The 72,089-nt window shown below is 46.9% G+C and overlaps 1 pseudogene; it reads right to left on the bottom strand.

Annotated features, from left to right (window-relative positions):
- Window positions 1-31,190: 31,190 nt before the first annotated feature.
- On the bottom strand, window positions 31,191-59,333 carry LOC133799777 (DNA polymerase delta small subunit-like; annotated as a pseudogene).
- Between the last annotated feature and the right edge of the window lie 12,756 nt (window positions 59,334-72,089).

Genomic DNA, 72,089 nt, shown 5'->3' with positions numbered 1-72,089 from the left:
ATCACATCATATCCCATGATAATCGAGATTTATTATCACATATCAACAAATCCCCAAGGAATAGAGATTTTCTAACAAGAACCGCGTTCAAACTGGACTATCGATCTCAAACATAAAATTTACACATTTTCGAGAATGACCAATTATCACGAGCTCATCATTCTAGTTAGCCACATCCTTAGCTAGAAATTTCATTGAGCTTAGCCCTCGTAGATCAATGTTTTTGAGCTTGGAACGAAGATTCGAATTGGTCTCATATACTTCGGTGAAGATCCATCCTTTCGAGCTTGATGCTTAAGCTCGAACCGTCTTAACTGGCGCTCGGTCGCCAATAGGAACAAATCAGGAAGCATGTTAATTTATACAAGTGTGGAGCCCTTACTTTACATTTTCGAGTTTACACTTTATGAGCCTACATTTATAGGCTCATTTATGACTATTTCAAAATTTGGGTGTAATACTCTATAATTCGTAATAAAAATCAAACCTAAGGTTTGAACTTATATATAAAAAAACAAATTCCTCTTTGTTAGCTAGGTAGGCCGCGACTTGGTCTTTCTTAGGTCGCGACCCATGTCTTTTCTAAGGTATTTCAGCATTCATCAGGGCCTTCAGGCGTCGCAACCCTCTTCACCCGGGTCGCGACCCACGTCTTCATGCGCCTCTTGGAATTTGTCTATGTTTCCTTTAGCATCGCGACCCTAAAACTCTCAGCAGATTAGGCAGCCTTTGGCTTTGCTGAGCCGCAACTTGCTTGACCAAGTTGCGGCCCTAATTTCTCGTATGCTCAATTTTCACTTTTCCGCTCTTTTGTCCACCTCAAATCGTCTCGAATTCCCTCAGCTGATAACAAGGCATAACTATCAATCAACATATAACAAGGCAGCCAACAAGCTAAACACATAGCGGCCATGCCATCCCAGGCGCTTTACCAGGCCCTTGGTTCGCAGTCTACACCGTGCGGACGACTAAGGCATTCGAGAAGGGTCTCTCCCTAGCGACTTGAACTCTGCGTGCTTAATGCCACTCCTAGCCTTTGCCGTACTCGGCCTCACACTCCATGTGCTTAACGCTGTTTTCGGCCCCTTGCCGTACTCGACTTCCTGCCATTCCCGGCCTTCGCCATTCATTCACAGATATGTAATAAATAGCATATATTCAACAAATACATAAACAAGTACACACATAAAAAATAGAGCTACGCCATAGAACACAATCACATAAGGCCATGCCCTGCAATACAAACTATAGGCAGGAACATAGGGCCATGCCATGCCATGCCCTCCAGGCACACTAATCAAGGCCCTAAGCCTTATTAGCAAATTTGGGACGCTACAACTATCCCCTCCTTACAGAAATGTTGTCCTCGATATTACTTGAATAACTCGGGATACTGCTCCCGCATATCTGACTCAAGTTCCCACATCGCCTCCTCATCCTCGTTGTTCCTCCACAACACTTTCAGCAAGGCGATGGTCTTACTTCGCAAGAATTTATCCTTTTGGTCGAGAATCTGAACCGGTTTCCCCTCATAAGATAAGTCCTGGTCCAGCTCCAAGTTCTCATAACTCACTACATGCGTAGAATCTGATACGTACTTCCAGAGCATGAACACGTGAAAAACAACATGAACCCCTGATAGAGCTGGAGGCATCGCCAATCTATAAGCTACCTCTCCAACCTATTTTAGAATCTCAAAGGGGCCAACAAACCTAGGGCTTAACTTGCCTTGAACACCAAACTGTTTCACTCATCTCAAGGGAGAAACTCTGAGAAACACATGGTCGCCGATTTGAAACTCTACGCTTCTCCATTTCATGTCCGAGTAATTCTTCTGGCAACTCTGGGAGGTGAGCATTCGAGCTCTAATCTTTTCAATTGCCTCATTGGTCCTCTGAACCATCTCAGGACCCAAGTATCTTCTTTTAGCCATCTCATCCCAATGGATAGGTGATCTGCACTTCCTCCCATATAACATCTCATACGGAGCCACTCCGATAGTCACCTTATAATTGTTGCTGTATGAAAATTCAATCAAAGGGAGATACTTACTGCAAGATCCCCCAAAATCCAGCACACAGGCTCGTAGCATATCTTCCAGTATCTGAATCGTCCTCTCAGACAGTCCCTTCGTCTGAGGATAATAAGCGGTACTAAATAGCAACTGTGTGTCCATAGCCTTCTACAGTCTCTCCCAAAAGTTGGAGGTGAAAGTGGGGTCCCTGTTGGATACTATCGACCTCGGAGCCCCATGGAGTCGGACAATTTCCTTCACATACAATTCAAAATACTTCTCCACATTATAAGTCGTCCTAACAAGCAAAAAGTGGGCGGACTTGGTATATCTATCCACAATCACCCACACTGAATCATGTTGTCCCACGGTCTTCGGCAAACCAACCACAATGTCCATGGTGATATCCTCCTACTTCCACTCCGGAAACCCTAGAGGTGGCAATAACCTTGCTGGCCTCTGATGTTCATCCTTTACCTTCTGACAAGTTAAGAACTTAGCCACATAATCCACCACATCCCTCTTAATTCCCGACCACCAATACAAGGTTCTTAAATCTTGGTACATCTTCATCATACCTGGATGTAAGGAATAGGGAGTGGTATGTGATTCATCAAATACCTTTCACTGGATATCAGAATCCATCGGAACACAAATTTGACCCTTGTACTTCAGTAGTCCCATCTCTGAGCCCTCTCAATTGGGGATCCTCCCCCTGCGCTTCCTTGATCCTCTCAAGGATTGTAGACTGAAGAGTGATGTTGGCAAACCCACAAACCACCAAATCTTTGCCCACTCTCGCCATCTCTTCAACTAACTTATCAGATATCTGCCTCGAACTGAACAATTATCCTGGGCCCTTCCGACTCAATGCATCAGCCACCACGTTGGCCTTCCCCAGATCGTATAGGATATCACAATCATTTACCAATTCCAGCCACCGTCTCTGGCGCATATTCAGATCCCTCTGAGTAAAGACGTACTTTAAAATCTTATGGTCGGTGTATATTTCACACTTCTCACCGTATAAATAATGTCTCCAAACCTTAAGTACAAATACCACCGCTGCCAACTCCAGATCATGCATCGGATATCTCTACTCATACTCCTTTAGCTGTCTCGATGCGTAGGCTATCACCTTTCCGGCTTGCATCAGCACACACCCTAAACCCTGTTTGGAAGCATCATAATAAACCACAAAATTCTCATTGTCTGAAGACAAACTCAATAATGGGGCGGTGATTAGTCGCTGCTTCTATTCCTTGAAACTGTTCTCACACATGTCTATCCACACACACTAAGTTTTCTTTCTCATCAATTCGGTCAATGGTGTGACTATCCTAGAAAACCCCTCAACGAACCGCCGATAATACCCTGCCAATCCAAGAAAACTCCTAACTTGTGGGACACTGCTCTGTCTAGGAAATTCCCTCACTGCCTCAATCTTACTTGGGTCAACCAGAATCCCCTCCTTACTGACAATATGGCCCAGAAACGTGACTTGCGATAGCCAAAATTCGCATTGCTAAACTTAGCATATAACCTATGCTCTCTCAGCCGCTGCAATACCAGGCGCAAATGTTGCTCATGCTCTGTCTGTGACTGTGAATACACCAATATTTTGTCATTAAATAGAATCATGAACTTTTTCAAATAGTCCTTAAAGACCCTATTCATCAAATCCATAAAGGTTGCTGGGGCGTTGGTTAATCCAAAGGAAATAACCAGGAATTCATATTGTCCATATCTCGTGCGAAAAGAGGTATTTGGTATGTCCTCCTCCTTAATCCTAAACTGGTGATAACCTGACTGGAGGTTGATCTTAGAGAACACTGTCTTCCCTTGTAACTGGTCAAAAAAGTCGTCGATCCTAGGTATTGGTTACTTGTTCTTAACAGCCAACTTGTTCAGCTCCCTGTAGTAAATACACATCCTAAGAGATCCATCCTTCTTCTTGACTGTTGACGCGGTTTTTTGCCAACAGTGAATTATATGAATAACTAGGATGGATTAGTGCTTAATCATAAACCGTACTAAGAAAGTGATAATGCTCAAGGATGTTGGAAACTAGCTGCAAAGAAAATGATCACTCCTTTTTATGTGGTTCGTAGGTTAAAATCCCCCTAGTCCACGAGTCAATATTATTGTTGTAAATTCCTCTCTATTCTTACAGAGTATTTGCATTACAGAAAGTATCCAACCCCTCGCACTACCCAGAATCCTGGTATTTATAGGAGAATGATCTCTAGGTAGGTATTAGGGCCATCCCGTGATCTCTTGATCCTTCACATCATCCCTGCGACATTGATGATTAATATCTAAATTTTACATTGAAGTGTGGTCTAATCAACAGATAAAAAAGTTAATGGGCCGCATGGCCTAAATCAGCCGTGAATTATATTGCGTATCCGGGAATTCGAGAATAAAATAGACACGTGATGTCTGTTTTATGCACGTTTATTTTGCGTGGTAAACTTTATAAAGACCCTACGGTACATCAGACCTTTGGCGCACCACGAGCTTAACGTAATGTTAGCTCATGCCTTTTGATGTCGTATTACACAAAATGGTTCCAGGTGATAAGTTGTTAAATGTCTCAACAACTTGAGCTATTTGTATAGGGGATGGCACCAAATGTTCTCGGATGAGAGGTGAACACGTGGTGCATCGATTACGGCTTTTTATTCGCTCGCTGTATCTTAGCAATCTCAACAAGCTACGTGCTGATTTTCACGGCGTACATTTGCCCCCCAAGTCCCTGCTCGTGTTCCACGATGTCACTTCTGACTTACATGGTAGGGACTTTTAGACTCCTATTGCGATCATCTGGACCCTGTCCATTACTTGAGTATCAGACACGTGGAACGACGTGATTGGTGTCTGTTCTAGTTTCGAGGATTGTTTTAAATGGCCTGGACACCTTTTTGCCGCTGTTTCGTCTTTCGAGTTATGACCCTCGTATCTCGCATGAATTTGATCGGACGGTCCTCGCTTCCTCATGCCTCTTACATATAAATAAGGTTGGCAGTTCTCAGTACTCGTCACCTTTCATTCGAAATTTTTCTTTATTTTCTCTCTTTCGAATTTCAAAAGCTCTTCTTCTTCTTTTGATTAAAATCCTAGAAATCCCCATACTCACCACAAAAACCCTTCACAAGTCCAGTCTTAAGGATTCCTGTTCTACGCTTCCTGCAACCTTCGTTTGGAAAATATATTGTAAGTTTCCTACCTTTCGTATGTTTTGATTTCCTTTTTTCTTTTTCATGCAAATCTACGTCTCATAGTCATAAATAGTAGGTTGTTTCTGAATAGCTTTTGGAGCATAGGTTCCGATTTTAGGCGTATTGAGTAGACCCTAAAACATTTTTAGGATTGTGATGTTCATAACTAGGTAATTTCTGGGTAAATTTTTGGGGTAAATTTCTGGGTAAATTTAGGAAATACCCATTTGGGATATGGGAGATGAGAGGTTTTAGGGTATAAAACTGGGTAGCTTAGGGGTCACACTTCCTAGGTGGTTTTTTTTTTTATCAAAACCTCTCCCCCAAGGAAAGTAATTGCCTGAACCTCCTGACACAAGGATCCCTGAATATCATGGATCTGATGGAAACTTAGCTGCGTATCCATGGCAGCGCGTGGCATCACACCGTGGGTGAGATTACCTCAGCTCGTGTATTAAAAACCCTTGTTGTTCCCGCGTTGTTTGTCATTTCATAACTTTTAGGTCGCCTACTAAGTATTTCATCGTTCTTGTTGGCTAGGCGATCAGATGGCGCTCAAAAGGAGTGTGTCTAAGAGGAACGCGACCGGCTCGTTGTCCCAGCAATCCACCAGGGGGAAGGAGGTCATGGTGGAGTCTCCCATCTCCTAGTTCAGTCCCACGGTGGAGGAGATCGAGGTAGGGCCTGATGCATACTTTGAGGTGGAGAGGATAGTCTCGAAGATCACGACCCAAGGGAGGGTCAACAAGATAATGTTGTCCCATAACATCAAGATTGGGACTGGCATTCTTATTGCCCGACCTCCCTTCAAGGGGGAGAGGAGCTGCGCACCCCTCGATGAAGACTTCACAGCCTGGAGCGATGACCATTTAAGGACCGGGGCCTTCCTCCCCCTTGACCAGTACTTTGCTGACTTTCTTAATTTTGTGAAGTTGGCACCATTTCAACTTCCTCCAAACTCCTATCATTTTGACGAGGTTGAAGTACCTCTTTGTGAAGCATGAGTGGGAGGTCCCCACCCTGGCAGACATTCTCTACTTCTTCTGCCTCAAGGCCAGCCCGGATCAAAGGGGATGAGGCGATGGGTTCTACAACCTGACCCACTTCCCGAACCCCTCTGCGGTCATCGAACTGCCCAGCCATCCCAACGACTTCAAAGATCAATTCTTTATGTCGAATGGGTTTCGCAATTGCGAGTACCATTATTTCAACCATCCTCATAAGCTTCTTTTCTATTCTCCGTACTATTACAGGCAACCATCCTGGCGGTAGTACCATTACTTTTTTATTTTTATGTCTTTTTGCGTGTATACTGACTGGAGCATCATCATGCGACCATCTTTGCGAGGACGGCCAAATCCGTGACCCTTGGGGGTCAATATGATACCCTGGCGGGGCTTCCGCCTAGTGAGAAGGACTACCGCCAGCTCATGTATGATGACACGATGTTGGCGTGTAAGTTAATCTCCACAGGCCAAACTCTGGCCTTGAGGAGGACGCGGGCCAATTACCTAGTAGCCCGCGTGCTGGAGCCTATTCCCGAGGGAGACGCCACGGTCGATGGGCAGGAAGAGGAGGCCAAGGTGCCGCTCGTGTGGAAGAGACGAGCTCCGAAGGCTGCTTGGGACCCCAATTTGGACCGAGCTCAATCGGGGGTAGTAGCCAGTCCCTCCGGCCAAGGTAACCCATACCCTTTTAGGGACCTAGATAGGGTTGCTGCAGACCTTGGGCTAGCTAAGTTTAACCCAAGCCAGCTCGTACACCACCACCAAAATGACCCAGACCGTAACATAACCCTGCACCAATGTGTAGACCAATTAGTATTGCGTCATGAGATGGGCCGCCCTAGGGGTACCGTAGTAGTAGACAACACTTTCTCTTTTAGGTCGACCTTTTTTGAGGAGTATGGGACCAACCTTAGGTCGTGGCCCTCCCTTCTCTAGGGTATAGTTGCTCCAGGACTCAAAAAATACGTAGAGGAGTCCAGTCCTGAGGCAGATCCTGACCCAGAACCCCCTTTGATTCACGAAGTAGTAGACTTAGACTCCCCCCCGTATAGAAGTTTCGAGGACGGAGGTCGTGGCAATAAACTCCTCCTCTAGCTTGGACGGTAGGACTTTTTCAATACACCTTTAGATTTCCTCTATGATATAATAAATTTACATGTGTAATAACGTCCTTTTCTTCTTGTTTTAGGTGAGGAGATGGCACAGCCCGGGGATAGTGACCTGTGCTCTATCTTCCAGGAGGGGAATCCCTCCTTCAGGCCACTTGTAAAGAGGCCCCAGTTTCCCAAGAAGATTCCTCCTGCCGCTGGGACAACCTCTAAGTCCCCTGCCAAGGGGAAAGGTTAGACTCCCGCAGCTACGGAGAAAATGCCGCATCCTCCCCCACGACATTCAGCCCCTGCTCGAGACCAGGTCGCACCAGCCGGAGCTCCGCCAATCCCCACTCCCATCGTACGTATCACCTTCCGGGGAACGGTCTATGAGACCGCGAACTATATGGTGGAGCATTTTTACAAAGCCAATCCGAAGGAGTTAAGGGAGATCGAGGCAAGGAGTCCCGAGAACGTCATAGAGTCCGCGCTAGGGATGAACCTCACAGTAAGCACACTTAGTTAAATTTACTCTTTGATTTTCTTCCCAGCACGTGCTTAACTTTCTTTAATTTTTTTTTTGCAGGCGACTTTGGCCCGACATCGTAGCCTAGCTCAGTTCAGGGCTGAGCTCCAAACCGCTCAAGCCGCTCTCGCAACTTCCCAACAACAAGAGTAGAGTGCCAAAGCTGCCTTGACGGCTGCCCAAGAAGGTGAGCAGGCTGCACAGGCCTCCTTGGCTGCTGTGAAGGCTGAACTTGCGGAGGCCAGGGCTAAACAGATGGAGGCTGAGGCTGCCATTAAAGCAGAGAGGGTTTCTTCTAGCTCCTCCATGGAGGCTATGCTTTACCATTGCTGGGCCTTCGATCAAGATGGAAACTTCTTTTTCCTGGCCCCCGAGGTGTGGGAGCCATATCTCGAGAAGTTTAATGCTCAACTTCAACAAGAGCCGCCTTCTGAGACTAGGGAGACCTCTACCACCGGCAAGCAAGAAACCGAAAAGGTGACCTCTTTGGGGCGTCCTGAGGAGTCCTAGTTTATTTTTTATTTTTTATTTTTAAATGCTAAGCACAAGGTTATTCACCTCGTGACAATTTATATATATTCATTTTAGTTATCCAAGTTTTACTTGTTCTTCAATCTTTTTCTTATATTTTATGATGTGTTCGGTAGAAACTTAGTTCGCGTTAGTTTTATAGACGCCTTGCATTTTTTAGAAAAACACTGGTCAATCTATTTAACCAATTTCTAACTTTTAGAACCTGGTCATGTCCAGGATATTTAATTTAAAAACTTAGTTCGTGTTAGTTTTATTGAAAACTCCGCTTGTTCCTTAGAAAAAACATTGTTAATAAATTTAACCAACTTCTAAGTTTCGGAACCTGGTCGTGTCCAGGATATTTAATTTAAAAAACATAGTTCGTGTTAGTTTGATTGAATACTCCGCTTTTTCCTTAGAAAAAACGTTGTTAATCAATTTAACCCACTTCTATGTTTCAGACCTGGTCCTCGGATTATCTGGCCCCCAAGTAATCAGGAAGTGGACTTTCTGGGTTACTTTGAACTAATCATACAAATGAAACCATACAAAGACACAAATGTTCCATAAGCATTTTTTTATATATATTTTTAAAATTAATTGGCATTTATGTTCAAGCTTTACATAGACAGGTAGTTTGATTAAGTCGGGCCAATTTGAAAGTACCTTCCTGTATGATTTCGATTATTTGATAGGGCCCTTCCCAGCTCGGGCCTAAGACACCATCTTTGGGGTCCTTGCATGCTAAAAACACCCTTCGGAGTACTAGGTCTCCCAATCCAAAGACACACTTCTTGACCTTTCTATTAAAGTAATGAGTGATTTTTTGTTGATAATGCATGAGCCGTAGTTGTGAATCTTCTCGCTTTTCATCAATCAGGTCGAGGGACGCACTGAGCAATTTATCATTCTGCTCCTGGTTGAAGGTCTGGATCCTGTGCGTAGCTATCTTTGTTTCGACAGGAAGGATGGCCTCACTTCCGAAAGTCAGGGAAAAAGGGGTGTGCCCCGTCGAAGTTTGGTGTGAGGTTCGGTATGCCCACAGTACCTGCGGGAGCTGCTCGAGCCAAACTCCCTTGGCCTCATCTAGCCTCTTTTTAAGGCTTTCCTTGAGCATTTTGTTCACAGCTTCGACCTTCCCATTAGCCTGGGGGTAGGCCACTGAGGAGAAACTCTTAATTATGCCGTCCCTTCCACAAAATTCGATGAAGAGGTCGCTATTGAACTGGGTTCCATTTCTGATACGATCTTCCTCGGTAGTCCGAACCGGCAAATGATATTCATTACCACAAAATCAAGGACTCTCTTTGATGTTATTGTTGCTAGGGGCTCTGCTTCTGCCCACTTCGTGAAATAGTCAATGGCCACGACTACATAGCGAACTCCTCCTTTTCCCGTGGGCAGGGCTCCAATTAAATTAAATCCCCAGACCACAAATGACCATGGGGAAGAGATCATCTTCAACTTGACTGGTGGAGCTCGGGCAATCATAGCAAACCATTGGCATTTGTCACACTTTCGGACGTAGGAAATTGAGTCCTTTGATAGAGTGGGCCAATAATATCCTTGCCTCAATATTTTTAAGGCCAGGTTTTGCCCCTCGGCATGATCTCCACAAAAGCCTTCATGCACATCCTGCAAAATAGTTTTAGCCTCCTCTGGCCACGCTGGTACAACGTTTCGTCTATGATTGTATACCTTGGAGCTTGATAGAGTATCTTCCTCACGTCATTTTGCTCATCAGGTAACTTCCCTGTTGTAAGGTATTCGACTATGGGAGTCATCTAGGTTGGCCTGGTGTCGATCATCTCGACCTCCCTTGTACTCTCCACCACACTTGGTCTTTCCAAGAATTCCACCGGTATCAGGCTCAAGGTTTCAGCCTCATTAGAGGTGGCGAGTCTTGCTAGAACATCAGCATTGGCATTCTGCTCCCGAGGGATTTGCTCAACTAGGCTGTATTCAAATTTAGACAGCTCTGTCTTCACCTTGGCCAAATAGGCCACCATCTTGGTTCCCCATGCTTGGTATTCCCCTAATACTTGGTTTACCACGAGCTGGGAATCGCTGTAGCATTGGAAAGCCCTGGCCTTCAACTCCTTTCCCACTCTAAGCCCAGCCAATAGAGCTTTGTACTCGACCTCGTTGTTTGACGCCTCGAATCTGAATCATAACGCGGAGTAGAAACGATGACCCTCTAGGGATATCAAAATGATTCTAGCTCCAGACCCGTTTTCGTTAGATGAACCATCCACAAAGACTCTCCACAAGGCCTACACCGGTTCTCCCACAGGTTCCTCTTGGAATCCAGTGCATTCAGCCATGAGATCAGCCAGAGCTTGGCTTTTGATTGCTGTTTGTGGTACGTACAATATTTCGAACTGGCTGAGCTCAATAGCCCATTTCAAAAGACGTCACTGCCTTAAAAGTTGATCGGCCATGACGTGGATTGAATGGGACTGGAAGTACGACCTAAGCTTTCGGGAGGTCGTGATAAGGCAGGATGCCATATTTTCCATTAAAGGATACCGCGATTCAGCTCCGAGAAGTCTTTTGCTAATGTAATAGACTGGCTTTTGAACTCGGTCCTCTTCCCGGACCAGCACAACACTAGCTGCATCTTTCATAAAAGCTAAGTAAAGAAAAAGAGGCTCTCCTTTCGTTGGTTTAGACAACACCGGTGGCTTGGCTAAATGCGTTTTTAGATCGAGGAAGGCCCGCTCGAACTCTTCGATCCATTCAAACTTTTTGTTCCTGGAGCAGGGTATAGAATGGAAAACACTTGTCAGTAGACTTAGAAATAAACTGATTAAGGGCTGCCACTCTTCGTGTCAGACTCTGAAGCGATCTGATTTTGTCAGGGTTCACCTCTATCCCTTTAGTGTTGACTATGAACCCCATAAATTTTCCTGATGCCACCCCAAAGGTACATTTTTAGGGATTCAACCCCATACCATACTTCCTTAGGATCTCAAAACACTCCCTCAGATAAGGATCATGGTTATTAGCAGGTTTTGACTTGACAACCATGTCGTCAACATACACTTCCATGTTTTTCCCAATTTGATTAGCAAACATTCTGTTAACCAATCTCTGATATGTAGCTCCTGCGTTCTTCAACTTGAAGGGCATGACTTTATAACAATAGATGTTGGTTGGAGTCATAAAGCTTGTATGTTTCTGGTCCGCAGGATTCATAGCGATCTGGTTATAACCAGAGTATGCATCCATGAAGGACATGAGCTTGTGTCCCGCCGTGGCATCCACCAATTGGTCAATTCTTGGCAAGGGGAAGCAATCCTTGGGACATGCTTTATTTAGGTCAGAGAAGTCGATGCAGGTCCACCACTTTCTGTTAGGTTTCGGAACCAGAACAGGATTGGCAACCCAGATCAGATATTTTGCTTCGCAAATAAAGCCGCATTTTAAAAGTCGAGCTACTTCCTCTTCCAGGGCCGCAGCTCGGGTTGTGCCCAGACGCCTCTGTTTCTAGGATGTTTACCTCTTTGAGCTCTTCGATAGTTTGGAGCTCAGATCTATCTTCGTCTATTCTTGGGTCAATATCATCACTCAGGGTGGTACCTATGTCATCGGCTAGCTGAGGTTCTTCTATCCTAGGGCTATCCCTTACTTCCTAGGATTCCTCACTCCCGCCTTGGATGGTCATCGTCTGCTGCCCGGGTTGTGACTTTCCCTTCATGGAAATGCTATAGCATTCCTTGGCAGCGAGCTGATCGCCTCAAACTGTACATATCTCTGTAGAAGAGGGGAGTTTGACTACGAGCTGGCACATAGAAATTATGGCTTCGAATGCCATCAACGTAGGCCGACCCAAAATAGCATTTTATGCGGTGGGACAATTGATGACCACAAATTTGAAGAGCTTGGAAACAGTTTGGAGTCCCTCACCCAAGGTTATTACTAACTCGATTGTTCCTATCCCTGCTGACCCTTCCCCAGAAAACCCATACAACATCATGTAGGTAGCCTTCAGCTCGGTTACGGACAATCCCATTTTTTCTAGCGTGGATTGAAACAACAGGTTCACCGAACTTCCATTATCAACTTGTATCCTCCTAACTCTCCGATTGGCGAACTGGGCGGTTATGACTAGAGGATCCTTGTGCGGGAACTGGACATGACTAGCATCTTTTTCGGTAAAACTGATGGTTGTCTCTCAAATCGCTGTTGTTTAGGCGGATGCTGCTACGGGATAAACTCAACTCCGTTATAAGACCTCAGTTCATTGATGTATCTCTTCTGGGCACCTCTGCTCGTGCCTGTCAGATGAGGGCCTCCAGAGATAGTGGTTATCTCTTCCCCTACTATGGGAGGAGGGGTATCCTGATTTACCCGAGCCCCGGGCTAGTTTATAGGAGCCTCCAGAGCTTGTTGAGTGCTTTGTCCAGTGAGCTGACTAGAAGGGAATCGATTATGCTATTACTAGGCCAAGGGTTCGGCCCTAAGGAGTGTCTCGATCTCATCCTACAAATGCCTACAATCATCTGTGTTGTGACCAATGTCGTTGTGGAATCGAAAAAATTTGGAAGGGTCCCTTTTTGTCGTTTTATTCTTTAAGGGCTCCGGCTTTTTCCAAGAAAGGCGAGTAGAATTTGCCAAAAAATTACGCTCCCTCGTATCTGTGAGGTCAGCATAAGTAGCATAGATGGTTTGAACTTCTCCATGGGCTTGTTTTTCTTAGGACCATTCTGGCTGTCCTCACCATTTCCCTTTCTCTTGCTTCCTCCCCCCCTGGTTATTTTGGGCAACGGTTTGAGTCGTAGTTACGACGTCTGTTTCTGCTCCAGCGGGCTGGTCATAGACTTGGCCGGTTCTTGTAACCGACGCTCGAGCTTCTTCCAAGTTTATCCATCTCTGGACCTTGTTCAGGAATTCATCCACGATACTGACGCCCTTCCTCTGGATTTCTTTCCATAGGTTGCCCCCAACAAGGATTCCAGTTCTCATAGCCATGAGTCTAGAACTTTCGTCCGCGTGTCTAGCTCGGGCCGCAACATTGGCAAACCTACTTAGATAAGCTTTTAAGGGTTCTCTGGGCTGCTGCTTTATGTTTGCAAGGGAGTCTGCCTTGACACAAACTGCTTGAGAGGCTCAGAATTCCCTCTTGTAATCGGCAGAGAAACTTTTCCACGAGCTGATAGAATGTTTCTTATATTGCTGAAACCATTGCCTAGCTGGCCCGATCAGAGTCGAAGGGAATATCAAGCATCTCAGCTCAGGCCTGATATTATGGGCCATCATCAGGGTGTTGAACATCCCCAAGTGATCTGAGGGATCTCCGTCCCCATCAAATTTGGATAGATGGGGCATCCTGAAACTCACCGGGTATGCCCTTGCTACGATGTTGGGGGTAAAATGCTCGAGCTCGTCCCCCGAGTCGTATTCGCCTTTTCCATTTTCTGATAGGAGTCTCTTCATTAGCTCCTCCATCTGAGCTAACCTTTTGAGGGTTTGGTCTTTGATCCCTTTGTTGTTCTGGCGCTGTTCAACAGCTCCTGTCCCATTGTATGCATTAGGCGGGTTATTGTCCCTCCAAGCTTGAGCTTGGTTTGGTGGGAAATTTTCGTTGTCCCTCCAAACTTAGATGATTTCTCAGGTCTCCACCAGATCTGCCACTTCAGTGGATTTCGGTACAATAACTCCCATTAGAGAAACTCAGAGCCTGCTGTCAAGGGTGAGGATCTGGGATATTTCTGTGCGCTTGTGGGGGATGAGCAGGAACAGCGGGAGGAAGATTCCTTCTATTGTTTCCGTATGTAGGAATGTCTCAGGCAGGATGAGAAGGAAATGGATGTCTTATCGACGAAGGAGGATGTCTGATCGGTGATGCAATTCTAGTTCCGTCAGGTTGGACCAAACTAGCCCGCGGTCTCTCTGCTCCAGCGCCTCCAGCCCTCTGCGTCTGGCGATCTGATCGCTGCGCAGGGGGGCTAGCTGGAGCAGGTTGGCCATGCGAACTCCCCCAGATCTCCTTCTTGAACCGTCGCGAGCTCTCCTGGGTGCATTCAATGGTGGAGCCAAACTTGGGGTTGAAGTTCTGACTGAACGGCTGACTCGCTGATGGTCCCTGGGAAAATCATCAAACATAGCTTCTTGGTGATGGTGCGACATGGGCGCAGAACTCGGGGTTGAAGTTCTAATCGATCGACTGGGCCTGGGTCGACTATCCTGGTGGGACTTGTGAGTCAAGCTTTGCCTCTTTCCGACGTTAACGTCGGTCGCAAGAGGGGGTAGCCGGGCCAAGACTTCCTCGATTTGCTTATTTTCTTTGGCTAGATGGCTCCTTAACTGCATGTTTTCCATCTCCACTTCCATTAGGTAACCCAGGTTCAGATTTGGTGGTAGGGGTGCTGAACTCTCGGAGTCGTCATCGCCCATCGGCTGTTTCCCTAATCATTGTTGAATCTCTGGGTTTTGTTCGTTGGACATAGTGGTATGGTGAGCCTCCGACACACCATGCTGATCTGTTTCGTTACCATGCCTTGAACGAGTGACCACCATGATGAACTTTTTGCGATAGCACTAATATAAATCTTCTCAATGAAAGTACCAAACTGTTGACGCGGTTTTTTTGCAAACAGTGAATTATATGAATAACTAGGATGGATTAGTGCTTAATGAAAAATCGTACTAAGAATGTGATAATGCTCAAGGATGTTTGAAATTAGATGCAAAGAAAATGATCACTCGTCTTTACGTGGTTCGTGTAACGCCCTACATCCTTAGATCCGTTACTGATTGAGTTTAAAACGTGCTTATAACTCGCTAATCGAGGTTTTAAAATAAACGTGTAATTAAATCATAAGAAGAGACATAAACTTTGAAAATAAATCCATTTACTGAAACTCATAAGATAATTGACATTTGGGATCCCAAAATACTGTTTATAAATATTTACAACTCAAAATATACTTAAAGTCAACTAAACGACAAAATAGGATTCTTTACAAACAACTTTCAAAAAATACCCCTGGGCGGGGCAGCCAGGTACACCAGACATGTACGTGCCACCTCACACTCTCCATACTCATGGTCAGTTGACTTTCTCTTTGCCCTTACCTGCATCACAGAGCACCCGTGAGCCAAAGCCCAACAAGGAAACTCTACATAAATATACAACATATGCATATAAACCACTCAGCATACAACAAATTTGCCAACTGGCTAAACATATATGGCCTAGCCGTCCCAGGCGCTTACCAGGCCCTGGTATGCGGTCTTCACCATAAGGATATCCCAGGTATCGTTTAGGGTCCTACCCTGGCAACTCGCACTCCGCGTGCTAAATGCTGCTCCCAGGCCCTTGCCATTCTCGGCCTTCACCGTTCCCGGCCTTCGTCATTCCCAGCCCTAGCCGATCATTCACATATATGCATACATAGCATAATTGAAACATAACTTAAACACATACTAACACATTCAATGGGCTACACCCAACACATAATCATATAGGGTTGTTCTCTGCAACACAAATATGGGGCCTCGCCCTGCTCTATGGGTACAATAGTTCTCTTACCTGTGTCCCGAGCTTCTTGTGCACCGAAGTCACGAGCACGGTCCTCTAACCCGAGCCTCTCCAAAAACCTAGTCACAACACATATAAAACACTCTTTAATACTAACCAATCCAAAACCATTTCTCAAGATCTATCCCGTGCTCTTGGGACCTCCCGTTTCCCAAAACAAAGTAGCGGTAACATCCCCCGAGACCCCTGGGAAAAAGCCCTAAAATTGAAAATTTCCCCTACCCAGAAATGGCCTAGCGCCGCGGCGCCCTCCAATGAGGGTCGTGGTGCCCAGGATGGCCCTCGACCCCTGCTGCAGCCTAACGTCGTGGCGCAGAAGAATAAGGCCGCGGCGCCCCTTTGCGAGCCCAGAAATCTGGATTTTCCCTTGCATTTTCCCCAAGCCAAAACACTCCAGAATCATTCCCAATGCATGCCTAAGCATCAAATTCAATTTTAAAACTCAAATAAACTATCTAACAACTCATAAACACCAACAACAAACCTAAATACACAATCAAACTCAAGAATCACTTAGTGGTTCCAAATTCTCAAAACTTAAACCAGCCTTTTGAAATTCTAAACCAAACTAGAAATAAATTTCAATCACGCATAGAATTCTTACCTCAAATGGTGATTCGTCCTTGACCTGCTTCCCAACCAAATTCCAAGCTTACTTCAACTCATCCTACTGAACCTAACCATAATTCACCCAAAGAATCCACCAAACCAAAACACACCATTTTAACTATCAATTCTTGACATTCTTAATTGAATTTTACAATATAATTACTCAGAATTCTCTTACCTCAATGAGTAAAGTTGTCCTCTAAATTTCTGGACTCAATTCCTTGACTCCACTAAATTCAGAATCCCATTTCCTTCCTTTCTTGATTTCTCTTTAACTTTCAGCAAAAAACAAGGTTTTGTCTAAGTGTAAAACGTGAATAGCTTCCCTTCTCAACTGTGGTTATCTAAATCCAAGCCAAAATACCCCTTTGGCCCTCCATTTAACCCATACCCTATCTAATCCTCAAGGGAAAATTCGACTTTTCTTATCCTCTTACAAAAATACCATTTTATCACTTAGAGCAGCTATTCTCACTAGTTACCAATGGTTACTCAAACCACTAAAATATCATTAACCATTAATTAAATGTCCCCAACTAAATTTATAAAATTTCCCAAAATACCCTTAGGCTCCTCCCGAGCCGGGTATTTAGACTCTGTTGTGACTTTAAGCAGTTTAGCTCTCTAGGACCGTCTCGGAACGGTCATCACAAATATATTACCATTATATCACATACATTACATTTTTTCCCTCAACGGGCAAAAGATTACCAATTCGCCCCTAACAGCCAAATGGGACCCACATGCATATTTATTTCACCTAAACATGCATTCTAACCACATATTCATTAAATTCACGTAGATTAATATAGTATAACAATTATTGCCCTCCAGGCACACTAATCAAGGCTCCAAGCTTTATTAGCGAATTTGGGTCGGTACAACTATCCCCTCCTTATAGAGATTTCATCCTCGAAATTACCTGAACAACTTCGGGATAACGCTCCTGCATGTCCGATTCAAGTTCCCATGTCGCCTCCTCCACCTTGCTGTTTCTCCACAGCACTTTCACCAAGGCGATAATCTTGCTCCGCAAGACTTTATCTTTTTGGTGAAGAATCTGAACTGGCTTCTCCTCATAGGACAAATCCTGGTCCAGCTCCAAACTCTCATAACTCAACACGTGTGTCGGATCTGATACATACTTCCGGAGCATGGACACATGAAAAACATTATGAACCCCTGATAAGGCTGGAGGCATCGCTAACCTGTAAGCAACCTCCCCAACCCGTTCCAGAATTTCAAAGGGTCCAACAAACCTAGGGCTCAGCTTGCCCCGAAAACCGAACTGTTTCACTCCTCTCAGAGGTGAAACCCTATGGAACACATGATTACCAACCTGAAATTCTACACTCCTGCGTTTCAGGTCTGAATAACTCTTCTGGCAACTCTGGGAGGCGAGCATTCGCGCTCTGATCTTCTCAATCGCCTCATTGGTCCTCTGAACCATCTCAGGACCCAAATAACTTCTCTCACCCGTCTTGTCCCAATGGATAGGTGATCTGCACTTTCTCCCGTATAGCATCCCATACAGAGCCACTCCGATAGTTGCTTGATAGCTGTTATTATACGAGAACTCAATCAGGGGGAGATATATACTCCGAGATCCCCCAAAGTCTAGCACACAGGCTCGCAACATGTCCTCCAATATCTGAATCGTCCTCTCAGACTGTCCATCGGTCTGAGGATGATAAGTGGTACTAGACCATAATTGCGTGCCCATAGCCTTCTGTAGGCTCTCCCAAAACTTGGAGGTGAAGGTGGGGTCTCTATCAGACACTATCAACCTCGGAGCTCCATGAAGTCGAACAATTTCCTTCACATATAATTCAGCATACTGTTCCACAGTATAAGTTGTCCTGACAGGAAAAAAGTGGGCGGACTTGGTATACCTATCCACAATCACCCACACCGAGTCATGCTGTCCCACGGTCCTCGGCAAACCAACCACAAAGTCCATGGTGATATCTTCCCACTTCCATTCTGGAATCCCCAGAGGCTGCAGCAACCCCCCTGGCCTCTGATGCTCAGCCTTGACTTGCTGACAAGTTAACCACTTGGCCACATAATCCACCACATCCCTCTTCATGCCTGACCACCAATATAAAGCTCTCAAATCTTGGTACTTCTTCATCATACCTAGATGTAAAGAGTAGGGAGTGGTATGCGATTCATCTAGAATATCCCGCCGGATAACAGAATCCATCGGAACACAGATCCGACCCTTGTATTTCAATAACCCCATCTCTGAAATAGAAAAGTTCTTAGTCGCTTCGACTACGACGTTCTCTCTGTGACCTCTCAACTAGGAATCCTTCCCCTGCGTCTCCTTGATCCTCTCAAGGAGTGTAGACTGTAGAGTGATGTTGGCTAGCCGGCTAACCACCAACTCTATTCCTGCTCTAGTCATCTCCTCAACTAGCTTATCAGATATCCGCCTTGAACTGAACAACTGTCCTGGGCCTCTCCGACTCAATGCATCAACCACTACATTAGCCTTCCCAGGATGGTATAGGATGTCACAGTCATAATCCTTAACCAATTCCAGCAACTGCCTTTGGTGCATGTTCAGGTCCTCTGAGTAAAGAAATACTTCAGGCACTTATGGTCGGTGTATATCTCACACTTCTCACCATAGAGATAATGTCTCCAAATCTTAAGTGTGAATACCACCGCTGCCAACTCCAAATCATGCGTGGGATATCTCTGCTCATACTCCTTTAATTGTCTTGATGCATAGGCTATCACCTTACCAGCTTGCATAAGCACACACCCAAACCCTTTCTGGAAGCATCACAGTAAACCACAAACTTCTCATTATTTGTTGGCAGACTCAACACTGGCGCAGTGATCAGTCGTCGCTTCTACTCTTTTAAACTGTTCTCACATCTGTCCGTCCAGACATACCTTGTTTTCTTCTTTGTCAGTTATGTTAATGGTGTAGCTATTCTGGAGAACCCCTCAACAAACCGGCGATAATATCCTTCTATACCCAGAAAACTCCTCACATCTGGAACACTGCTCGGTCTAGGCCAATCCCTAACTGCCTCAATCTTACATGGATCAACCAGAATCCCCTCCTTGCTGACGATGTGACACAGAAACGTGACTTGCGGTAGCCAAAACTCACACTTGCTAAACATAGCATATAACTTATGTTCCCTTAACCGCTGCAAAACCAACCGCAGTTGCTGCTCGTGCTCTGTCTCTGACTGAGAGTAAACCAAGATATAATTGATGAATACAATTACGAACTTATCCATGTAATCCTTGAAAATCCTATTCATCATATCCATAAAAGCTGCTGGAGCATTGGTTAATCCAAAGGACATAAACAAGAATTCATAATGTCCATACCTCATCCGGAAAGCGATCTTTGGTATGTCCTCCTCTTTAATCCTTAATTGATGGTAACCTGACCGGAGATCAATCTTAGAAAACACCGTACTCCCTTGTAACTGGTCAAATAAATCATCGATCCTAGGCAGTGGATACTTGTTCTTAATGGTTAACTTATTGAGCACCCTGTAGTCAATGCATATCCTAAGAGACCCATCCTTCTTCTTAACAAACAACATCGGAGCACCCCATGGAGAGAAACTCGGTCTGAGGAACCCTAAATCAGGTAATTCTTTAAACTGAATCTTCAACTCCTTTAACTCTGCTGGAGCCATTCTGTAAGGTGTCCTAGATACTGGCTCAACCCCTGGCACCAACTCAATAACAAAGTCAATCTCCCGCTGCTGCAGCAAGCCTAGCAGATCTGCTGGAAATAAGTCTAGAAATTCACACACCAATCTAGTCTCACCTGGTCCAACCGACTCAACCTTAGAGGTGTCCACAACATTTGCTAGGAATCCTATGCAACCTTCCTGCATCAGGTCTCTAGCCTTCAATGCTGAAATAATAGGTATTCACAGTCCACCAGACATCCCCGAGAATACAAAGGGTACCTCCCTTTCTGGTTCAAAAGCCACCATCTTGCGCTTGCAGTCAATCGTTGCCCCATATTTTGCTAACCAATCCATTCCTAAGATCATATCAAAGTCATCCATCTCAAGCTCAATTAAATCAACAGACAATTCCCTATCGTTTACCTCTACGGGTAATGCCCTAATCCATCTCCTAGAGACTACCAGTTCCCCAGTTGGCAACAAAGTCTAAAAACCCCTAGCATACACAACACTAGGTCTACACAGCTGATCTATCAAACTAGCAGACACAAACGAGTGGGTAGCTCCTGAATCAAACAATGCAGTATACAAAGACTCAACACTAGATATCTGACCTGTCACAACGAAGGGGCTAGCCTCTGCCTTAGTCTAAGTCAAAGTAAACACTCTGGCAGGAGCAAGACTGTCTCCCTGCTTCGGCTCCTCCTTCCAGACTTGTGGGCAGTCCTTCTTCAAATGATTGGCACTCCCACAGACAAAGTAGGCCCTGATCCTGCACTCACCCTGATGTCGTCGTCTACACCGAGGACACACTGGGAAACTCCTCCAGTTGTCACCTCTGCCCTGACGGCCACTAAAAGCACCCCGTGCCCTCCTATCAGAACTAGGAGGAACAAAGGAATCTGGGGCCTTCCTCTTCTGCTCACTGGGGCCCCTACCCCGACTGGATCTGACAAAAGGAGGCATTGTCCTCCTAGCATTGAGCCTAACAGCGCTCTCTCTCCAGATCTGGTCCTCGACCCCCTCAGCTGTAAGGGCCTTGTCCACAACCTGAGCATAGGTAGTAGTTCCTGGATCCAAGGTGATCTTCACATCTCAGGCGATCATAACATTCAACCCCTGTACAAATCTGTCTCTCCTTGCCGCATCCGTCGGCACTAAATCTGGCGCAAACTTCGCAAATCGATCAAATTTCAGAGCATACTCTGTCACGGTCAACCGGTTCTAAGTCAGGTTGATAAACTCATCAACCTTTGCAGCTCGGACTGCCACACTGTAATATTTCTCATTGAAGATATTCTTGAATTCTTCCCAGGTCATAACTGCCACGTTCCTTCTCTGAACCACAACATCCCACCAGATGCGGGCATCCTCTCTGAACATATAACTGGCACAGGCAACCCTCTCGTTTCCCTCAACCCTCATGAAATCCAGGATAGAGGAAACCATATTCATCCACTACTCTGCCCGCAGTGGGTCTGGTCCACCCTCAAAGGTGGGAGGATGTTGCTTTCTGAATCTTTCATACAGAGGTTCCCACCTGTTCTCAACCACAGGCTGAACCGGCACTGGTGCTGCACCCTGCTGAATTGGCAGCCTAGTGACCTGTGGAGGGGCCTGCTGCCTCAACTGACGTAATTCTTCCTCTGTTCTTCGCAATCTTGCTTCCATTTCAGCAAACATTTCTTGCCAATTCCGTGGGACAGGTGAAGGGTCCTGACCCTGATTGTCATCCTCGGCCCGATCGCCGCGGAGTCTAGATGATTGCCGAGGCATCACAACTATATGCCTGCAATCAATGACGCCGCTCATCACGCATGATAACAAAGTCCAAAACCACCTCCCAATAACAATAGTCAACCACACCACTAGTCCAGATAACATACAGATAGCATATAACACACAACGGGCCATGCCCTAGCATCATGCGTATGTTAACTCATTCATCATGCTCTATATGAAACAAGCAAGCAAACAAGGCATCCAGGTACATATTCAAGCATATTAATCAACCATACCAACAAACCCTGAGTCGAGCTTGTCACTGACAGCAAGCGTACATGTTTGGTCAATCTCCAGAAACAAAAAACCTTGCCTTGCTTTGATACCAAGTTATAACGCCCTACTTCCTTAGAGCCGTTACTGAGTGAGTTTAAAACGTGCTTATAACCCACTAATCGAGGTTTTAAAATAAACATGTAATTAAATCATAAGCAAAGACATAAACTTTGAAAATAAATCCATTTACTGAAACTCATAAGATAATTGACATTTGGGATCCCAAAATACTATTTATAAATATTTGCAACTCAAAATATACTTAAAGTCGACTAAACGACAAAATAGGATTCTTTACAAACAACTTTCCAAAAATACCCCTGGTTGTGGCAACCAGGTAGACCAGACATGTACGCGCTGCCTCACGCTCTCCATACTCTTTGCCCTTACTTGCACCACAGAGCACCCGTGAGCCGTAGCCCAACAAGAAAACTCCACATAGATATACAACATATGCATATAAATCACTCAGCACACAACAAATTCGCCAACCAGCTAAACATATACGGCATAGCCGTCCCAGGCGCTTACCAGGCCCTGGGTTGTGATCTTCACCGTAAGGATATCCCAGGTATCCTTTAGGGTCTTACCCTGGCAACTCGCACTCCGCGTGCTAAACGTTGCTCCCGGCCCCTTGTCGTTCTCGGCCTTCGCCGTTCCCCGCCTTCGCCGTTTCCGGCCTTCACCGTTCCCGGCTCTAGCCGATCATTCACATATATGCATACATAGCATAATTTAAACATAACTTAAACACATACTAACACATTCAATGGGCTACACCCAACACATAATCATATAGGGTCGTGCCCTGCAACATAACTATGGGGCCTCACCCTGCTCTATGGGTACAACAGTTCTCTTACCTGTGTCCCAAGCTTCTTGTGCACCGAAGTCACGAGCACGATCCTCTAACCCGAGCCTCTCTGAAAACCTAGTCACAACACATAAAAAACACTCTTTAATACTAACCAATCCAAAACCATTTCCCAGGATCAATCCCGTGCTCTCAGGACCTCCCGTTTCCCAAAAAAAAGTAGCGGTAACATCCCCCGAGCTCCCTGGGAAAAAGCCCTAAAATTAAAAATTTCCCCTGCCAATAAATGGCCTAGCGCTGCGGCACCCTCCAATGAGGGTCGCGGGTCCTAGAATGGCCCTCGACCCCTGCTGCAACCTAGCGCCACGGTGCAGAAGAACAGGGCCACGGCGCCCCTTCGCGAGCCTAGAAATTTGGGTTTTCCCTTGCATTTTCCCCGAGCCAAAACACTCCCGAATCATTCCCAATGCATGCCTAAGCCTCAAATTCAGGTTAAAACCTCAAATAAACCATCTAATAACTCATAAACACCAACAACCAACCTAAATACACAATCAAACTCAAGAATCACTTAGTGGTTCCAAATTTTCAAAACTTAAACCAGCCTTCAGAAATTCTAAACCAAACCAGAAATAAATTTCAATCAAGCATAGAATTCTTACCTCAAATGGTGATTCGTCCTTGAGCTCCCAACCAAATTCCAAGCTTATTTCAACTCATCCACTGAACCTAACCATAATTCACCCAAAGAATCCACCAAACCAAAACACACCATTTTAACTATCAATTCTTGACATTCTTAATTGAATTTTACAATATAATTACTCAGAATTCTCTTACCTCAGTGAGTAAAGCTGTCCTCTAAATTTCTGGCCTCAACTCCCTTCTTGACTCCACAAAATTTAGAATCCCCTTTCCTTCCTTTCTTGATTTCTCTCTAACTTTCAGCAAAAAACAAGATTTTGTCTAAGTGTAAAACGTGAATAGCTTCCCTTCTCAGCTGTGGTTATCTAAATCCAAGCGAAAAGACCCCTTTGATCCTCCATTTAACCCATACCCTATCTAATCCTCAAGGGAAAATTAGACTTTTCTTATCCTCTTACAAAAATACAATATTGTCACTTAGAGTACCTATCCTCACTGGTTACCAATGGTTACTCAAACCACTAAAATACCATTCGCCATTAATTAAATGTCCCCAACTAAATTTATAAAATTTCCCAAAATACCCCTAGGCTCCTCCCGAGCCGGGTATTTAGATTCCGTTGTGACATTAAGTAGTTTAGCTCTCTAGGACCGTCTCGGAACGTGCATCACAAATATATTACCATTATATCACATACATTACATTTATGCCCTCAACGAGCTAAAGATTACCAATTCGCCCCTAACAGCCAAATGGGGCCCACATGCATATTTATTTCATCTAAAAATGCATTCAAACCACATATACATTAAATTCACGTAGATTAATACAGTATAACAATTATTGCCCTCCAGACACACTAATCAAGGCTCCAAGCCTTATTAGCAATTTGGGTCGCTACTGTTCGGAGGTTAAAATTCCCTAGTCCACGAGTCAATATTGTTGTTGTAAATTCCTCTCTATTCTTACAGAGTATTTGCATTACAGAAAGAATCCAACCTTCGCACTACCCAGGATCCTGGTATTTATAGGAGAATGATCTCTGGGTAGGTATTGGGGTCATCCCGTTATCTCTTGATCCTTCACATCATCTCTCCGACGTTGATGATTAATATCTAAATTTTACATTGAAGTGTGGTCTAATCAACACATAAAAAAGGTAATGGACCGCATGGCCTAAATCAGCAGTGCGGTGTCTGATCACGCACTTTTATATTGCGTATCCAGGAATTTGGGAATAAAACAGACACGTGATGTCTATTTTATGCACGTTTATATTATGTGGTCCACTTTATAAAGACCCTGAGGTACATCAGACCTTTGGCGCACCACGAGCTTAACGTAATGTTAGCTCGTGCCTTTTGATGCCGTATTACACAAAATGGTTCCAAGTGATAGGTTGCTAAATGTCTCAACAGCTCGAGCTATTTGTATAGGGGATGAGAGATGAACACGTGGTGCATCGATTACGGCTTTTTATTAGCTCGCTGTACCCGAGATGTCTCAACAAGGTACGTGCTGATTGTCAGGGCGTACATTGACGAACAACAATAGAGCACCCCATGGCGAGAAACTCAGTATGATTAACCCCAAATCCAGTAACTCCTGCAACTGAATCTTCAATTGCTTCAATTCCGTTGGAGCGATTCTATATGGTGTTCTAGATATTGGCTCCGCCCCTAGCACCAACTCTATAACAAACTCGATCTCCCGTGGTGGCGGAAACCCTGGCAAGTCTGCTGGAAATAAATCTGGAAACTCACATACTAGTCTGGTCTCACTCGGTCCAACTGGCATAACTCTAGAAGTATCCACAATGTTCACTAGGAATCCTATGCAACCTACATGCATCAGGTCTCTAGCCTTCAGTGCTGAAATCATAGCTACTCGCGGTCCACTAACTGTCCCCACAAACACAAAGGGTACCTCCCCTTCTATTTCAAAAGTCACCATCCTACGCTTGAAGTCAATTGTCGCCCCATACTTTGATAAACAATCCATCCCTAGAATAATATCGAAGTCATCCATCGCTAACTCTATCAAATCAACAGACAATTCTCTACCGTTTATCTCTACCGGTAATGCTCTAATCCATCTCCTAGAGACTACAAGTTCCCCAATCGACAACAAAGTCTGAAATCCCCTAGCAAACAAATCACTAGGTCTACATAGCTGATCTATCACTCTAGCAAACACAAATGAATGAGTATCCCCCGAATCAATCAATGCAGTAAAAGAAGAACCAGCACTAGAAATCTGACCTGTCACGACCGAGGGACTAGCCTCAGCCTTAATCTGAGTCAAAGGGAATACTCTGGCAGGAGCGAGGCTGTCGCTTTGCTTCGGCTCCTCTTTCCTGGCTTGTGGGCAGTCCTTCTTCAAATGGTTAACACTCCCACAAATAGAGCAGGCCTTGATCCTGGACTCTCCCTGATGTCGTCGTCTACATCAAGGACACTCCTCCAGTTGTCACCTCTGCCTCGACGGCCACTAAAAGCACCCCATGCCCCCTATCTGAGATAGGAGGGACGAAAGAATCTGAGGCCTTTCTCTTCTGCTCACAGGGGCCACTACCCCGACTAGATCCAGTGAAAGGAGGCACCATCCTCCTAGCATTGCGCCTAGCAACGCCCTTTCTCCATATCAGATCCTCGGCCCCCTCATCTGTAAAGTCCTTGTCAACTACCTGAGCATACTTAGTAGTCCCCAGGTCCAAAGTTATATTAAAATCAAGGGCGATCATGACATTCAACCCCCGCACAAACCGGTCCCTTCGTGCTGAATCAGTCGGCACCAAATCTGGTGCGAACTTCGCCAACTGGTGAAATCTCAAGGCATACTCTATAACCGTCATCCGGTTTTGGGTCAAATTTGTAAACTCATCAACCTTTGCAGATCAAACTACAACACTGTAATACTTTTCATTAAAGATGTTTCTAAACTCTTCCCAGGTCATAACTACAACATTCCTTCTCTGTGTCACTACATCCCACCAGATGCGGGCATCGTCTCTAAACATGTTGCTGGCACAAGCTACCCTCTCGTTCCCTTCTACCCTCATGAAATCTAGGATGGAGGAAAACATATTCATCCATTACTTTACCGGCAGTGGGTTTGGTCCACCCTCGAAGGTGGGAGGATGCTGCTTCCTGAACTTCTCATACAAAGGTTCCCACCTATTCTCCACAACAGGCTGAACTGGCACTGGCGCTACAGCCTGTTGAACTTGCTACCTAGTTCGCTGAGGAGGGGCCTGTTGCTTCAGCTATTGAAGCTCTTCTTCTGTTTGGTGCAGTCTGGCTTCCATGTTAGCAAACAACTGTTGCCAATTCTATGGGGTAGAGGGTCCTGACCCTGGTTGTCATCCTCGGTCCTATTGCCGCGGAGTCTGGTTGATTGTTGAGGCATCTCAACAATATGCCTGCAATCAATGACGCCGCTCATGAGGCATGATAAAAACATCCAAAACCACCTCCCAATTCACATCAACCAACCATAACAGCAATCCACAATACACATATAGCATACAACACTCAAGGGGCCATGCCCTAGCAACATGCATATGTTAACTCATTCATCATGCTATATACAAAATAATCAGGCAAATAGGGCACTTAAGCACATAATCAAGCATACAATTTAATCGTTACCAACCAACCTTGAGTCGATCTTGTCATTGGCAGCGAGCGTACATGTTTGGTCAATCTCTAGGAACCATAAACCTTGGCTCGCTCTTATACCAAGTTGTAACGCCCTACTCCCTTAGAACCGTTACTAAGTGAGTTTTAAACGTGCAATTTACTCGCTAATCGAGGTTTTAGGTTAAAAGTGTGGCTAAACTATAATAAAATTCATATCATCAAAAAATATAATTATTTATCGAATTATAAAGCGTTATACATTTGCGATCCCAAAATACTGTTTAGAAATATTTACAACTCAAAAATATGATTAAAGTCGACTAAATGACAAAATTTGGATTAGTACATAGCATCTTCGAAAAATACCCCTGGCCGTGGCAGCCAGGCAGGCCGAACATGTACATGTCGCTTCACGCTCTCCATACTCATGGTTGGTCGACCTTTCCCTTGCTCTTACCTGCATCATAGAGCACCCGTGAGTCGAAACCCAACAAGAAAACTCAACACAAACAATCAATATATGCATAACTATCAATCAACATATAATAAGGCAACCAATAGGCTAAACACATAGCGGCCATGCCGTCCCAGGCACTTTACTAGGCCCTGGGTTCATGGTCTACACCATAAGGAAGACTCAGGTATTCGAGAAGGGTCTCACCCTAGCGACTTGAACCCTGTGTGCTTAACACCGCTCCTGGCCCTTTGCCGTACTCGGTCTCGCACTCCACGTGCTTAATGCTATTTCCGACCCCTTTCCATACTTGGTTTCCTGCCATTCTTGACCTTCGCCATTCATTCACATATATGCAATACATAGCATATATTCAACAAATACATAAACAAATAGACACATAAACAATAGAGCTACGCCAGACAGCATAATCACATAGGGCCATTCCCTGCAATACAAACTATAGGGCCACGCTCTACTCTACGGGTACAACAATTTTCTTACATGTGTCCCAAGCTTCTCGACCACCAATATCCTTAGCATAGCCCCCTAGTCCGAACCTCGCTGAAAACCTAGTCACAACGTATCAACAACATTCATCCATCACGTTCTAATCCATTAAATAACTTTGGAATGAAATTATAATCCCCGGAACCTTGAATTCTATCAATCCGGGTGATAAAATCCATCCCGAGTCTAAAACCTTCTCGGGGTCCAAAAACCCCTTAAGTGTCGCTGCCCCAAGGCCTTGTGCCGCAGCTTGCCTCAGCCAGAGGCTCAGCCTCAATATTTTGCAGACACATGCTGCGGCCTAACCTAAGGGGCGCCGTTGCCCACCCTTCATTTTGGCCTCCCATCTATTCTAGAGGTTCGCGACTCACCAAGAATAGTGTTGTGGCCAGCCCCCTTCGAACCCATAAAATCACCCATTTTCAACAGCAAAATCCTATCCCATATAACCCAAAACCATCCCAATAATATTTTTCAATCAGCACAACAATTCTATTATGTTCCCAACAACAATACCCAACAGAAGCTAATCCCAAAACTCACCCAAATAGTAAAAAGTAATTCCCAACTTAGCTCACATGCATAAACTTATATTTCTAACCAAATCTACATCAGAATTTAAATGATCATCAGATTTTACAGTTTACCTTTCAACCTAATTAAATCTCTGAATTAATCTCCTAAGTTCCAAGCTACTAGCCTCCCAAACTCAAGCCGTGAGTTCTGAATTCCTAGCTTAATTACCTCAGAATTTTTGTCAGCCTTCAAGCACCCAAAGAGAAAGAGAACCCGAGTGATAGGGAGAAGGGCTTCTACTTTGTTCTAGTGATTTCCCAAGGCTTCTCTAAGCTGAATATTACCCCTGCTGTACGCCCTAATTTTCCCACGGGCTGATTAGCAGGCCGAGCTTCGGACTAATCATGGTTAGTCCATAAACATCCCCCAGGAATCCTCAAGGACTCGCCAAGACTCCCAAGACTGGAGCAAGGAATCGAAAGGCCGAAGGTCGAGTCAGGTGCACAGCTCGTGGTACGAGCTGGATATGGAGGCCATGACCCCTTGTAAAGTCAACACACGCAAGATAAACGTGCATATATCTGACATCACGTGTCCAATATCTCCCTGACTTCTTGGACGCTGCAGGAACGTGCGTGTTCAGACACCCACGGCTGGGTTGGGCCGTGCGGCCCATTATCTCCTTATCTATCGATTTGACCATACTTATGTGTCAGGTTTAGGAATTAATCATGAATGTCACAGAGTTGATATGACAAATAAGAAGGTAACGGGATGACCTCCTTACCAACTTCCAGGTGCCTTCTCCTATAAAGATGGAGACCCTGGGAGTTGATAAGGGTTGGAACAAATAGTCTCTGGAGAGATATACTTTGTAACAAAATACCCAGAATATATCAATAATATTGAATAGTGGAGTAGAAGGATTTTAACCTTCGAACCACTTAAAAATGTGTCTCGAGTCACCTATTTCATTCACTAAGATCTTATATCTGTTACGGTTCTATATTTGGCACTAATCCTCTTCTCTCTCTCTCTTAATTACCTGTTGGCGAAGAACCGCGTCAACACCTGCCAAATGACCAAACTGTCCCTTAAACTTATCCTTAACCCTTAGGTAACCCAAGGGAAATTTATTCATTTACCAAATCCCGTCAAGTCCCTGAGTTTTCCTATAAATCCCCGTTTAATCCCAACATATCTCAATCATTACTAAATTACTACCCGTTACTCAATAATTCCAAACACATACTATATACCCAAAATACCCCTAGGCTCCTCCCGAGCTGGGTATCCGACCTCGTTGTGACTTTCAAACCAAACAGCTCCCTAGGACTGTCTCGAATTGTGCATCACAAAAATATCACCAGGCTAAAATTACAAACATGCCCCTAATAACCAAATGGAGCCTACATGCATATTTAATTCACCTAAACATGCATTTCTAATTACATACTTATCAAATTCACATATTAATACAATAAATCACTTATTTCCCTCTAGGGACACTAATCAAGGCCCTAAGCCTTATTAGCAAATTTGGGATGCTACAACACTAATATCTTTAATGTTTGATTTATTAATCTTCTGTTGGCGAAAAATCGCGTCAACAATGATAATGTGAGTAGTCGATTAGGTAAAGCCTTTTGGGGACTTTATACTAAAAATATATACAAGTGGAGGTTATATATTTGCTGTGCATAGTTTTGGGTGGTATCTCATTACTAGACACTTAGAATAATTATTAGAAATTAGTTAGGTAAATGAGTCTTAAATACAAATTTGATTTTTTTCTTAGTAAAATATATAATTAAATACAATAAACTTACTTTCATATTATATGATTTGTTTTTAATGAGAAATTTTTATTGCTTTCTTGCTATAACTTATAACAATGAGTATAATTTTAAGAGATTAGAAAAATTCAATTAAATAGGAAAAAAATTCAAATTTTAATTTAATTAAGAATTAGATGTACTCACTAAGTATAGAATTTTATAAATAGAATTAAAATTGTAAGGTGGTATATATTTTAATTATTTACTCAAGGATAAATATGTAATGAAAAAATATATATTATTTTAAATAAAATGTCTTTATAATATTTTTGAGTGTAAATAACTTTCCTTATAAATTTGATGTCTTTTACATATACAAATTTAATATTTTTGTATCTAAATAAATTAATATTTTTTTTAAATTAACGACATAACTTCATTGCACCACATCTCAAATAATCACTTTTCTGTTTGTATAACAAACTTTATAAATTTTAAAGGAAGCGATGTTATAGTAGAAGTGAAATATAAATATTTCATTTCAAGAATAAGAAAATGAAGTAGGTTTACACTCAGAAGAACAAAAGAACTTGGGTCAACAAGATATCCAGCTCTTTGATAGGCTCAGATAACCTTGATTGATCTTTTGAAGCCAAAGTCTGCAGTATATAAATAAAGACCAGAAAAGGTATTGTATTGTAAGCAATTCAGTGGATGCTCAATATTCCATGCCCATAAAAGACCCAAGACGCGTGCTAAGGGCCCATAAAGGCCTAAATACATATTTGAGCTGTGAGACGCTCGGGACACCGCCCTCTCACAACGGCCTCGCATGCACCCCTCGCCTAGCCTCGCCGTGGCTGCACCTCGAGGGCCTCGCGAGAGAAGGCCTCCCCTAACCTCGCTTAGATCCTTGCCTTGCCGAAAGGCTCACGGAAGGGCCTTTTATGCCTCGGACTATGCCTCGCGAGATGGCCTCGCATGCCCAGGTTCGTCGCTCGTAGGAGGGCCTCGCATGCCCAGGCTCATGGCTCGTAGGAGGGCCTCGCATGCCTTGGATCATGCCTCGCGAGATGGCCTCGAGTGCCTAGGTTCGTGGCTCGTAGGAGGCTCTCGCGTGCTTAGGACCGTGTCCCACGAGATGGCCTCGCGTGCCCAGGTCCGTGACGCATAAGAGGACCTCGTGTGCCTAGGCTCATGGCTCGTAGGAGGGCCTCGCATACCTTGGACAACGCCCCGTGAGACGGTTTCACGTGCCCAGGCTCATGGCTCGTAGGAGGGCCTCGCACGCCTAGGACCGTGCCCTGCGAGATGGACTCGCGTGCCCAGGTACATGGCTTGTAGGAGGGCTTTGCATGCCTCGAACCATGCCTTGCGAGATGGCCTCGCGTGCCCAGGTTCGTGGGTCGTAGGAGGGCCTCGCGTGCTTAGGACCATGTCCCGCGAGATGGCCTCGCGTGCCCAGGTCCGTGACGCATAGGAGGGCCTCGTGTGCCCAGGCTCATGGCTCGTAGGAGGGCATCGTGGGTCCAATTCAGTGGCTTGCAGGAAGGCCTCTAGGTCAGCATCTCATGAACCTCGCTCAGGTGCCTAGGCCTAGCACCTCACAAGGCTCTCATAAAGCGCGCTTTGTGCACCACATATCTGCACCCCCGATGCACACCAACTGACTCTACGGTGACTCACACCAATAGGAATGACTATATTAGCGAAAAAGAGACTCTCAAAGGCAAAAGGGGCAGACGCCTTACAAGTGCAAAAGCCTAAGTGCGGCTCAAAAGGATCACACAGGTAAGAAGTGTGTATTGGTGTACAACTCTAACATCCATCCGTGGCAAGTAGTGGACGTACGAGGAGTGGTGATATAGCCTGCATATCTCTAACCGTATATCAGAGCTGACACCGTAACTACCTGTGCCACTACGTCTGAAGCCACTCTTCTAACACCCGTACCAGGCAGGTAGTGGAAGTACGATCAAGTACTAAAGTGGAGGTGCACCCACCTACTCTGACCATGTACTGGAGCAGACACCACTACCCCTGAGACCACTCACTTGACAGTGTACTGGTGTACTACCTGGTCCCCTGGACCACATTGTATCAGGGGCCATTAGAGCCTACTCTAAAATAAACCCCAATTCCACATGGAAGTAGGTTGGAAAATTTACTGTAGATAGTGCACCATAGTGAATGAAAAACTGATTTCATCATTGTTCTTGTTCTTCTGCAATTGTTCTTAGAGTTGATACTTAAATTTCTAAGGCTTATTCTATTGATAATCTTGATCTTGCAATTCTTTCCAACATAACTTAGTTGACGAGTTCTCACAGTCAACAGTTTGGCGCCGTCTGTGGGAACTTAAGTTCCAAGCTACTGTTCTACCATTACTTCCAGTGAGGAGAAATGCCAAGACGTTCGAAGCGACTCAGGGAGCCACGAGAGGTGGAGGTCCACCTTAACGGAGTCCAGCTGAAGGCCTCCATGAAGGATCCCCGTCCACCCAGAGATGTGGAGCCCCCAAGGGACCCCGAGGTTCACGAGGGTGACAGAGAGGCCTCGTCACCGGCCGTCCCGCCCGGAGGGAGTCCTCCAAGGGCACCCCTGGGGAATGCCAATGAATTCCCGCTCCCTAAACCGCCACAATTACCGAACTTCGGCCGGCAAGACCCGGTCCCCTCGATGCGTAGACATGATAAACTTCCCCAGGTCCATTCTGTGAGCTCGAGTTTGAAATCTCGATTCTATGAAGAAGAAGAAATACGTGAGCTCCACCGTAAGAACCAACGGTTGGAGACCACCCTGGAGAACATGCAAGAGGTGCTGGATGGCCTATTGGAGGGTAAGTCGAGCGTGACTTTGCCCAAGAGAAAAGAGAAAGGTCAGGAGGGGTGGAGACCACTGTACCGGTAGATGATGGGAGGACCCAACACTCCACCAGTAACACCCCCGAGCGAAGCAACGCGAACATCCTGAACCACCGAAGCAGGCCCAGAAACCATAGCCAAGGACCAACGCTACCCCTCGTAGCGAGGACGAGGTCACCTCTAAAAGAGCACTCTCGGATTTACGCGAGGAGCTCAATAAAAAGAGGGCGGGTAAAGGGGCCATGCCCCCTATGGCGCCTCGAGAGGGCAAGGGAAAGGCGGATCTTAACCCGTCCGCTTTGAGGGACTCTCTAAGCAAAAGGAGGTAGGACTTGGACACAGAAATGAGGAGCCTGCGAAGCAAGATCGTCACTGCCTCTGGCGGTCAGGCTTTTGAGGAGGAGTTCGACCATGAGTCACCCTTCGTGAGGGAGATTCAGGACATCCGGCTCCCTGCCAACTTTAAGGAACCCAATATGACCCCTTACAAAGGAAGCACGGATCCGAAGTACCACCTGGACGCATTTAATGACCTGATGAAACTGAGAGGAATTGGTAGTGGAGCCAGGTGCCATTACTTCGCCGTCACATTGAAAGGACCCGCATACAAATGGTTCAAAAGATTGAGGTCGGGGTCCATCAGGTCCTGGCAGTAGTTTTCTAATGAATTCCTCCAACAGCACCACGCCATGCGGGACTACACGATGCCAAGCACCAGCCTGGCCAATGTGAAGCAAGGGGAAAATGAGAGCCTGAAGAGTTACATTTACAGGTTCAATATGGAGGCCGCGAAAGTGGGGAGCCTAACCCATCGAGAGTTAAAAATGGCCATTATAGTCGGAGTGTGCCCAGGAAGCAAATTGTGGGACAACATGCTGAAGACGGAAGTCACCGACTTAGATGACTTCTATGAGAGGGCGCAAAAATACATTCGTGTGGAGGATGGCCACGCAAACCTAATGGCAGGAAAGGAGGGGTCCAACGCGAAGCCCCCAGCTAACGACGGGTCGAATGTAACAAAGAAGAATAGAGAGTATGATGGGTCGAGAGATGATCGACAGAGAAAGGCCAAACGGGGTAGTGATCATAGGCAAGCGGCTTACACTTACTATACGAACCTTAAAGATACCAGGGAGCATATTTACCTTGCCAATAAAGACCGAGTTCCCTTCAAGAAGCCCCCACCAATGAGAAAGGACCGGTCCAAAAGGGACCCCAGTAGATACTGCCAGTACCACAAGGATATCGGGCACACCACGGCGGAGTGTATCCACTTGAAGGAGGAAATTGAGGAGCTCATCCGCCGGGGGAACCTAGGCCGTTATGTCAGGAGAGAAAGGCCAAAGCCAGAGGACGAGCCTACGATACCCCAGACGCAAGGGCGAGCCCCAGAAATACAGGGAGAGGTCCGAACCATTTTCGGAGGTCCAGGATTTGTGGGAGACTCTCGGAAGGGGCGAGATAGATATGCAAGAGAGGCCCGACGAAGTCCACCACCCTGCATCATGAGTTTGGAACAGCGACCCCCAAAAAGCTTCAAGGGGGAAAATGACTCGATCATATTCACTGAGGAGGATGCGCGAGGGGTACATTTTCCCCACAACGACCCACTGGTGTTGACAGTTCAGTTGGAAAATATGCGTGTGCATCGGGTCCTTGTGGACAATGGGAGCTCGATGGACATCCTGTATCGCTCTGCCTTGGAAAAGATGGGATTGGGCATTCGTCATCTAAAGCCCTGCCAATCTTCCCTATACGGATTCATGGGGGACTCAGTGCAACCCCTAGGGATGATCGAATTGGCACTCACCATGGGGGAGCAACCCCGGCAGATTTCAATGTGGTATTGGGGAGACCATCCCAAAGAGAATTGAAAGCCATAACATCTATATATCACCTGGTTGTCAAGTTCCCAACTCCAGGAGGGGTTGTTAGTATGAAGGGAGAACAGAAAGAAGCAAGGGAGTGCTACAACACCTCACTCCGTGCGCCAGCGAAACCGCGGGAACCAATGGCCATGGTGATACATGAGGCGCTACGTGTGCTCGCGGGGGGTCCGCAGGAGCTAGACCCTCGAGTCGTGGAGGAGTCAAGAGCAGAACTAGTGGAGGAAGTAGAGGAGGTTATAGTAGTGGAAGAACCGTTGAGAAAACTGAAGGTAGGAAGAAGCCTGTAAAGTGACATGAAGAAGGAGTTGATAAGGTTTTTGAACGATAATCTGGATGTATTCGCATGGAGACACGAAGATATGGTGGGTATAGACCCCAGTGTTATGTGCCACCATTTGAATATTTCCCCTGAAGCGAGGCCCGTTAGGCATAAGTGGCCGGCACTAGACCCAGAAAGGTACGCAGCCTTAAAGGAAGAGGTCGACAAGCTGAAGGCCAATGGGTTTATCCGTGAGTCTTTTTACCCTGTGTGGGTGTCGAATCCAGTACTAGTCCCAAAACCAAATGGGAAATAGAGGACCTGCGTCGATTTCTCAAACCTGAATAAATCTTGTCCTAAGGACAGCTTCCCGCTCCCAAGGATAGATCAGTTAGTAGATGTGACAGCAGGACATGAATTACTGAGCTTCATGGACGCCTACTCGGGGTACAACCAGATTCCAATGAACCCAGCCGATGAAGAGCATACATCATTCATTACGGATAAAGGGCTCTACTGTTACAAGGTGATGCCCTTCGGGTTGAAGAACGCGGATGCCACCTATCAAAGGTTGGTCAATAAGATGTTCGCTAACCAGATAGGAAGGAACATGGAGGTGTATGTTGATGATATGTTAGTAAAGACCAAGAATGCAACAGAGCTCAACAAGGACCTTGGCAAGATGTTTGACACACTTAGTGTGGATTCCAAAAATCCACCAAGAAAAAAAAATCCCTAGTACATGGTGAAAATACAAGGCTAAAGGTCACTTAGTCACATTATCAGGCTCAGACCTATAAGTCTTGTGAAACTGAGAGATTGTCCCAAGGGAAGCATCACTTAGTGAGCCATTGTAGACATTCGATATTCCACGCCCATAAAAGAACTAGGACATGCGCTGAGGTCCCTCGAAGGTCCAAGTGCATGCTTAAGCCACGAGGCAATCGAGCCGTCACCATCTCGCAACGGCCTCGCAGGCCTAGAACCATGCCGTGCAAGGTGATCTCGCGCACACAGGCGCACGCCCCAGCGCCCATGGGCTCGCGTCCAAGCCCCTATGGCCTCGCTGGAGTGTCCTCGGCGTCGTGCCCATGGCCTCGCTGGAGTGTCCTCGGCATCGCGCCCGTGGCCTCGCTGGAGTGCCCTCGGCGTCGCGCCCGCATGGCCTCGCTGGAGCATCCTCAGCGTCGCGCCCATGGCCTCGCTGGAGCGCCCTCGGCGTCGCACCCACATGGCCTCGCTGAAGCGCCCTTGGCGTCGCGCCCATGGCCTCGCTAGAGCGCCCTCGGCGTCGCACCCACATGGCCTCGCTGAAGCGCCCTCGGCGTCGCGCCCGTGCCCTCGCTGGAGCGTCCTCGGCTCCGCGCCCGCATGGCCTCGCTGGAGCGTCCTCGGTGTCGCACCAGTGGCCTCGCTAGAACATCCTCGGCGCCGCGCCCGCATGGCCTCACTGGAGCATCCTCGGCGTCGCGCCCATGGCCTCGTAGCCTCGCACCTCAGCAGATGTTCGGCCCCGTGCCCCGAGCGAGTCACACCATCACATAGCCACGAGGGGGAGGGGCTCATCAGCAGCTAGGGAGCTGCGTCGTCAATAGGCCTTCCAAGGGGCTCTCACGAGGGAGTAGAAGCCACGCCACCTGGTGGCCACGCGAGTGAAGCCATGCATCAAAAGAGCCGCCCCACCAAGGGGGTCGCAAGGAAGGCCTTTCGCCACATATCCTTAGACATCCGTCAAGGCCACGTGCCTATGGCCTATGCTCATGGGTGACCTCGGGGTGTTTCAGGCATCTCATGTCAAGGACCTGAGACCCCCACCTCACGCCACGGCCATTATACTCACCAAGGGTCCCATTCCTTACACCTCGAGATCCCTATGTTCAGGGGATCCCGTACGAGTCGAATGAGACATATTTGTACGACAAGTACTAAGTACGGATACCAGTGCCAGTGGGACTGCTGGGACCAGAGTCATGGTCCGTACGTCTACGACCATAGGTGAGAGCTGACACTGCTACCTCCTGCGCCACTACGCCTGCCACCACTCATCAGACATGGGTACAGACAAGTAGTGGAGGCATTCTCCTGACACCTGCTCTAGTGCTGGATGTACAACCCCAACCTCTGAAGCCACTATCCTGCCTGAGTACTTATGTACCACTTGGTCTCCTGGACCACCATGTATCCTAGGCCATCAGAGCCTACTATAAAAAGGACCCTTCTCCCACATGGGAGGGGGTTGGAAAATTCATTGTAAGCAGAGGCTATTGAGAAATATACCAAGACTTGCACCATCATTTACTTGTGTTTACTTTTCCTTAAAGTTTATTCTCAGTTCTTATATAAACATCACCTGACTTACCTTTGAGTTTTCCGATCTAATTTCGTTGACGAGATTTCACCGTCAACAGTTTGGCGCCGTCTGTGGGAAGAACAAGCATCAAGCCAGCGTTCTTCCATCATTTCCAGCAAAGAAATATGCTAAGACGTTCAAAACACCTATGGCAAATACAAGATGATGAGGTTCTCCGGGATGAAGTGGAGCGGAGGGCTGCCCAGAAAGACCCCCCTCCGCCCAAACATGGAGGCAGACCGGAGGAGTCCCTTCCCCCAAGGGAGGAGAAGGAAGCATCATCCCCGACCATCCGGCCCGACGGAGGTCATTTGGAGCCGCCAGTGCATTCACTTCACCAGCCCCCGGTAGCACCACGTTCAGGCCACCAAGACCCAGGTCCATCAGCGCACGGGCCAAACAAGAGTCCCGGGGTACACTCGGTAAGTTCAAGCTCAAGGACTCGCCTCTACAGGGATGAGATTCAAGAGTTACATAAAAAGACTCGAAGGCTGGAAACCCAGATAGAGAACATGCAAGAGGTTTTAAACGACCTACTGCGAGGAAAGTCAAGCACACCCCCGCCTGTGCGTAAAGGGAAGGAGCATGAAAAAGGGGAAAGTACTGTCCCTGTAGATGATGGGGGAACCCAAATTTCCGCCAGTAAAACCCCCCAGACAAAGTATCAGGGGGGACCTAGGCCAAAAAAAGGTCCCCAGGAGCAAAGGCGGAGGGAAGGTGATGGTCGTAAGAACGAGGTCGAAGTCCCCTCAAAAGAGGCACCCCCTGGTCTAAGAAAAGAGCTCCATGGGGAGAGGTCAGAAGTAAGAGACGTACCCCCCGCGGTTCCACCGAGGGACACAACCAAGGCAAGGGATCAGCCCAAGACCCTGCAAGACTCCTTATGCAAAAAGTGGAGGGGGCTAGGCACCAAAATGCGATGCCCTCGGGGCAAGATCACCACAGCACTTGGGGGGTGCATGGATGACGGAGAATTCGACCGTGATTCACCCTTCACAAGGGAGATTCAGGTTGAACAAATGCCCATTGGCTTCAGAGAGCCTCGCATGACTCCGTACGAGGGAACTACAGACCCAAAATATCACTTAGACTCCTTCAATAACTTGATGAGGTTAAGAGGGGTCAACAATAGGGCAAAGTGTCATTGCTTCGTCGTTACGCTTAAAGGAGTGGCGTACAAGTGGTTCAAGAGGTTAAGGCCAGGAACAATCAAATCATGGCAGCAACTCTCTAATGAATTCCTTTAGCAGCACCATGTAGCCTGTGACTACGTCATGCCGACTACCAACCTCGCTAACATAAAACAAGGCGAAAATGAATGTTTGAGGGACTACATCCATAGGTTCAATATAGAAGCAACAAAGGTGGGAGATTTAAACAAAGCGGAGCTCAAGATGGCTATTATAGCCGGAGTTCGTCCAGGAAGCAAGTTATGGAGTAACATGCTCAAAAGGGAAGTTTCAGATTTGGACGACTTCTTCGAGAGAGCACAGAGGTACATACGTGTGGAAGAGGGCCATAAGAACTTCCAGGTTGAAGAAAGCGAACCTTCCTCCAGTGGCCATACTCCCAATATGTCTGGGGATTCCATATAGAAGGGGGGCATCGTGCTAGAGGGGTCGCTGGCCAAGTTGGAGATGGAACGAAGACCCTCTAGCCGTGAAAGTCCCCACCTGAGGGGAAACCACCTCCAAAGTAGACACATCCAAAAAGGGTCTCCAAAGCAGACACCTCCAAAAAGGGTCTCCAAAGTAGACGCCTCCAAAAAGGGTCTCCAAAGTAGACGCCTCCAAAAAGGGTCTCCAAAGTAGACGCCTCCAAAAAGGGTCTCCAAAATAGACGCCTCCAAAAAGGGTCTCCAAAGTAGACGCCACCAAAAGGTGTCTCCAAAGTAGACACCTCCAAAAAGGGTCTCCAAAGTAGACACCTCCATAAAGGGTCTCCAAAGTAGACGCCTCCAAAAGGGGTCTCAAAAGTAGACGCTATCCAAAAGGGTCTCAAAGTAGACGCTTCCAAAAAGGGTCTCAAAGAAGACGCTTGCAAAAAGGGTCTCAAAGAAGACGCTTGCAAAAATAGTACTACGCCTAATGACGAGAAGGACGCTTCTCGCAAGATATAATAAGCGCGCGCGAAGATATATAAAAGGATAACTAGAACCCAAGGGGTCAATATATCCTTATAGGTGCAACCAAGGCGCACCACAGAGGGACCTACCAAACCCCCTTTCGCGTGGGTTCAAAAGGACCTCGAACATGATAAATATAAAAAAAAAAAAAAAGAAGAAGAATAAGAGAATAATAAAAAGGAACGGAAGAGTCTACAAGAACGCCTAAAGGCCTCCCTATAGACTGGGGGGCAAGTGTGGATGCCAAAAATCCACCAAGAAAAAAAAATCCCTAGTACATGGTGAAAATACAAGGCTAAAGGTCACTTAGTCACATTATCAGGCTCAGACCTATAAGTCTTGTGAAACTGAGAGATTGTCCCAAGGGAAGCATCACTTAGTGAGCCATTGTAGACATTCGATATTCCACGCCCATAAAAGAACTAGGACATGCGCTGAGGTCCCTCGAAGGCCCAAGTGCATGCTTAAGCCACGAGGCAATCGAGCCGTCACCATCTCGCAACGGCCTCGCAGGCCAAGAACCATGTCGTGCAAGGTGATCTCGCGCACACAGGCGCACGCCCCAGCGCCCATGGGCTCGCGTCCAAGCCCCCATGGCCTCGCTGGAGTGTCCTCGGCGTCGCGCCCATGGCCTCGCTGGAGGGTCCTCGGCGTCGCGCCCGTGGCCTCGTTGGAGTGCCCTCGGCGTTGCGCCCGCATGGCCTCGCTGGAGCATCCTCAGCGTCGCGCCCATGGCCTCGCTGGAGCGCCCTCGGCATCGCACCCACATGGCCTCGCTGAAGCGCCCTCGGCGTCGCGCCCATGGCCTCGCTAGAGCGCCCTCGGCGTCGCACCCACATGGCCTCGCTGAAGCGCCCTTGGCGTCGCGCCCTTGGCGTCGCGCCCATGGCCTCGCTGGAGCGCCCTCGGCGTCGCACCCACATGGCCTCGCTGGAGCATCCTCAGTGTCGCGCCCATGGCCTCGCTGGAGCGCCCTCGGCGTCGCACCCACATGGCCTCGCTGAAGCGCCCTCGGCGTCGCGCCCATGGCCTCGCTAGAGCGCCCTCGGCGTCGTACCCACATGGCCTCGCTGAAGCGCCCTCGGCGTCGCGCCCGTGCCCTCGCTGGAGCGTCCTCGGCTCCGCGCCCGCATGGCCTCGCTGGAGCGTCCTCGGTGTCGCACCAGTGGCCTCGGTAGAACATCCTCGGCGCCGCGCCCGCATGGCCTCGCTGGAGCATCCTCGGCGTCGCGCCCATGGCCTCGTAGCCTCGCACCTCAGCAGATGTTCGGCCCCGTGCCCCGAGCGAGTCACACCATCACATAGCCACGAGGGGGAGGGGATCATCAGCAACTAGGGAGCTGCGTCGTCAATAGGCCTTCCAAGGGGCTCTCACGAGGGAGTAGAAGCCATGCCACCTGGTGGCCATGCGATTGAAGCCATGCATCAAAAGAGCCGCCCCACCAAGGGGGTCGCAAGGAAGGCCTTTCGCCACATATCCTTAGACATCCGTCAAGGCCACGTGCCTATGGCCTATGCACATGGGTGACCTCGGGGTGTTTTAGGCATCTCATGTCAAGGACCTGAGACCCCCACCTCACGCCACGGCCATTATACTCACCAAGGGTCCCATTCCTTACACCTCGAGATCCCTATGTTCAGGGGATCCCGTACGAGTCGAATGAGACATATTTGTACGACAAGTACTAAGTACGGATACCAGTGCCAGTGGGACTACTGGGACCAGAGTCATGGTCCGTACGTCTACGGCCATAGGTCAGAGCCGACACTGCTACCTCCTGCGCCACTACACCTGCCACCACTCATCAGACATGGGTACAGACAAGTAGTGGAGGCATTCTCCTGACACCTGTTCCAGTGCTGGATGTACAACCCCAACCTCTGAAGCCACTATCCTGCCTGAGTACTTATGTACCACTTGGTCTCCTGGACCACCATGTTTCCCAGGCCATCAGAGCCTACTATAAAAAGGACCCTTCTCCCACATGGGAGGGGGTTGGAAAATTCATTGTAAGCAGAGGCTATTGAGAAATATACCAAGACTTGCTCCATCATTTACTTGTGTTTACTTTTCCTTAAAGTTTATTCTCAGCTCTTATATAAACATCACCTGACTTACCTTTGAGTTTTCTGATCTAATTTCGTTGACGAGATTTCACCGTCAACACTTAGGAAGTATCGAATGAAGTTGAATCCCGTCAAGTGCACCTTCGGTGTGTCCTCAAGAAAATTCGGGCTTCATGGTCAACTCCAGAGGCATCGAGGCCAATCCCGATAAGATAAAGGCCCTGATAGAGATGAGCCCGCCTAAGAACAAGAAGGAAGTGCAATGCTTAATGGGAAGGGTGGCGACCCTTAATAGATTTATTTCAAGGTCAACTGATAAGTGCCTCCCCTTCTTTAACATCCTCAAAGGGAGCAAAAAGTTCGCTTGGGATGAGGAATGTGAAGAGGCATTTATCAAGCTGAAGGAGCACTTGGGGAAGCCACCCCTATTGGCATAACCTGAGAAAGGCGAGAAGCTATACCAGTTCTTGGCAGTGTCTGAACATGCCATAAGTGCAGCCTTGGTTAAAGGGGAGAAGAAGCAGCAACAACCCGTGTACTATATCAGCAAGCATTTGGTGGACGCGGAGAACCGGTACCCAGAGATTGAAAAGTTGACCTATGCATTAGTTGTGGCCTCAAGGAAGTTGTGGCCCTACTTCCATGCACACACAATTCAGGTTCTCATGGATAGTCCTTTAAGGCAGGTCTTGCATAAACCTGAGACCTCAGGGAGGCTGATGAAATGGTTGATCGAGTTGAGTCAATTCAATATCGTGTATACCCCAAGAGCTTCCATCAATGGACAGGTGCTGGCAGACTTTATAGTGGAGTTCACCCGTCAGCCGAATGGAGGAAGAAGTGAAGAGGGGGAGCAGCCTGTCATAGAGGAAGAACAAGGGGATCTTGGGGAATGGAGTCTGCATGTGGACGGGGCGTCCAATGAAGGAGGATCTGGAGCAGGTATCATGATGACAGGACCTAAGGGACACAAGATGTATTGTGCGATCCGATTCGGGTTTGAGGCCTCCAATAACGAGGCGGAGTACGAGGCGCTCCTGGCTGGCTTGCGTTTAGCCCAGGAGCTAAAAGTGACGCGCCTTCATATTTTTAGCGACTCTCAGTTGGTGGTGTACCAAGTAGAGGGGGAATATCAGGCGAGAGGACCCAAGATGGCAGCCTACTTGGAGAGGGTGAAAGGCTATCTGGGACGGTTAGTAGCATATAGCATAGAGCATATCTCCAGAGAAAGGAATTCCCATGCCAATGCACTCGCGAAGCTGGCTTCCACCAAGGATGGGGATATCCTGGAGTCGATACCCGTGGAGTACTTACCCAAACCCAGCATCGTAAGCGCGGGCATACATATGGTTAGTATCCCAAAGGAGTCGTGGGCTGAGCCGATTAAAAGGTACTTGGAGGAAGGAACCTTGCCTGTGGACAAGAAAGAGGCCCGAAGGTTGGTGTATATGGTAGCTAGTTACACCTTAATAGACGGGGTTCTATACAAGAGAGAGTTCTCAGTGCCACTCCTGCGATGTGTAGAGAAGGAGGAGGCGTTAAAAGTACTGCATGAGATACATGAAGGAGAGTGTGGTAACCATGAGAGCGGACCCTCAACGGCTAGGAAGGCCATAAGACAAGGGTACTACTAGCCCTCAATGGAGAAATATGCAAACAACTTTGTCAAGAAATGCGACAAATGTCAAAAACACGCTAACTACACTCGGAGGCCCCCAAATGAGTTAACTAGCCTGACCAGCCCCTGGCCCTTCGCTATGTGGGGGATAGACTTGATCGGCGCCCTTCCTGTGGGTATGGGAGGGGTGAAGTATGCAGTGGTAGCTGTGGACTATTTCACCAAGTGGGTTGAAGCGGAGCCACTCGTGAAGATAACTGCCAAGCACATCACCTCTTTCGTCAAAAAATTCATTGTCTGCAGATACGGAGTGCCCTACAAAATTATTTCTGACAACAGCACCCAGTTTGAGGGGGGGGCCTTTGAGGAATATTGTAGGGGAAGGGGGATAAAGAGGATTTTTTTAGTAGTAGTACACCCACATGCCAATGGGAAAGTGGAGGCCATTAATAGGGTTCTTAAAAAGAACCTAAAAACCAAGTTAGAAAAGATGAAAGGAGCCTGGGTGGAAGAGCTTCTAAATGTGCTATGGGCCTACAGAACCACCCCTCGCATGACCACTGAGAGTCCCCATTCTCCTTAGCATATGGGTGCGAGGCTGTCCTCCCAGTGGAGATGCAGGTGAGTTCCTTCAGGGTACAGGCATATGGAGACGAGGCCAACCGCGTAGCTCTGGCTGAGAGCTTGGACATGCTAGAAGAGAGAAGGGAAAAAAAACAAATGAGGGTGGCGGTATACCAACAGCGCGCAACAAGGTACTACAACTCGAGGGTGCACGAGAGAACTTTCAGAGTTGGCGACCTGGTGCTAAGGAAAGTAATCCCCAACATGCGAGACCCAGGGGCAGGAATGCTTGGGGCGAACTGGGAGGGGCCCTACCAGGTTGCTCAGTGCATACCCCCAAACACTTATAAGCTGGCGCGCATGGACGACACCATCATACCTCGAGCATGGAACGCGGAGCACCTTAGGAAGTACTACCAGTAAGGCACCCACGCCCAGTGCTAAAAGGATAGGTTCTCAAAAATGTTGCATGTTATCTTAGTATGGTAGAGAAGAATCAAAGAGGTTACTTAGATAACCTCCTAAGTAGGTGTAAGTTTTTTTTTTATTTCCTTTGAGAATCTTATATGTATCACTGTAGCCAGAACTCTATGAATGAAACTGTTTGCGACTTCATGTGTTACTTTTCTTCGCTACGCGGGTGTCTGCCTAAGTGCCTGTCGAAATAAATTTCACCAAACACTTGGGGGGCAGGACAGGAGGCAAAAACATGCAGCTAGCAAGGGGAACCTAAAAAGGGCTCCTAAAAAGGACCCCTTGCCCTCCTAAAACGGAGGATCCCAAAAAGGACCCCTTGCCCTCCTAAAAAGGAGGCTCCTAAAAGGGACCCTCTACCAAGAGGATCCTAAAAACGACCCCCTATCAGGAGGACCCTAAAAAGGACCCTATGCACTAAGAGGATCCTAAAAAGGGCCCTCCATCAGGAGGAAGTGGCCCGTGGAGATAAAGCAAGCAACGAGTAGGAGGACCCAAAAGGGACCATGACCCTAAAAAGGACCCTTTAACGGGGGATCCTAGAGGGACCCCCTATACCAGGGCCTTAAGCGAAGTCCTTACAAGGCATCCCCTGGGATCACAAGGATTAGCTACCCTTGTGAACACCAAGGAGGCCATAGGGACTTACAAAAGAAAAAGATGGTAACGAAAATAATAAGTCTAGAGCGGCCACCAAGCTGTCTAGCCAAAAAGGGTCCTAAAAGAGACCCTTGCAAAAATAGTACTATGAATACGACGAGAAGGACGCTTCTCGCAAAAAAAAAAATAAGTGCGCGCAAGAATATATAAAAGGATAGCTAGGACCCAAGGGGTAAAAATATCCTTATAAGAGTAATCAAAAGGCACCAAAAGAGGTCCCAGTGAACCCTTTCACATGGGCTCCAAAGGACCTCCAGCCCGGTAAATAAAAGAGGGGAACCAACCAAACCCCATCATGCAGGCTCAAAAGGACCTCAAATGTAGTAGAATAAGAGATAAATAGCAACACATGTATATATACATTAAAAAAGAAAGTTTTGAAGACAGTACAAGAGTTACAAAAGAAAAGTAGTAATGATAATCATATTACAAAGGCTCAAAATACAAAAAAAATAAAATAAGAGAGTGTACACCCATGGTGGGCTAGCTGACAAAAGTTATGAAATAACTACTTCAGGGCCTCCTACCGCGGGCGCTCCACATGGCCACTCGAGCGACGGCGTGCTCACCAAAAGAAGAGAAATCTAAATTGGGATCCTGCCTCCACACGCTGTAAAGGGCACGGTCTATGGACCTGTGCACAATGGCAGTCTTCTCCGCCTCCAAGGAAGCATTTATCTGCTGCAATGTGGTGACATTGGCCCTAGCAGCCTACAGTTTGGCCCTGATAGCCTCGACTTTGGCCTCCAACTGAGTAACTCTCTGCTGCGACACGGCCGCGATGGCCTTGGACCCCTGGAGTTTGCTCTCCAAGCTGGTAACTTGGCCTTGTAGCTCCTTGGCCTTAGCAACCACTTTCTTCCTCTTTAGTAACGAGTTGGCAAGTTTGGTCCGAACCCTTGAAAACTTAGCCTTGGTTTCATTAAGCTCTCTCTCAAGCTCCTGAGCCCATGCTGCAAGACGGTCCCTCTCGGTGCATGACGCGGAAAGATTGCCAGCTGAGTCAGCAAACCGCAGAGCCACAGTATAGGCCTGCACAAGAAAGTTAACAACAACAACAATAAGTGACAAAAAAAAATATATGCATAAACACCTATACATAATAGGGCCGACGCGAGGTGCGGGAACTCACCCAAGTCATGGTGTGCCTTAGATTTTCCCCAAGGTCCGACTAAGCCACATTCCCAAGGCCATTCCAGTCAGATACGGGGAGGCTCGAGGCAAGTTGGATGTATTGCTGCCCGTAAGACATTGCCATTCGAGTCACCCAGGGCTCCCTATCCGCACCAGGGGCACCTGGCTGGATGAGGACAAACGACCCGCTCGCCAAAGCGGGAGGGGGCGCGGTGAATGTAGAAAACTGAGGCTCTAGTAGATCAGAGGGAGGCTCCGGAAGGTCGGTGAAGTAAGTCCCCGATGGTCCAGGGTTGAGAGGAGCCTGAGGGAAGGCGTCATAGTCCTCAGGTTCAGGGCAAACATAACATCTCGGTGCGACATGCTGGTCTCGAGATGGGAAGGCCATGTCCTGGTCATAAGAGTCATAAGGGGGGCATCCCCCGGGGGACAAGGATCGCTGGTGAGGTCCCCCGCGTTCAAGGGGGGCTTCCCCCGGCTCCTCCTCAGCCTCACCTTCGTCTGGGAAAGGCTCAGCCGGTGCAGCAATTGTCTTCTTTGAACCAGAAATCGACCACAGGAACTTGTGGTCTGAAACTGGGGACAACTGGTGGAGGTTGAGGTTTTCCATGGTGAATAGGAATGCCGCCTTCTTCATGGCGGAGTCAGCATTAATGAGGTCCTTCACTGCGTCCGCCTCCGGCCCAACGACCGCGGGAACAACAAATTGCTCTGCCTGATCCACGCCATTGTCAATGCAAACATAAGTACAAGACAGTAAGTTCCAACAAAAAGAAAAGGAGGACCAGGGTACTTACTGGGGGTGGCGCGGAAGTGCTTGCGGACAGAGAGAGGGCCCTCCACGAAGAAAAATTCTTGTTTCCAAGACCCCGTATTGGACACTGAGTCCTCTATCAAGGGGAGCCCGTTATTGGCCTTTTGCAAATAGTAGAAGCCCTTGGACTTGGGAGAAGCCATGAGGTTGTACAGGAAGTGCACCTCTTGCGTCGTAGGAGCACGTTTCGCCAGTTCCTTGAATACCACAAAAAGGCAGCTCAAGGTCAACCAACTGTTGGGTGACAGCTGAAGGGGGGCCAGGTCGAAATAGTTAAAGACCGCTATGAAAAACGGGTGCAAGGGGATCGTGCCACCCGCCTTCAAAATGTGCTCGCTCAAAGCCACGAGGCCAGCCCTAGGGCGGTCAGCCCGGCATGTCTCCAGAGGAGCGTATAAGGCGTATTCTGGGGGAACACGATAGTGCTTCACAATTTCTTTCAATTTATTCTCTGACACATGCGACACCAGCTTGGACACCAGTAAAGGAGCGTCGTCCTGTTCAGGGATAGATACCTGTCATCGTGCCCTCGGCATATGTGCAAAATCAAAAGAAAAAGGTGAGGAAGAGACAGAACACTTGACCCTCCATTTTTTTTCCTAGCAAGAGTCTTCCATCGAGGGAACGACTGCGGAAGTCCTGAGCTAGGAAAAACCGAGACTAGAGGCTGAGGAGAAGTGGAGGCAGCCCCATGACCGTCATCAGGTGAGGATGGGCTGGAGGGCTCAGGCGGAAGGTGTGCCTCCATAAACTCCAACTCCCTCTGCAATTCTAAAAGGGTCATCCTAAGGCTCGCTACATGGTCACTAAGGTCTGGGGGAAAAGGTGCTTCGTCTCCTCTCGACACCGAGTCAATTTTGTTCTCCACCACCTAAATGTTACGCCTAAGTTCAGCCATGTACTCGAGATGGCGGATACGGGCCTGCCTTAAGGAGTAATAGTCCTGGTAGGGGTTTTCCTCATGGGACTCTGAGTCTGAGGACAGGTCAATAAATTAAACCCCCGGAGGTATGTCGGACGGGCCGTCACTGGCCATGAGACCTCGTCCCGAAAGCAAAAAGGGGTTCACGTATAAATGAGGGGATGGCTACAAAACACAAAGGAATAGACTTAATATCTCTAGATGCAAACGTCCTAAATGGCCCACTACAAGGTATAAAAAAGAGGGGCATGCATATGGTCAAACTCACTACAAGCTCAGGCCAAGGTACCCCATTCCGAGTAATGCTAATTTGGACCCAATGAACGTGAGGGAAAAAGAAAATATACCTCAAGAGAATAAGATGGAGCGTTGTCGAGGTCGAAAGGAGGTCGAGGGCCAAAAGCACCAAATGGTCGAATTTACGCGTCTGCAAAAATAGACCAAAAGGATATGTTAGCCTCCAAATAGATACCCCAAGAAATTAGCTCATATGTTAAAAAAAAAATTAAATGAAAAAAAAATAAAGAAAACTATGGAAAAAGTGGAGTTGTGGGGGATTGAACCCCTTACCTCTTGAAAGGGGTAAGGATCTAGATACCAATAAGCTAAGGAAGTAAGGTGTAAATAATAGGCCTTGCATGAAGGCCTATTTATAAGAATCAAGGGGAATAGTCTACAAGAGCACCTAAAGGTCCTTTCCTAGACTGGGGGGCAAGTGTGGATGCTCAATATTCCATGCCCATAAAATACCCAAGACGCGTGCTAAGGTCCCAAAAAGGCCTAAATACATATTTGAGCCGCGAGACGCTCAGGACACCGCCCTCTCACAACGGCCTCGCATGCACCCCTCGGCTAGCCTCGCCGTGGCTGCACCTCGAGGGCCTCGCGAGAGAAGGCCTCCCCTAACCTCGCTTAGATCCTTGCCTCGCCGGAAGGCTTGTGGAATGGCCTTGCATGCCTCGGACCATGCCTCGCGAGATGGCCTCGCGTGCCCAGTTTTGTGGCTCGTAGGAGGGCCTCGCGTGCCCAGGCTCATGGCTCGTAGGAGGGCCTCGCATGCCTCGGATCATGCCTCGCGAGATGGCCTCGCATGCCCAGGTTCGTGGCTCGTAGGAGGGCCTCGCGTGCTTAGGACCGTGTCCCACGTGATGGCCTTGCGTGCCCAGGTATGTGACGCATAGGAGGGCCTCACGTGTCCAGGCTCATGGCTCGTAGGAGGGCCTTGCATGCCTAGGACCGCGCCCCGCGAGATGGTTTCAAGTGCCCAGGCTCATGGCTCATAGGAGGGCCTCGCACGCCTAGGACCGTGCCCCGTGAGATGGCCTCGCGTGCCCAGGTGCATGGCTTGTAGGAGGGCCTCGCATGCCTCGGACCATGCCTCGCGAGATGGCCTCGGGTGTCCAGGTTCAAGGCTCGTAGGAGGGCCTCACGTGCCCAGGTCCGTGATGCATAGGAGGGCCTCGCGTGCCCAGGCTCATGGCTCGTAGGAGGGCTTCGTGGGTCAAATTCAGTGGCTTCCAGGAAGGCCTCTAGGTCAGCATCTCACAAACCTCGCTCAGGTGCCTAGGCCTAGCACCTTGCAAGGCTCTCATAAAGTGCACTTTGTGCATCGCATATCTGCACCCCCGATGCACACCAACTAACTCTACGGTGACTCACACCAATAGGAATGACTATATTAGCGGAAAAGAGACTCTCAAAGGAAAAAGGGACAGACGCCTTACAATTGCAAAAGCCTACGTGCGGCTCAAAAGGATCGCACAGGTAAGAAGTGTGTATTGGTGTACAACTCTCACATCCATCCTTGAAAAGTAGTGGACGTACGAGGAGTGGTGATATAGCCTGCATATCTCTAACCGTATATCAGAGCTGACACGGTAACTACCTGTGCCACTACATCTGAAGCCACTCCTCTGACACCCGTACCAGGCAGGTAGTGGAAGTACGATCAAGTACTAAAGTGGAGGTGCACCCACCATGTCCTGGAGCAGACACCACTACCCCTGAGACCACTCACTTGACAGTGTACTGGCGTACTACCTGGTCCCCTGGACCACATTGTATCAGGGGCCATTAGAGCCTACTATAAAATAAACCCCAATTCCACATGGAAGGGGGTTGGAAAATTTACTGTAGCAAGTGCACCATAGTGAATGAAAAAATGATTTCACCATTGTTCTTGTTCTTCTGCAATTGTTCTTAGAGTTGATACTTAAATTTCTAAGGCTTATTCTATTGATAATCTTGATCTTGCAATTCTTTCCAACTTAACTTAGTTGACGAGTTCTCACCGTCAACAAATTCAATGTAATAAATCTTGACACTATCAAAGACCACAACTGGGAGAAGGTAAAATATGAGAACATAGTAATATAAAACAAAGTGCCAAATTGCATATAAACATTAGGAAGGCCTAGATATACGGGGCACACAACTTACGTTTACCTACATTTTTCTATAGTTGAGTTTATTCAATACTAAATATAAACATATCTTGTTTTCAATATAGGAAGTTATAACAATTCAAAAATTGGTAAAAATATGTCTAGTACACATCTAACATTCCTCACTTGTTCATTAAGAAGTTCTCAAGGAATTTCAAATGAATTTCCAGCAATTACAACTTGAACTATTTGTGCTGCAATACCTTGCTCCTGTTCATTTTTTAGCTCTAGAAAGTTAGTATGCCAAAAAATTGTCAATTTTTTAGCCACATTAAATTAGATAGACAATATAAAATGAACCTCTTCATCTCCTATATGTCCAGTAATGTGATCAACAAGAAGCTAAAACTGGAGAGGGTTAGAATTGCCACTTCCAACTCCCAACCCAGATACAAAAACAACATATTTGTCTTCTTATGCAAGGAGTGAAAACCAATGGTCATATTTCATAGCAACGGTATGACTCAATTGTTTCTTTATTGGCTTGAATTACATAATTCTACTTCTTATGTCCTATCTACGAGAAAAAAAGACGATGCACAAAGTTCTAACGAACATTAGGAAAATTAAGAGATTGTACTTGATTTAAGTGATCTCTCAATTTGTGGAGGTAGGCCAACTTCCAAAACATTTTCAACAACGAAATCACCAGGTCCTGCTTTTCCATGCAAAGCAACAACCACCCCTGTCAAAGTATCATGTTAATCAAAAGTTAACAATTTTAAAAGGCATACCGAATGAAATCAACAAAATATTTCATACTCTATTCTAATACTTTGTTCATGACAATTACTTGTAACATAAACAGGACGCGAAAGAGCATGGCCACTAAGCTTAACTCTTCCACTTTCATCTTCTAAGACAAGGTAATCATATGTGTACATAAAATTATGTACCTTAACAAGTGGGGCAACAGTCTTTGTAAACAGAAAGATTGCAGACTCTTACTTTCCAAATATTCCATTCTTATTCAAATCCAATGATCATGTATCAAAATATATGCACCAATACAAGCAACAACTATACCTCCTTAAGAGTACTCCTAAAGAATTGAAGGTTTGAGTTTCATGTGCTTGAACAAGGTTCCAACAAGTATGCATTCCTTCCCCTCTTCTAATTCCAAAATAGTACTGTTGACTGCGTTTTTAGCCAACGACGTGAGAACGTCAAATAGGACAAGCCTTCAAGAGAAATAAAAACGACACAGACGGTTTAAACAAGAAAAGTAAATAACACAGGAGATTTTTATAGTGGTTCAACCCCGATTGTCGGTAATAGCCTAATCCACTTAGAGTTGTGATTTATAGACCTATACTCAAGATCAGATGGACTGAGCCAACTGAGTTTCTTCAGTACAGATTGTGAAAATACAAGAATTCTCTCTAATTTCAGCACTTTCTCTCTCTAGAATAGACAGACCCAATTTTCTCTCTCTAGAAAGAAGAAGCCGAAGAAGAACCCCTCTCTCATCCCATAAGCTCTCTATTTATAGGCCTGGGATCCTCAACTGATATCCCTTTATGATAGGGATATTTTATTATATTTATTACATTTAAACATTCAAAATTCGAAATGTAACAAACCCCCCATTTGTGGGAAGAATGAGAGATTCCTGCGTATGTTGTTGAAGCTGTCTCTGGGAATCTTGACTTAGTCTCCTCTAGCTAGTTGATCCACCTCCTACTGACCACTCATGCAAGTGTTGGTCGGACGTGCATGGTGGTAGGACATGCATGGTGGTAGGACATGTTTTCATGGGTTGAACGTGCATGGTGGTAGGGCATGCACTTCGTGGGTTGAACGTGCATGGTGGTAGGACATGCACTTCTCTCCTCTAGCATGACACTCTCCTCTAGCATGCCATGTTCCTCCTTGAACCAATCTCCTTGGCTTCTCCTCGGACCAAGGTGGTGCGAGGCAACCTCCTTGGCACCTCACCTTGGACAACATTGAGGCAACCTCCTTGGCACCTCACCTTGGACAACATTGAGGCAACCTCCTTAGCATCTCACCTTAGGCAACATTGAGGCAACCTCCTCCATAACATCTCACCTTGGACAAGATCAAGGCATTCTCCTTTAGCATCTCCCAAACATGTCCGATCGAACATTGTATAGGCTCTCCTTATCAAAATCTAAGTCTCCTTCCTTTTGCATGAGACTCCTCCTCCTTAGCTACTTACCTTGGACACGTTCGAGCAAACACTTAGGAAACCTTACGAGGGTTGCCTCCTACACACCCTTGGGGTCTCTTAGGACCACATCCTCCTTGGGGTCTCCTAAGACCACTTTCTCCTTGGGATCTCCTAGGACCACATCCTCCTTGGGGTCTCCTAGGACCACTCCCCTTAGCTCTCCTAGAATGCATTCTCCTTAGCCTCCTAGGATGCGTTATCCAATTTTTGGGTATAACAAGTACGTACTGCAAAACTCAACAAGAGAACAAGATTTATGAAAGCCATAGCTCGAACGGATAGCTAAACATCAATAACAAAAACCTACAAAGTAGTAATAAACATAAAACCCAAATCAAAATAAACATGCAACCACAATGCATATACAAGATTGAAGCAAAAAAAACTATTACAACACAACTAAACCTCTTTTGAAATTAGTCTTAGAATTTGCAAGGACCTGGTAAATGACGTTTCCAATTAGGAGCAAGGGAATAGAGAATAGTCCTCAACATGTGAAGACGAGCAAAGTAAATCTGACTATACTATTGTTTACCGAGTTTTTCGGAAACGAATACAAACAGAATAATAAAAAGATAAGAACTGTAGAAGTGCAGGAATATAATTAGACAAACAGGTTTTTTACGTGGTTCAGGCGTTAACGAGCCCTAGTCCACGAGTCGATGTTATTATACTTGTAGAGAATTACAGTAAGATGGCTGGTGTACAAGAACTTCACACACTCACAGTGTTTCTCTCGGGTTCTCTTGAAGAAGATGAAGCTAGAGAGATTTTAGCAAAGTTCTTGCTATGTAATTTGTTGGCCGTCCCCTCTATCGTCAAATGAGGGGGTTTTTATAGCTAGGGTTTTTTATTAGGGTTTTACTCTGTCCCATTAGTCTTAATTACACCAGCCACAAATAGGGGATACAATTACTGTAGTAGCATGGCTACAAGACTCTATGTGGGTATATTTACGTGATAATATGGGGAATACACAAAGTCAGCCGTCTTTTCCAAGTTGTCAGCGGAACAGTAGGCGAAAAGGTACCCTTAGGCGTGCTGGGATGTGTGCGGCTTTGACCTGTCGGGCGTGTCAGGCGGGATCCTGTGTCAGGTGGATATCATTCCAAATATGCCTCCTCCATGACTCGACCGCTTGGTCTTGTTCCGTGCGTGGCACGGAACTGTTTCCGCGAAGGCAACCTGAAGAGCTTCTCCTGGAAGGAGCTTCCCCGAAGGATATGCCTTCGGGAGTCCGGGAGAGTTGACGAGCTTCCGTGTCGCGTTTGCTTGAAAGAGTAAGCCAGACACTAAACGGTAGAGGCGAAGCCTTTCTGTCCATCCGCGAGCTCTGGTCACTTTCTATGAAAGACTTTGATAATTCTGCTTCCCCGAGGATATCCATCTAAACGCTATCCAGAAATCTGGATAACATTTACCCCCCAAGGTCACGGAGCTTTGAGAGATTCGGGAGCTTGTACAGTCCTCCGGGTATTCTGGTTTCTAGATTAGGCGAGGGGTCACCTCCTGTGTTCCTGGAAGGGTTCCTTTTTCCCGCCTGAGTGTTAGTATGAAAAAGAAAAGAAATTTCTTCTGTTTGAACTCAAGTACTCAAGTGTGGCAAGGGCCACGCGTCATGTCGGGAGTGCCTCTGCGACCAAGACGTGTGCGTGAGGAGACTGGCTGAGTATGCGTGCGTCAGGCATCTGAGTAATGATTTGACGGTTTTTAATGGTGCACCGGGCCCGAGATGGTATAATGATGGGAAACAAATACTTTATTCCCATCCGAGGAGTCATAAATAGGATCGGCGCTTCATCTCCAGCCGTCGGATCTGATGCATGCGGTATGGGAAGATCAGGACCGTCCATGTGTAGGTTTCGAAAGGACTTCATTCCTGCTATAAAAACTAGGGAACGGGCCTCTCTTCCTCTTTACGCTCTCAAATTCTCTATCTTTCAGATTTTCAGATTCCCAAACCTTCGAACTCTCAGGTTTCCAAGCTTCCATTCCTTCGGACTTGCCACTTCTTTTGGTAAGGAATCTAGAAACTTTTCTTTTGATTTGGCAGTGGGTTTGTTCGCCGAAGTTCAGGGTTTGAATCATCGTTTGTCTTTGCAGCTTTTACTTCTCGCGATTGTGCTGTGCAGTGATCCGGTTACTCCTTCCATCTTCAACTACCCGAATACCAGTAAGTATTTCTACTTTCCTTTTTCCTTCCAAACCTTAGGTTGTTGGTGGTTGTTAGAGTTGAGTTTTCTGCCAGTATCGTCTATGTGCATGCGTGAATAGGGCTTTGATAGGGATGTGACTGATGTGAGTCAATAAGTAATCTTTTTGCATGCTTTAACGATTGGCGTTTGGAAAGTTGTTCCTCGTTTTGCTGTTTTAGGGCATAAGCGTGAACACCTTTAGGGTGTCTTTCTCTGGAAAAACACTTCTCTCGGCGGGCTTAGGCTCAGAGTTTGAGTTTGGTTCCTTGTTGCCTTTCGGGTGGCCTGGTGCCAACCCCTCGGCAAGCTCGGTGGGAGCCTCTCCAAGAAGTTTTCGGGGAGGTTCTCCCCGACGCCTTTGATACCGTTAGGGTATGACAAGGGTGCTGACTGCTTAGAGTGTTTTCTTCTTTGTTTCTTTTGTTCAGTGATGAACACCTCAAAGGAACGAACTGTCGCTGCGGTAGAGGCTGAATCCGCCCAGGAGAGAGGTTCCCCTGTCGCTGGCGCAAAGGGGAAAGGAAAGACAAAAGTGGTCGCGGCTAGCCCACCGACTACCAACAGTTCAATCTGGGAGATGGACCAGAAGCCGAACCTGTTCAGGAACTACGGCATGCTGGAGCTGTACACCTCAGAGGCAGGCCTGAAGAATATCCCAGGCCAGATGTGGCACCGTCTGTCGGTGCTGGGTGAGTCTGCTAGTCAGAGTCACCAGGGTTTTGATGCCTGGAGCTGGGCACACATAGTGTGTGGGGCGCACTTGCCCCTAAGAAGTTACTTTGCCAATTTCTGTGTGAAGGCGGGGATTGCCCCCTTCCAGTTGATTCCCCCCAGCTACAAGCTCCTAGCGGGGTGGTACATCTTTTGCAAGTCCCGGGACCTGGAGGCTCCTACCCCGGAGGAGGTGCTGTACTTCTACGGGTTGAAGTCTCAGCCCATGAGAGGTCACCCAGACAAGGTGGGATTTTACAGGCTGGAGAGGCACGCGGACGTGATGTGTCCCACCTGTCATACCGCAAGGGTTCCAGACCTCCGGGAGTACTGGTTCCTGACGACTGGCTTCCCACTGAAGAGGGTGCTAGCCCTATCTTTGGACTTCAAAGTCCCTGGTAAGTGCTCCTTCCTCTCCTTTTTAACTTTGTTTCTTTACGTTTGGTTTGCCTTTCGGGAGGATCTCTAATACTCATGTTTGAATTTTGCAGAAACCATCCCGCGGACGCCTCGCTGTGCGGAGATGATAAGGAGGTCGCAATTCTACGAGGGGTTCTCTGAGGAAGAGCTGAAGGTGGAAGGACTTGTGACCACCGAATCTCTGCGAGAGTATGGGCTACTCGCCTCCTTCCAAAGTATTGGGCCAGTGAGTGGCCGGGGGCAAAGTCAGGTGTCCGCTGACGTCCGGGAGCAGATTGCCCTGGAACTGTCCAAGGTGATCTGCCAGGCAGTCCAGGACGAGAATAATTTGTCCCCCAGTTGGGCGGAGAGGTTCCCCGACCCCCAGTCGGAGGAAGAAGAAATTGAGGCTCGCTACGCCGCGGCTTACCCCAATGAAGGGACTCCGGGAGCTGGCACCTCCGGGATAGGTAAGGCTAGCTTTCGATTGATTCACACCCCCAGCCTATCTGATTTTTCCCGGCCCTCCCAGATGGGGTTCGATCCCTGCTTCCTTAGGCTAGATCCGCGTAGGATACCCTTTGACAGATATTGCGATAGGGTAGATGAGCTTCTCGGGTGTTTGAGTGACGGTAGTCTGCCAGAAGGTGTCATCACGGTTGACCCTTCTTCCCTCAGCATGTCATTCCCGGACTTCAAGGAGTACGGGAGCTTCCTGGAGCAGGAAGCAATGTTTTGTTTTGCTCGGGGAAGACCATCCACGTTTCTCGTGCATGGTTGTCCCTCTCAAATGTCTCTCTTTTTTGTTCCTTGTTCCCTATTGGCGACCTTGATTGTGCTTTTATGTTGTTGATCGTCTTGCCTTCTGTTTATTTTCTTTCACATTGCTTGCTGGTTCGTTAACCTTGCTTCGTACGTTTCTTGCAGAACATCCTGAAGCAAAAATGTTGGGGAGAGCTACCTCGCTTATTAAGAAGGCTGCCACCAGCCAAGACCCGTCCAAGGGGAAAGGACAAAAGGCCAAAGCTGGTAGGGGAGGTAAAGCTGCCACTCCCAAGAAGACAAGTGGCGAGGCGCAAGTGTCTCCGGAGGTAGAGAAGTCTCCTGCCGACGGGCCTTGCGAGACCATGCTGGTCTCGGGTAGCAGCAACGATGGGGTAGGTCTTGTGTTCCTCGTGAAGAGGACCGGGGTGAGCAAGCGTCCTGGAGGAGAGGCTGAGGGCGACAAGAGGAAATGCCTCAGACATTCTTCCCCCGGAGGTGACGGAGACCTCCGGGCCGCGCGCAGTCCTCGCCAGACTACCCTCTCCCAGCAGCAACCACAACTCCAGCAGCAAGAGCAACAACAACAACAACAACAACAACAAAGGAAATCAGCACCGCCACAGCAGCAGCCGAAACAACAGCATCATCAGCTGCAACAACAGACCGGGGTGGTAGTGTCTTCGCTACCGTCCCTAATACCCCGTCTTCCTCCTCCTCCAGCCCAAAGGGAGTCCACCCTTTCGGGGTCTCCTTCTTCTCAGCAAACAAACCTTCCTCTGCCTGGCCTAAAGCTCCACTTCCCTCAGAAACCAACCCGTTTCCCCGCTGCCCTCCTGGAGGGTGTAAGACGGGCCGATAATTTTTTGAAGAGGCGGTTGGAGGCCGAGAAGGCTGTTACTCAGGGAAGGGCAGACAACTTGTCTGCCGTGAAGAGAGCTGAGCTGGCCGAGGGGGTGAGATCCCTTCACCCGAATGAAGCGGTTTTGGATGGCCCAGCCTTGGAGAAGAGGCTGGTGCCTAGGCTCGGACATGCATTGGCGCCGTTCGGAGCGGAGATGATGGAGGACATGGCCCTGAGCTTGTGCGAGCTCAATTCTGAGAAATGGGCCATCAGTAGCAGTAAGGATCCGCTGTTGCTGACACATGCCGTGAAGCAGCAACTGTCCAGGGTAAGCCGTCAGTTGTGTCTTGGGATCATCTGTCTTAGTGCATTTGGTTCTGCTTAACTTATTCTGTTGTCTTTCCTTGCAGGCCTCTCTCATCGCGAAACGCTCGTTCCGGGAGGTGGGTGCAGTTCTGGTTCAACTGGAGGAGAGCCAGGTGGCTCGCCAGGCCTTGGAGGTGGAGAAGTTGAAACTGACCCAACAGGTCGAGAGCATAAGGGGGGAGGCTTCGGAGAAGGCTGACCGGGCCCGGCGCACAGCTGAGGAAGAGGCGGACAAGAAATATCTTGCCAAATATCGAGAGTACCGGGCCAGCGCAGAGAATGACTTCAAACAGCAGTCGGATGACTTGAAGGCCGAAAACTCCAAGCTCCGGGAAGAGCTATCCCAAGCCAGGGTGGAGAAGGATACCTTGGAAGCCCGCTTGCAATCGAAAAATGATCTCCTCCTTAAGCAGCAAGAGGAATATTCCACTCTTCAGAATAAGTTGCACGAGGAGGAGCAACTTCATAAGAGGAGCAGGGATCTCATGTCTATGCTGGAGTTGGGGCTCGCAAAGAAGGATAAAGAGATCGGAGCCTTGCAATTCACTGCCAGGGGGCATGTGACCGAGAAGCAATCCGTGCTGAACCAAAATAAGGAGCAGCGCAAGGAGATTAATTCTCTTAAGGGAGAGCGGGATGCCTCCAAGGCCGAGATGGAAAAATTGAGGGCTCAACTAGCTGTCGCAGAGGCACAGCTGGCAACCTCCGAGGCAGAGCGCTTGAAGGAGAAGGAGGATGTCGAGGTGGTATTGAACAGGACGATTAATATATCGCATGTGGTCCTCATGCATCAACTCTGGAAAGCGAACCCGGAGGTATTAGGCTATCTGGGAGAGGATGCCGACGCCATGAGGGAGAAGCTACAGGTGTGGGATCAAGGCCCAGAGGTGTACGTCCAAACTTACAACATTGACGAGCCTGCTGGAGCCCCTGAGGCAGAAGTCCTTGAAGAGGCGGGGACCTCTGAACTTGCCACCGATGACGTTCCATCTTCCAATGAGCTGACTCCGCTAGCCCCAGTTGAAACTGCTGTCTCCGAGACCCCGGTCGAGGATGCCATTGCCACCCACAGTGCCTGAAGGGCTCTTATTTTCCGTGAAAAATATTCTTTGCTGATTATTATTTTTCATTTGTGTTTTTCTTTGGGGCGAAGCTCCCTGTACTCTTTTCTCATTGCAGACATATTTGCCATAATTATAGCATTCTCCTTTGTTTTCTGCCGAGTTCCCTGTTTAACTTTGCGTTTAGGGTAGACTTTTATACGGTAGAAACTGCTATAGGGGCGCATGAGGTTTTGGTTCCAACGGCCAGAACCTATGCACTTCCAATTTGAAGCTCTACGGCTGATGTCTTTTCCCACGTAGTTTCTAGGTTACGAACGTTTCCTGGCTCCAACGGCCAGACTCCTTTCACCGTATTTCAGCTTTCCTAAGGCAAATAGCCAATCCCGGGACTTGCAGTTATACTGTTCGTTGGGATTGCTAAGGTGAGCCGTTCCATGGTGCTGGAATGGGAGTTCTCTTGGTGAGCGTCGCTAGACTTGAGGTTAGATCTTTGCGAAGCAAAACTAACTGTCGTTGCGGACCTCATGGTGGCTGACTTCAGGGACCTGGCATGGAGCCCTGCGAAGCAAGGCTCGTTGCGGTCGGGGAAATTGCCACGCCCACCATGTGCGATCCCGGAGCAGAGGCTTTGCGAAGCAAGGCCTGTTGTGAATGGGGGATCGACCATATCTGCTCCTGGAGCTGAAGCTTGCAGTGGTCGAGGAGCTCGCCATGCATTATTTTGTGAGATCCAGAGCTGAAGCCTGCGAAGCAAGGCTTACAATGGTCGCGGATCTTGCCATCTTTCGCCTTGCGGGACCCGGAGCTGGAGCTTGCGAAGCAAAGCTCTACAGCGGTCTCGGAGTATTTTTTGAAGGGCTTGCCCGGAGGTTGGGGGTGTTTTGGCGTAGCTCTCTGAATGTGCCCCAACCCCCAGTCCTGTTCATCGCTGGGCTACACAAGAGATAATTTTCATGATGCATAATGGCAGGCATTTCAATGGCAATTTTCACATAAACACATAATGCACACATGACACGTAATGCAAGCATGTTCATGGCAACAAATTAACCTAAGCTTAACAATTTAAAAATCTCAAACACAATGCTAGCACATAAGTGGTGTTCTGTGTATGTTTTGTTCAAGGGGCGTATGGCTATGCCTTAGCCATGTATACCCCCCCAAGTGAGCGTGGGGTCCGGACGTCTCCGGACCGCGTGGTCACTTGTTAAAATGCAGTTTTGAACACAGGGATAAAAATTGCAGTAAAAGTGGAGTGAATCTCTCTGTGTTTCATTAAATTAGCCTGTTAGGCACGTGTTTTACAGCAGGGAGGATTATTTCCACATTTTACACTTTTGCTACGTCCACCAAGGACTTTCGACTAGATAGTCCGGGGCCTATTGGTAGTAACGGCGGAGGTGTTCCGCGTTCCAAGCGCGGGGGACTTTAGATCCGTCGAGTCTCTTTAAGTGATACGTCCCATGGCCCACTTTTTCTTGTACTTCATAGGGGCCTTCCCAGTTGGGTCCGAGGACTCCCACTCCCGGGTCCTGCGTAGCAGGAAATACTCTTCGTAGGACAAGGTCTCCAACTTCGAATGTACGGCTCTTGACTCTTGTGTTGAAGTGTCGGGCTATCTTGCCTTGGTACATTTTGAGTTGGACCTGTGACTGCTCCCGGAGCTCTTCGATCATGTCCAGGGACTCCTGGAGAAGGGCGTGGTTCCGGGCAGGGTCGTAGGTGTCCTGCCTGTGAGATGGGATCATAGTTTCTACTGGGATGACGGCCTCGCAACCGAAGGTCATGGAATAAGGTGTGTGCCCCGTCGAAGTCCTCTCTGTCGTGCGATAGGCCCAAAGTACTCGCGGAAGCTCTTCCGGCCAGTGAGCCTTGCATGCTTGGAGTTTTTTCTTCAACGTGGTCTTTAAGATTTTGTTTACTGCTTCCACTTGCCCATTAGCTTGAGGTCTGGCGACTGCGGAAAAGCTTTTGATGATTCCATGCGAGGCACAAAAGTCCGTGAAATGTTCACTATCAAATTGCTTCCCGTTGTCGGACACAATTTTTCGTGGAAGCCCAAAACCACACACTATATTCCTGATGACAAAGTCCAGTGCTTTCTTAGACGTGACCGTGTTCATAGGTTCGGCTTCAGCCCATTTGGTGAAGTAGTCTACCGCGACTATGGCATACTTCACTCCACCCCTTCCAGTCGGAAGGGAACCTACTAGGTCAATGCCCCAAACGGCGAACGGCCAGGGGCTGGTCATTAAGGTAATTTCTGTAGGCGGCGCTCGTGGAACCTTGGCGTACCTCTGGCACTGCTCACACTTTCTGACATAATCCACACAATCCTTCTTCATGGTGGGCCAGAAGTATCCTTGTCGAAGGATCTTTTTGGAGAGGCTCAGCCTGGAGGTATGGTCGCCACAGAAGCCTCCGTGAATCTCATGGATGATGGTGCTGATTTCGGTTCCGGCAACACACCTAAGGAAGGGTATGGACAACCCCCTGCGGTAAAGCTTTCCATCCATAACCACGTGTCGGGGAGCTTGATACTGGAGCTCTCTTGCGTCAGCTTTATCAGTGGGGAGCTCTCCGGTGGTGAGAAATCTGAGGATGGGTCCTATCCAGGAATGGGAATGGTCGATGATGGCATTTACCCTCTGTGTCTCGGTACTAGGTGCTTCTAAGTGCCCGATGGGCACCAAGCCATATTGCTCAATCTCCGGGTCTGTTGCAAGCTTGGCCACTGTGTTCGCGAGTGAGTTCTGGTCCCGGGGGACCTGGTAGATTTGGTAGCCTTTGAAATGCTGCAGGAGGTCGCGGGAGAGAGACACGTAGGCAGCCATTTTTTCGCCTTTCGTCTGGTATTCCCCAGATATTTGGTTTACCACAAGTAGAGAGTCGCTGTATACCTTGATTTTTTGGGCTCCGACTTCCTTGGCCAGTTGCAATCCAACTAGCATGGCCTCGTGTTCTGCCTCGTTGTTGGATGCTGGGAACGCGAAACGGATGGCGCTCTGGAGCTGATGCCCTTGGGGAGATACTAGGATGACCCCACTCTAGGGTCGAGTTCGTCAAAGCATGCCCCTTGGGCACCCCCAGTTTCTGGTAATTCTTCCGCCAAAGGAACGGCTGCAACCGTCTCCTGGACCGTGTAGACGGATCGGACGGAGCCGTTATAACAGCTTCATGCACTTCGTTGGTCTCCTCGGAGGGTGCCGATACGCCCATCGTCGCATGGAAACTTCAAGCATAAGTGGCGTATCGAGGTTATGGCCCCACACTCTATTAGGACCGGTCGACCTAGGATGGCATTATACGCCGTGGGGCAGTCGACCACCACGAATGTGCTGTGCTTGAAGGCACAAGCGTCGCTTTCTCCTCTGAGGGTGACTGGAAGTTGAATTTTTCCTAATGGCATGAGTGCATCCCCATTGAACCCTTGAAGCTGGATGGGGCATGGGGTCAGGTCTGTCTCGGTTAATCCGATCGCGTGGAAGGCCACTTTGAAGAGGATGTTTACGGAGCTTCCGTTATCGACCAAGATCCGTGAGACCTTCTTATTGGCAATCTGGGCTTCCACCACGAGGGGATCGTTGTGGGGGAAGTGCACATGTCGGGCGTCGTCCTCCGTGAAGGTGATGGGAAGCTCCATCATTCGGGGACGTTGAGCAGGTGATTGAACCAAGGCGCACATCTCCCCGGTGTGTTCTAACTCCCTCAAGTACCTTTTCTGGGAGTTGCGCGTGCTTCCGGCAAGGTGCGGTCCTCCGGAGATGGTGGCTACGTGTCCGTCAACGGGTGGCGGAGCAAGGCCGGGCGGATATGGGTTGCCAGGTCCTGGAGCCAACAAGGCAATGGGTGCCAGAGCGGTTGGAGCAGGAAGCGCTGGGAACTGAGACTCAGGAGCTTGTGGGTGACCGGCTCCAGGAGCGCTAGCGGTCCCCCTCTGTCCCGGGGAATATGTAGCTCCGTGAACTACTCCCTGTCCGGGATAGATTATGGGTATCCTCACCCATTGACCGAGGTGCCCCGCTCTTGCCAGGGACTCGATCTCATCCTTCAGCTGAAGGCATTCGTTTGTGGTGTGCCCCACGTCTCCGTGGAACTCACACCTCTTATTGGAGTCTCGCGGACGCCTTCCTCCGTGAGACACTTTCGGGGGTTTCCTGTAGTTGACCATATTACAGGTCACCCGATAGACATTCTCTCGCGAGTCTATCAAACTGGTGTACTCCGTGAACTTGGGCTCGTAGTTCTTCCGGGGTTTCTTTGAATGGTCCCCCCAGTTGGAGTTTCTTCTGCCTCGTTTATTCCGCGATTGGCTAAGATTTTGTTCTGGGCCTTCCACTTGCGGTTGCGACGGTCCGGGAGCGATACTACATCCGGTTTGTACAGCTCCGTACCCAGAGAAATGGGTTTGACTTGGCGTCTAAGAAGACGCGGAAGGCCCATACACGCTTGGAGTGAACTGGGCTCCTGGAAGCGTGAGGGCTGGTGCGGGAGCTTGCGAAGCAAAGCTCGGCGCAGTCACGGAAGGCGTCGGAGCTGGGGGAACTCCAAAGGCCTGCTGGTAGGCATCCTCAAGGTTGATGATTCCCTGAGCTTTTGACATGACTTCGGACAGCGTTTCTGCCCGTCTCCTTTGCATTTCCCCCCACAGCAGGGAGCCGACAGTAAGGCCCGATTGAAGGGCAATCAACTTCATGTCATCACTGACCTTGGTCTTTGCAGCAGCTTCCATCATTCTCTGAATGAAAGCTTTGAGGTTCTCATGGGGTAGCTGCTTGATGTTGGTTAAGGAGCCAACCTCCATGTCGTGGTCTCTGGCAGCAATGAACTGCCTTCTGAATGCAGACTGTAGCTCCTTCCAACTGTGGATGGATCTGGGAGCTAATATTTTCCACCAGTCCTCCGCGGACTTGGTAAGGGTGAGTGAGAAGCACATGCATTTGGCGTCCTCACTAACGCGCGCCACTTGCATCATTTTGTTGTATTTAGCTAGATGGGTGCGCGGGTCTGTCCTCCCCTCATATAATTCTATGTGAGGCATTTTGAAGTTATCCGGAAGGGACGTTTCCGCGATCCTCCGAATATATGGTTCCGGGTCTTCCTCCTCAGAGTCTGACAGGGCCCCACTTTGCTTCCGGACCAGCTTGGTCAAGGCAGCAATTTGTTCCTCGAGCCTCTTTGTATCACTCTCCGGGAGGTCACGTCCCCGGAGCTTGTCATTAAGATGATTTCGGAAGTCATCTCCGCGAGGCCGGGCCTTTTCTCCTTTGGCCTTTTCATACTTGGCCTCCAACCTTCTTCTTAGGTCCACCGTGGACCAGCTATCTTCGGAGTGCGTGTCCGCTGCCCGACCGTCCTGGTTGACGGAATCACTGGGGCGGTTGTTCCTTTCCCTAGGCCTGGGTGCCTTAGCACCGGGCCCTTTAGGCACAGAGTGCCCCCTTGGGGCTGAAGGACGTCTGGGCTTAGGAGCGCCAGAGACCTTCTGCGCACGGGGGGGGGGGGGCAGTCGGCCTGGTGATTCACGCCTTTAGGAGGTGCAGGGGCGTCAGTGCGCACAGGCTCCCCAACTTTTTCTTTGCCCTTGTTAGGGGCGGCTTTGGATGGTTCAGCAGCGGCTGGATCCGGCATGGGGGCATCAGCACCACCTAGAACAGAGGCATCCTCGTCCGAGTCGCCAAGATCTCCGAACTTGCTTTGGAGGCGCTCCATCATGCGTTGCATTTTTTCGGAGACGCGCTCCTGCTCAGCAAGCTTGGCCTTAGTGACCATCAGTTCTTCGGCTACTTGGACCAGTTCTGGATCCTTCTCATAGTAGCAGCCGTCCTTGTAATAACCGTCTTGGACATACTCTTCTTTGTCTTCTAAGTATGTCGTCTCTTCAATACTGACCCGATCCTGGCGGGATGTCGGGTCTTCACCTTGGTAGTCCAAGGGTTCGTTTTGTACCGCATCTTCCATCATAGTATCGGGGTTGACCCTAGCATTTTTGTCAACCGCGGATTTTCTCGTAGTCACCATCTTTTTAGCACGGAGTGAATACAAAAAACGTACACAAAAAAAGCGCTGACTAACAACTTCCTACAGCTCTCAATGAAAGCACCAAAATGTTTACCGAGTTTTTCGGAAACGAATACAAACAGAATAATAAAAAGATAAGAACTGTAGAAGTGCAGGAATATAATTAGACAAACAGGTTTTTTACGTGGTTCAGGCATTAACGAGCCCTAGTCCACGAGTCGATGTTATTATACTTGTAGAGAATTACAGTAAGATGGCTGGTGTACAAGAACTTCACACACTCACAGTGTTTCTCTCGGGTTCTCTTGAAGAAGATGAAGCTAGAGAGATTTTAGCAGAGTTCTTGCTATGTAATTTGTTGGCCGTCCCCTCTATCGTCAAATGAGGGGGTTTTTATAGCTAGGGTTTTTTATTAGGGTTTTACTCTGTCCCATTAGTCTTAATTACACCAGCCACAAATAGGGGATACAATTACTGTAGTAGCATGGCTACAAGACTCTATGTGGGTATATTTACGTGATAGTATGGGGAATACACAAAGTCAGCCGTCTTTTCCAAGTTGTCAGTGGAACAGTAAGCGAAAAGGTACCCTTAGGCGTGCTGGGATGTGTGCGGCTTTGACCTGTCGGGCGTGTCAGGCGGGATCCTGTGTCAGGTGGATATCATTCCAAATATGCCTCCTCCATGACTCGACCGCTTGGTCTTGTTCCGTGCGTGGCACGGAACTGTTTCCGCGAAGGCAACCTGAAGAGCTTCTCCTGGAAGGAGCTTCCCCGAAGGATATCCCTTCGGGAGTCCGGGAGAGTTGATGAGCTTCCGTGTCGCGTTTGCTTGAAAGAGTAAGCCAGACACTAAATGGGAGAGGCGAAGCCTTTCTGTCCATCCGCGAGCTCTGGTCACTTTCTATGAAAGACTTTGATAATTCTGCTTCCCCGAGGATATCCATCTAAACGCTATCCGAAAATCTGGATAACAACTATTGACCCCTGTACGTCTCTTTCTGAATCTCAAAGTTCTCATCGTACATTAATAGTAAAAACTTATTATTATTGTTATTATTATTATTCAAATTTGCTTAAAATATATTATACAAATTAAAATTGAAATTGAGATTGAGAATTGAATTATAAAATTTGTCAACTCTGTTAACTGTAATTGAGGGTTAGATATCTAAGAAACATAGAGAATGGAAAGAGCATTTGGATTTAGCTCGTAAAGGTCTGAGTTTTTTTTTCCTTTCTCACTTACCAATTTCCATAGTTCCTCGAGAACCAAATGGAAAGAGATAAAGAGAGAAAATAAAAAAGAAGAGAGTGGAAGTAGTACTGAACGAAGAGTTATAAGATGATTGTTTTCTCTGAAACATCAGAAACGGGGCTCTATAGAGGAACGGGTGCAGAATCGTGCCTGGGCTTGTGGAATCTACGCCCTCGCTTGGTGCACACTCGGGGCTCTACAGTGGAATGGGTGCAGAATAGCGCCTGGTGGTGGCCCGCGAATGGAAGTCACACTGGGTCGAAGGCACGCAGAGGTGGGCTCACACATGGGGTCACTTGGTTTGGGGGTTGAGTTCACGGGTGCCTGAGATTTGGTTCTTGACTCGGAGAAAAAGGGTTGTGAAGATGGTGGTTAGGTGGTCGGAGCTGGGGATGATGATGGTTACGGGAGTGGTGACTAGGGAGAATGGAAGAGAAAGAGATGAGAAGGAGAATGGGAAAAAAGGTATCGCGGTAGGCTAGTTCTTTTTTTATACTTTATTTCTATGACTTTACAAATTTTTACATAGTATATATTATAATACATTTTTAAAAAACTTATAATTATGTGTTGTGGAAAGTAGTTTTTGGTGTAGTGGTGGCTCCTTCGCGACATGTTGGATTACTTACGTATGCAGATTGAGCTAGCGTTTGGGCCATGGATTAGCCAATCTTCATGGTTGATAGCATACCACGAGGTAGGGTGGTAGAGCCAGAGGAGGATCCCAAGCAGCCGGACGAGTATACCAACATAGAGTAGGATATGCTAATGGATAGCCTAGATTAGGTTATTTTTTGAGGGTCTTGTTGATACTTTTTGTAAAGACTTGGCTAACCTACTAGGATGTAGGGCTTTTGAGGTATAGAAACCTAACATGTAGCTAGGGTTCTCTTCATTTGTTTTTAACGTTTTGCTAACTAAAACCTTATAGCATGATCTTTCATGATCAGTTTGTATTGCTAGGTTATATCCCTAAATGATTGATTACCTTTTTTGAGTAAAATCGTTGTGAATTCTTTGCTTTTCCTAGTGTATGGGAAACTAGTATAGAAATTCGCGATGGTCCCTAACACCCAAGCCAGGGGAGTTTGAGTTGTTAACCCATCAGACCCAGCCAAGAGATTAGTCATTGACCAAGAGGAAGGTCATGGCCGAGGCAGAGGAAGGTCATGGCCGAGGCAGAGGAAGGAGTCGAGGTCGAGGACAAAGGGTACAGCCAGAACCAAATTTGGCAACTCAGATAGAGGATTTGAGAAGGACTGTGCCTGAGCAGAATGCGGAAAATGCTTAGATGTTTGAGGCATTGATTTATAGATTCCTGGAAGTGCCACACAACCCCGCACCCCCAGCACCCTAGGAAGAAGTTCCCGAACAACAAGAATTCTTGGCACGAGAAGACCTACTGGTGGGAGGAAATCCTCCAGGAAATGTACCTAGAACAGAAACGTCAAAACCCATATTGGAAATGTTTAGCAGGCAAAACCCACCTATGTTCGAAGGAACTTCGGAACCCCTAGTGGAAAAAGAATGGGTTAGCATGCTGGAGAGATTCTTTGACTTTGTCACGACTACTGAAAGGGAAAAGGTAATCTATGCTATGTATATGTTGAGGAAGGATGCCCACATCTGGTGGGATATTGCTAGGAAGGGGCGTGATGTTGCACAGATGGAATAGGTAGAATTCCTGAGCCTGGTCAATGCCAAGTACTACAACCAGATAGTTATAGATTGGAAGGTAGTTGAGTTAGCCAACCTACTCCAAGGGTCATCTAGAGTACTGGAGTACGTGCACAAGTTTGACCAACTTTCAAGATTTGCATCAGATCTAGTAAACACTGAAGCCAACTGGGTACGCAAATTCATGAAGGGGTTGAAAAGATAGATATCTCAATTCGGGGATACCGGGAGGACCAGCCCGGATACTTATGATGAAGCCATGGGGCGAGAAATTCTCCAAGAGTCATAGCTAGTACAAGAGAAGAAAGGGCAAAATAGAGCTGACGAACAAGCACAAGTCTCTAATGACCGTGGAAGGTACTCTAGTAACAAGAGAGACCTTTCTGGAAGGTTTGCAACCACAGGCAATAGAAGTGTGGGGAAGACCAATACTTTAGGAATCTCTTAGTTTCCCCGTGGTGGAAATAATAAACGAAGGATTGAGCCACCAAGCCGATGTTCGAACTTCAACAAGCAGCCAAGTAAACAAAAGAATTATTGTCCACAATACAACAAATACAATCGACGCCACCCAGGCGAGTGCAACAACAAAAACTGCTTCACATGTGGAAAGTCGGGTCATTTCTCAAGGCACTGCCCGACTCATGGTCAGAAGGGAGAAAATGACCAACCAAAGCCAATAGGAACTACACCGTGAGTTTATGCACTCACCTAGGGTGATATAGGAGCGGGGACTTCAACAATGGTGTCAGGTCAGCTTCCTGTGCCCAATAACTCAGCATATGTATTGATGGACACTGGTGCATTCCATTCTTTTATTGTTGCAACTTATGATTATAAAATAGATAGCCAGCCTAAGCCAATGGTAAATTTGTGAGGAGTATTTTTACCTTCAGGGGAGGATATGATGGTGCAGTCTTGGGTTAAAGTCGTACCAGTCTGGGTAAAAGGTCGGGAGTTGACCGTGGATTTGTTGTTGGTTTTTATAGATCAAATCAACGATTATACGCAGCGGAACAACAATCAAAATTGTTAATTTAATCCAACAAGATTTCTAGATCTACTTCTTCACATACATATATATATTGAATCAAAGATATGAATAGAAAATTACCTCAAGTCCTTCCTTGCTGCTATCTTTTTGTACGACAAAAATCCTTGAGACCTCACACCAGGATCTTCCAAAATGTTCTCAACACACAAAGAACGAGTGTGGGCTTGCTATACAAAACAATAGGCAAAATCTATTTGTCAGATGCTCTCAACACATGAGATCTGATAAAGTTTGGACCTAAGTTTGTGAAGAACAGTGACCTATTCTTGTATCACTGTTCCATTTCTCTCAGGGAGATTTCACGATATATTTTCTATCACCGAAAAGTATCGCTCTGAAAAATTGATCTCCTATCTTTAATATATCTAATATATTAAAAATAAAATATTAGTTATTTAAAATAATTTAAAATAACTAATCAGTTATCAGATTTTGTTTAAATAATAATATTTTAATCATATTACAATATCTCACTATTTATTTAATATTTAAATAACTAAAATTGTGGAACAAAGAAACTTCTAGAAGCTTCTTGTGCATGTAGCACAGTGACTATGCACTGTGCTACACATGTACCACATGCCAAGCAAGGCATGTGATTTTTCCAAATTTTTCTTATTATTTAAATACCAAAAAACCCTAAAATAAATTCATTCAAAATTAATTATATTTTTTGTTAAATCAATTAATTAATTAATTACACATAATTATACAATAATTATGTTTAGTGCATAGAAAAATATTTTACTTATCAAATAAGCCATTTTTCCCATTTTTGTATTTATCTTTGTCAGTGTTTGTTTGAGCCATTTCAGGTACCATAGACCTATAACATTAAGCTCCAATAAATTAAAACTAAATAATTAAACTCTTTAATTATAATAGTTAATTTATTAATTCTGATATTTCTCCACTATAAATTCAGAATTGAACTCTTTATGTTATAGATATACTTTTACAGAAATCTTATTTTAAGTTCTCCATTGATATAACCATCATACAATAGTTCTACCCTCTAATTAATTAGTTCATAAATTAGAATGGAATAATTACTATTTTACCTTTCTAATTTACTTCTTATTCCATAAGTGCCATTAATTCACTAGTGAATAATTAATCTATAATCTAATTACAGATTTGAGCTCAAAACCATTCAGTTCCAGAATTAACCCTTAAGCGAACAAATATACGATCCATTAGGAAAGACTAGATTCTGAATTGTTGATAGATGTTCCCAGCCATCCATGATATTAAATCTCCAAAACAAAAGTCATTAGCCTCATTCTACAAAGAGACCTTAACGAATGAATCAAAAGATTTAATAAACATGAACAAGAGTTCATGAACACTCAGGATTTAGGTTGATCTATAAATGATCATCAGTTATGATATGAATTACAAGTCCTTATTATTAAATGGTTTTTGGATAAAGACTTTTATTCATATCGGTCTATGTCATATATAATCATATTATATAAAGCACCTTTACCGAGATGTCTTACCACATCAATAATCAGAATCTAAATTATTTTATCAACATGATACTCAGCAAACCGTATTTACAACCCCAATTAAAGAATTCCATAACTTCAATTTGTTGTTGTTAACTATTTTTATTCATTCATGTGATCTTACTTCTCTTGTACTAATACAAGATCACATCCTCAATAATGAATATGGAATTTTTCTGATATTTACAAAATTATTCAAACAATAATTTAATAATCTAAATATAACAATAATAAACCATTGTATTTATTTATTCATCGAAATAATAAATGTCATTTACATGCTTTTAGGACATACTCCTAACAAACTCCCACTTGTACTTAAAGCAAGTAACACATTTCTCTCAATCCCATATTACGTACATGACCCTCGAATTGCTTTGCAGAAAGCGTCTTCGTAAATGGGTCTGTCAGGTGCTCTAATGCGATTTTCAGAATGGACACATCTCCTCTATGTATAATTTCTCTGACTAAGTGGTATTTGCACTCTATATGCTTCCCCATCTTGTGTCTTCTTGGTTCTTTAGAATTAGCCACTACTCCACTGTTGTCACTGTAAAGAACAAGTGGTTTCTTCACTCTGGAACCACTTCCAGATCCGTGTAGAGCTTTTTCAGCCATACTGCTTCTTTAGCTGCTTCAAAAGCTGCTATGTATTCAGCTTCCATGGTTGAATCAGCTATACTGGTGTAACGCCCTACTTCCTTAGAGCCGTTACCAAGTGAGTTTAAAAACGTGTGTTCAACTCGCTAATCGAGGTTTTAGGTCAAATAGTGTAATTAAGCCATAAACAGAGGAAAACATAGAAATAATCTCATTTCATTGAAAATCATAAAAGTTTAACACTTGGGATCCCAAAATACAGTTTAGAAACATTTACAACATATAAACTAAACCAAGTCGACTAAACGAAAAAATCTAGGTTTATTTACAAACATCTCCCAAAATACCACTGGCTGTGGCTGCCAGGCTGGCCAAACATGTACACGCCGCTCATGCCTGCTACACTCAAGGTTGGCTGGCTTTATCCTTGCCCTTACTTGCACCACAGAGCATCTGTGAGCCGAAGCCCAGGAAGAAAACCCAAAACAGATAACATATGCAAAACATACACCAAGTATATAAACTGGCCATCAATAGGCTAAACACATACGGCCTAGCCGTCCAAGGCGCTTTACCAGGCCCTGGGTTCGCGGGCCACACTGTGAGGATATCCCAGGTATCCTTGTAGGGAC

The sequence above is a fragment of the Humulus lupulus genome, chromosome 9 (genome assembly GCF_963169125.1).
Source record: "Humulus lupulus chromosome 9, drHumLupu1.1, whole genome shotgun sequence".
NCBI classification, from domain to species: domain Eukaryota; kingdom Viridiplantae; phylum Streptophyta; class Magnoliopsida; order Rosales; family Cannabaceae; genus Humulus; species Humulus lupulus.
This window is presented reverse-complemented; position numbering and strand designations above follow the sequence as displayed.